We start from the raw sequence: 72,089 nt of genomic DNA, 5'->3' as shown, positions 1-72,089 counted from the left end.
ACAGTGGTCATTGATACCATGATTGACACAGGCGGACACAAATATTATTGAGAGGTGTGGTCTGTCCTCATTGTTAGAGATGCCTCGGTTTATCGTGAACCGGGGTTTATTGACAACATTAGCTGAGAGGTGGCACAGTGATACAAACACAGTTCATTTGGTGATAGGTGAGATCACAGTCACACCTGAGGATTGCTACCGGATTTTGCGGATTCCTATCGTAGGGGCGCTACTACCCTATGAACAGACTGAAGAGAATGGGACTAAGGCACTTCGCTGGATCTTGCAGGATGATACTATTTGCGGATATGAGATCCCTTGGCAGGAGTTCCTAGATTTGGATTACGCTCCCTTACCATCAATGCTGACAGGTTTCATAGGTGGTTTCTTATGTCCCGATTGTAGGTCAAAGGGACTGGTAGTGGGGTGGGGGTTAGTTCTGGAGGACATGGTGAAGCAGGGTCACCACTTTGCATGGGGGTCAGCTATGATGGCTCACTTATACAAGGTTTTACATCAGGTAGTATACCTGGGCTGTAGCAGTTTATCAGCTGGAGTGACACTGCTATAGGTATGGGCATGGGAGCATATTCCCGCAGCGAGGCCACTAGCGAACAAAGATAGGCCTTTTGGGTGTGCGTATGCCTACGGATACCGAGGGATAGTTGTCCAGCGTAAGCTGGGCAAGCTAGAGCACTGGAGGAGAGTGTTGGATGATATTGATACGGTCATCTGGCGACCATATACAGGTTGCGAGGTATAGGCAGAGGATGGGAGGGAGATGCCTTATGTTTACATGTCCAGGTATCTGATAGGGCAGATGCCCTTTGTTATTGAGAGGTTTCTATATAGCCAGGTGTTGCCGTAGTATGGTCGACAGCAGGGGATTCCACAGGGAGCATGCCTATATGCTCGACGGAGACAGGGCATTTCGGATTGGGGCCTACGATTGATAGCGCGATGACCGTGGAGGAGTTCTTTCATTTAGCCGACCAGATTTGGGATTATGCCCCTGAGATAGTGGATATAAGGATGATTGATGAGTTCGTGGTACTTTTTGCAGCGCATGTAGTGGCCAGGATATCGAATCCAGTGGAGATGATTCCCGCTTTCGATGATGATGAGGATGATCAACCTGAGAGGCTAGGGAGATAGGGAGAGGCGGGTGAGGAGGTTGATGAGGGAGGTGGTGATGGAGGAGGAGACAATGGTGGAGATAGTAGAGGAGGAGGTCGAGGTTAGCGAGGGGATAGGGGGAGATTGGATCGAGGGAGGAGAGGAGATAGGGGTGGAGATGGTGGCGATAGAGGGATACAGGTGGAGAGAGCAGTGCGGCGGGTTGTGATGGATAGAAGGAGAGGAGGTTCGGCTATCAGAGCTGGGGGTGAGGAGAGGGTTGGGGATGTAATAGCGGTAGTGGGAGGGTATGATGACGTCAGATGACTGGCCCAGAGGAGGAGGTCAGATGTGCTACCTTCACTAGCACTGAGAGCAGGCAGAGGGATAGGGGGTACCCCTGCAGATGCAGATTTCGATGCATGTAGAGGATGCACAAATTAGATCTCTACAATTGTTAGTGTAGCAGTTGCAGACACAGTTGTTGGCGCATCAGCGTCAGATTACTCAGCTGACCACAGAGCATGATACTGAGATAGAGCATCGGGGTCGAGTAGAGGAGCTCATAGCGAGTTTGCAGAGAGTTGCAGCAGGTGACCCGATGAGAGACACCTTGAGAGAGCTGGCTTTGAGAGCCAAGGAGGCGGAGTACTACCAATGTCATTATAAGGATGCGGTGCCCAGGGAGCATCGAGTGCAAAGTTTTACAGCGTTGAGATCGAGTCGATCTTGAGAGATTGGGTCGAGGATAGAGAGCAGAGGCGTGACAGGGCCTCCTAAACATGATCCACATGGAGATCCAGGTGCTGGGAAATCTGCAGCGAGACCGTCTCCCTCAGGAGATAGTCATACCTGAGAGACATTGTCTCTATTGTATTTTGATCCTTTTGTTGTATTGGCACAGACATGACATATTTTGTATTTTGATCATTCTTTGATATATATATATATATATATATATATATATATATATATATATATATGACACCATTTTCTTTGATCCTCATGTGATGTGTTATGGATGGTGCTTTCTATATGCTTGTGATGATTTTATGATGATGCAATGCTTAGATGGATGTATGTGATGTGATATGTGATGAATATGATGTGATAATGCATGATGTAGTGAGATGTATCTTGAAAATGAGATGTATGATAATGATATTCTATGAGATGTATCTTGAAAATGAGATGTATGATAATGATATGTTGTGAGATGTATCTTGGAAATGAGATGTATGATAATGATATGATGTGATATGTATCTTGAAAATGAGATGTATGATAATGATATGCTGTGAGATGTATCTTGAAAATGAGATGTATGATAATGATATGTTGTGAGATGTACCTTTAAAATGAGATGTATGATAATGATATGCAACTAATTGTAAAATGATATGCAACTACTTTATTTGACCATCCTCATTCTGCATCTATCATCCCTATATAGCCACATGTTGTTTTCTTTCTTGATAGGTATCATCATTGAGCATTAATTTGTTTTGGGATATGTTGAAAATTTATACAAGCATAATGGTATTATTGAACCATAATGACATGAGAAAAATTTACATGATTTTTGATTTTGCAAGATAGCACAATCGTCAAGGTATAATTGAACCAGAATGACCTGAGTGCAGATTGCGTATAAACAAACAAGATTAAACCATTTTGTATGCATAAAGTGGAATCATGTCTTCAACGATATGTTGTGAATCACGTCTCGAGACAAGTATTTACAAAGTACAAATGATCGCCTCACAGACAGAAAACTAAAAAAAATATCGGAGTCCCCACGACTCTCTCAGGCTTGATGCATCGTTGAGAGAATGTAGAAGATCCAATAGTTCAAAAAGTTTAAGTGCAAGAATAGTCAAAACTTTATGCAAGATGCAATCATTTGATACTTTAGAAAGTCATCCATCATATTTTGTGAATCATGTTAAATGATTAATGTGTGGCGTTTGTGATTGTTGAGTTTTGGGGCTGGATATGATGTTCTGAGTTTGCGACAAGTTTTTGATGGCTTGAGTGTGTTGCAAGTTGTGATTAATACTGCCCCTAGCTGGGTGTTCCTCTTAATGTGGATATGTACAGGGATTACCAAGCCATGGTGAGATGCGGTGAAAAGTATATGATGATAAACCAGGATAGTGACTACACTAAGTATTTCCTGGATGGATATTATGATAAAAATATCGGGCGATGGCCGAGAGTGCTTTATTGTGGATATAATGGTATGGATATAGATAGAGGAGCCGTCCTCTCACAATAGCGCCTGTTTGCCAGGTTTTCACCAGTTGCTTTTATTGTACCTTTTTATTTCCCTTTTCCTGATTTTTTTAATATGTTTTTTTATTTTTTGACTTTTCCGTGCATTAGATTATTCAAGTGTAGTATTTCTTTAGATGGATGTTGTTAGTTGGTTCGTCAAGCACATCTCCCTCTAAAGTTGTTAGCTGATAGGTGCCTGATCCATAGGTTGATATGATGACATAGGGACCTAACCAATTAGGTTCAAATTTCCCTTTCTTTTCCCGATCCTGTTGATTCCTAGGATTTTCCTTGAGTACTAGGTCACCAATTTTAAAAATTCTGGGAATGACCTTGTGGTTGTAGCTCCTGCACATACGTTGTTGATATGCTTTGAGATGAGTGTAGGCACATTGATGTCTTTCATCTAGAAGCTCAAGATCTTGCAGTCGGTTAACTCGATACTCTTCATCTGGAATTAGGCCTTTTAAAGAGACTCTGAGAGATGGAATTTCTACCTCTAAGGGTAAAATTGCTTCGGATCCATATACCAATGAATATGGTGTAGCTCACATTGGTGTGTGGATGCTAGTTTTGTATGCCCAAAGTGGTAGATTGAGTTGTAGATGCCAATCTTTGTCTGCATCATTCACTGTTTTCTTTAGGATTTTCAATATTGTCTTGTTGGATGCTTCTGCTTGACCATTTCCCTGCGGGTAGTAAGGTGTAGAAAAACGATGTTGGATTTTGAATTTTTCACATAGTTCTCGCACATCTTGGTTCTTGAAAGGTCATCCATTATCTGTGATGATGGAGCTTGGAATGCCATATCTGTAGATCAGATAATTAAGGATAAAAGAGGCTATTTGTTTCCCAGTTACTATGGTCATGGGTACCGCTTCAATCCACTTGGTAAAGTATTCTATTGCAGTTATAATGAACTTGTGTCCATTTGAAGATGAATGATGAATTTTTCCAACCAAGTCCAATCCCCACTGGCAAAAGGGCTAAGATGTTATGAATGGCTGCAGTTCCTGTGCTGGTGCATGTATAAGATTTCCATGGATTTGGCATTTAGGACACTTCTTTGCAAAGTGGTAAGAGTCTTTTTCCATTGTCGGCTAGTAATATCCCATTCTTAGAAGCTTTTTAGCAAGAGTAGGAGCACTTGAATGTGTGCCACAGATACCTTCATGAAGCTCTTATAAAGTAGAGTCAGATTCATTACGATCAAGGCAATGAAGAAGAGTACCATCTAGGCCTCGACGGTACAAAGTATCGATGGTAAGAGTATAACGGACGGCTTGCCAGATAAAGTTGCATTTTTGGTTTCGAGATAGGTCAATGTGTAGGATATTGCTCTTAAGATAGTCGTATATCGGTCCATATAATGGAGAGTCCAAACCGGTCAAGGCATAGATAACATGGGAATCAGAATGGTCATAGGCTGGGGAGAACGGTTGCTCTACCAGAAACTCGTAACAATTTTGTTCTTTGGAATTTGCAATAGTGAAGTGATAGTAGCCATTGCATCAGCTGCTCTGTTATCCAACCTTGGTATTTACTCAAAGGTGATGTGTACAAAATATTGTTTAAAATCATCCACCATTCGCTTGTATGGTAGCAGCTTGTGGTCCTTTGTCTGATAGTCATTGTTGATTTGATTGATGACTAGTTGTGAATCTCCATAGACTTTTAACTCTGTGATTTTCCATTCTACTACCACTTTGATGCCTATAACCAGTGCCTCATATTCTGCAACGTTATTTGTGCATGGAAATATAAGCCGATATGATCTTGGTATGGTGTGCCCTTTAGGAGTGATGAATAGAATGCCAGCACCTGAGCCATGTTGAGTATAGGATCCATCAAAGTATAGGGTCCATTGTTTGGTAGAGATAGTAAGAATGTCTATGTCTGGAAATTCGATCTCCATAGGTTGTTTTCCAGGTAGGGGTGCTTCAGCCAGTTGACCTGCAATTGCTTGTCCTTGGAGAGCTCATCGTTCTATGTAGTGGATATCAAACTCACTGAGAATCATGACCCATTTAGCCAATCTGCCTGTAAGAGCTGCCTTGATGAGTAAATATTTGAGAGGATCAATTTTTGCAACTAGCTTAATTGTGTGAGCTAGCATGTAGTGTCGGAACTTTTGAGAGGCAAATACCACTGTTAGACAAGCCTTCTCAATGAATGTATAGTTGAGTTCATATCCGTTCAATGTCCTATTGATGTAGTATATAGCTCATTCTTTGCCCTGTTGATCTTCTTGTGCTAATAACGCCCCCAGTGATATGTCTGTTGTTGAAATGTAGAGAATAAGTGGCTTCCCTGCTATTGGTGGTACTAGAACTGGTGGGTTCATTAAATACTTCTTGATTTGATAAAATGATTCTGCACATTTGGCTTCCCATCGGAATGGTACATTTTTATGTAGCAAATGATTGAACGAGAGAATTTTATCTGCTAATTGAGTGATGAATCACCTGATTGATTGGAGCCGTCCTTGTAGAGATCTGAGCTAACTAATGTTCTTTGGTGGTGACATCTCCATAATGTCTTGTACCTTTGTTGGATCCACTTCAATACCCTTACCTGAAACTATATAACCTAGTAACTTGCCTGATGTAACCCCGAAGACACACTCCTTAGGGTTGAGCCTAACTTGGAATTTCTCCAATCTATCAAAAATCTTTTCTAAGATGCTTAAATGATTTGTTCTGGTGAAGGATTTAGCTAGTAAATCATCTACATAGTCTTCCATGAAGGTATGCATCATGTCATGAAATATAGTTGTCATAGCTCATTGATAAGTTGCTCTTGCATTCTTTAAGCCAAAAGGCATGACATTCCAACAGTATGTTCCCCAGGGACAGGTAAATGTTGTTCTATCTTGATCCTCTGGGGCTATTTTGATTTGATTATAGCCTGAAAAACTGTCCATTAGTGATAGCATTGCATGGCCTTCTATGAGGTCTATAATTATGTCGATACTGGGTAAAGGAAAGTCATCCTTGGGACAGGCTTTGTTGACATCTCTAAAATCAGTGCATATTTTGATACTACCATCTGGTTTTGATACTGGTACAATGTTGGAAATCCATTCAGCATAGTCGATAGGTCGAATGAACCCAACATCTAATAGTTTCTTCAATTCAACTTTAACCATGAGTGCCACATGTGGATTCATCTTTCGCAGTTTTTGCTTGACTGGCTTAGCTCCTGGAGTAATGGATAGGTGATGCATGATCAATTGTGGATCAATCCCAGGAATATCTGCATATGACCAAGTGAAGTTGATTTTCTTTTCTTTAAAATTTTTGATAAACTCTGATTTTTTGTTTTCTATCAAAGATTTTGCAAGGTGTATAGTTTTGGCTGCTTCTGTAGTACCAATGTTGATTGATTGAGTGGGATCAATCAATATGGGCGATCACTCATGATAATGCTCAGGAAGAGTGTCAAGTCTCCCATCCTTGGGTGCCTTAAAAAGGTTTTCACCCTTAGATGCATCCTTTATTTTTACTTTTTTGTGATCTATTGCTGCCATTGACTGGTTTTCAGCAGTAGATCCTTTATGTCGTTCATTTTTGCGATTGAGGGACTTGGCACTCCCCTGATTGTAGATGTCATTATTTTGTTCATTGGTAGAGTTTGTCTCTGGGTTAACGGTACATAAGTAATGGATAATGGATTCGTCATTTGGGAAAATTGGTATATCATGAGTTTCAGGCTCGTCCCAATCTATAAGGTCAAGAAAGACAAGTGGTAAGGAGTCGTTTGTGGATCAAGTTCCGCTGCTGTAAGTGTCAGGACGGAGGTATCATCATGATTGGCCGGGGTGTTAAAGAAGTTAAGGATTTCGTTGAGGTCTTCGATGGTATTATTTTCCGTATAGACTTGCTCATAATGTCAATGCTCATTTTCCTTGGCGTCATAGATATTTTGTGGACCAAATTCAAGTGGTCTAGATTCTATGTCGCGTTCTTCTTGAGAGATGGGTGTATTACTGTCATTTGCACAAATATCTTCAGTTACGTTAGAACAGCTGCCCCATTCATATTCATTGGAATCAGTCTCAGAGGTATTATCCCATATTCTAGCAGTGTTGTGAACTGGTATGTTGTAGGGTGAGAACAGATCTTTGATGATTGAGACAAGTTTGATAGTTTTCTCTGATTCTGTTTCAGATCCTGCTTCCACTCTTTGCATTTGTTCATATACTGTCTCTCCTCAGGGAGGAATGATGTAATCAGGAGGTGATTCTTCTTTGTTGGATATTAGTTATTGAATATGACGTGCTTCTGCAGTAGATGCTTATTTCTTTTGATTGATAGGCTACCTTTGACATTGCTTTTGTTCTTGATGTTCATGTTCCTTACGTATTGTCTCAGTTGACTCAAATAGTGCCTCTTGCGAGGAGTCTTCTTTGTATTTCTTCTTTGCTTTCCACTGAGGTTTTTGATATTTGTGTGGTGTCCTCTTTGGTAGTAGAGTGAGTTCAAAGCCCAATCCCTTTTTGTCTTTACTGAATTGTGGAGGAGGATCCAATGGTTCTGTGATGCCTTCCTTTTGCTTACCAATAGGTCCTTTGCCATTGTATCTCATTTGCTGCATGATTAAGTAGCCTTTTCCATACAGGTGTGTGGGTATAGCTATCTCCACAATAGCTACTCTGTCTTCTTCTTCATCTTTGTATAACCAACTAAGGATGTCCTTTTCCTCATATTCATGTGCTAGAGTGCCTAGTTGGATAATGTGCCATCAAACTTGGTGATGGGTTGGGTTGCTTGATGTGTTGATGTTGTAGGTAATCCATGAGATTTAGGTGATGTTGGTAAGTTGGTCAAACACATGGGTTCCAAAGAGTACTCTCCCATGCCTTGCTCTTTGATTTTCATATTCTGCTTGAAATCCATAGACAGTGATGTAGACTTTTCTTGTTGAGGATCTGGTGTGGAGTAACTTTGTTTTTCTCTATTATGTGGAACCAAGCTGTCTTGGGCTGCCCCCATAGCATTACAATGTTGAAAAGGATTATGATCTGCTGATATGGAAATTTCCTGTCCATTGTAGGGGAACTTAACATACTGATGATAAGTAGAAGGTACTGCTTGCATTTCATGTATCCAAGGTCGACCCGATAGGATATTGTATGTGAGGTCCAAGACTTGGCACATAGTGTCCTTTTGTATTGGCAACATTACTGTTCCTTTAGATGATCTTTCTTCATCATCATATTCTTTGATAGTGATCTTGTTGTGTAGATCAATACATTGCTTAGAGAAGCCTAATGCACGGATAAGTTTTAAGGTACAAATACTGAGTCCAGCTCCTCCATCTATTAATACTCTTTTAACTCGATGTTTATAGACCAAGACTTCAATGTGGAGTGGAGTATTGTGTGGATGGCTCAATGAGATATTATCATGCTCAGAAAAAAGTGAGGTTATGAGGTCCCGTCATATGAGCCAACATGGCTTGGAATTTGTCAGCATCCAGATCTTGAGGTACATTTGTTTCCAATAATGCTTGCTCCAATATGTCTTTGTGTTTTGGCAAAAGTTTCAACAATTCTAGTATGGATAATTGAGCAGGAGTCTTACACAGTTGACTGACTAGATCATATTGGATTTTGGGTACGGTGTTTGCTGTTGACATATGCCCTTTCAAGACATATTTTTGAGCTCTGGTTGTTACGTTGATAGATTCATGTTCACGCTTATCTCTGATGGTGATGACGTTTACTTGATTGTCTTCAGCTGATATATGATTGATGGTGTTATTGTATATGTGATTGATATGAGCTCCACGTGTGTTGTTGAGGTTGAAGCTCCATCCTTGCTATAGTTTGGAAGAGGATTATTAAAGGCTCCATCATCGCTATTTGTCTTGAGACCATCGACTGTTAAATCATCTCTATCAATCATGTCCTGAACAATGTTTTTCAGTCTCATGCAATCATTTGTTTGATGACCTTTGTTGCAATGAAAATCACAAAAGTGTGAGTCATTCCACCAGGGTGGTTTGATTTGTGGTTCAAAGTTTCTAATTTCTTATAAGGAGATAATTTTGTTTGCCAAGATTTCTCTGAATGTTGACTCTAATGATTGCCCTAGTGGTGTGTAAATGTGTTTTTGAAAGTTGTTTGCGTTGCCTCATGAGTTTATATTAGGTCCTTGATTGGTGTTATTGTTTTGGGTATTGTTTGTGTTGAATTGATCTTGATTGATATTTGATGCATAAGTGTTAGTGCCTTGGTTAGCACCTTTGGGATTCTTTGTAGCTTGAGGATTACCTGATAATGCGAGCACGGGCTACTTTGATTTTGGATCATTTGATTCATTTCCCATTGTTTTTGTTTCTGGTCCAAAATCTGGACTTGTCTAAGTTGTTGTTGTTTTGGTTGTTGTAGTTGGATGAACTTGTTCCTTCTTTGAAGAATTTTAACATTCCTTTCTTGACACATGCCTCTTCTACTTGGATGCCATTCTCAATAAACTTGGCAAAAGATGGTATTTATTGGAGTTTGAGTCTATAACTCATCTCACTATTCAAGTTGTCGATGAAAATTTCCATCTTTTCCTTTTCGGGCACATCACTAGGATATCTCGAAACCATACGTCGCCAAGGTTGAAGGAATATCATGAATGTTTCATTGTTTCTCTTCTTGGTATTACAGACATCTAGCATAGTGATAGCATGTTGAATGTTATAGGAATATTGAGTTATGAATTTGTTGACTAGTTCATCGAATGATCTGATGGGAGGTGTGATTTTGGATAACCATTCCATTGTTTGCCCTCCCAAGCTTCTTGGGAATAACCTCATCAAATAGGTGTCATCATGCGTGAATTCAAGACTCATTGTACAAAATTCTCGAACATGATCGCGGGGATCACTTTTCCCATCATATTTGTCAAATTTGGGAACGTCTGAGTTTGGAGGAAAAGCTACCATGTTTAACCGTCTATCAAAAGGATAAGGACAAATTTCAGTTAAGGAGCACCATACTGTTGTACCTTGTTGTATGTCTTGCATTTGTCTTTGTAACATTTCCATTTGTTGAGTGAGAGAAATCAAAGGTGCATTGTGTTGCCGAGGGAAGAGTTCTTCCCTTGCATTAGTTCTAGGCTGAAAACGTGTGTGGAATGGTATGTTTTGCTTCAGGATGTTTTGCTCAGGCATATTTTGCTCAGGGATATCTTGCTCAGGGTCACGTGTTTCTTCCTCTCTTTGTTGTTCTTGATATTCATAATGTCGAGATCTTGTTCTAAAAATGTTTGTGTCTAAATCTTCAGGAAGTTTAACTCCTTTGCTTGTGAGCATGAGCGTATATTTTTCTTTGTCATTTTCCATGAGCCTTTCCACAAGCCTTTGAAATGAAGCGCTTTCTTGACACTCTTGAAGGAGTTCCTCAGTAATTTCAGTGTCCTCTAGATGTGGACCCTTGAAAGGATTTGATAATCTCCGATTCATGCTGGATTCCAGTAGCATTTCGCTTTGTTTGTTTCATTGAGAGTGAGTAACAAAGGACATCTAGTAGAAGCTCTCTGTGACAAAAGGAACGAACACTTCTTCAATGTTTTGCTCAAGGCTTGGTAGTTCAAATTGGGGTATGTTATAAGTGATGCACTCTTCGGGAAAGAAGGCCGGATTGATCTTCCCTCCTTGATTTATGCGTTGACTGAATGTTGATTTTTGATAGAATGCCCTACTCCTCAAGGGTTCCTTGTCAAATTCGTTTGTTTTGTTTTGAAGATACAAGTGTATATGATGAAGGAAAGTGCGATGAGATTTGAAGACTTGGCGATTGATGTATAAAAAATTATTTCTTTTGGTAAGTTTCGAAGAACTCAGTTGTTGTTTCTTCAACTTAGTGTTATGATAAATATTCTTTCTTATCAGAATATGAGGATTAGTCATGCACAAGTGATAATGGTTTCCTTTGATTTGTTTTTGGATTTAGTTTAGCTTGTTTTGGAAACTCAAGTTTTACTTTATCAAAATGAAGGTTTAGATGCCCCCTCACGACAAAGTGTATCAAATGATATGGAATATGAGCTTTCTCGATATGGAAACTCGATTTGACAACTTGGAGTGTTTAAAATAAATGTGTTTTGGGATGAAAATCCATTTGATGGAAGGACCTGTTTGATACTTATGATGATGTTTCCTAATTTTGATAGGAAAGATATGCTTACCTTGCGACTAGTTTTAGATTTTGGACAACTTTGTTTGATGGATGCGACTAGTTTACCAGAATTGTACTCAGGCATGTGGAGATGCTATTTCATTAGTTCATGATTCTCCATATGTAATCCAAATGCTTTTGCAAGTTAGTGAGACTTCCCTAAGGGTTGTAGCCCTTTTTTGTTTATTGTTTAAGCAGTGAGCTCCAGGCAGTGTGCTTGAATGCACGTGCATTCCCCATGTAATATTTCACTTACTCCTAACATGGTATTATCTCATTGTGGGTAGGTTCCCACCGTAGTTTTTCCCTTAACTGGGTTTTCCATGTCAAAAATCTTGGTGTTATGTGTGTTATTGATGTGGTGTTGTTTCAAGCTTTAAATTGTTAGTTATTAGATCTGATTTGTGGTTTAAGTTGCAGTAAGTTTTTGAGCAAATTGATTCACCCCCCCCCCCCCCCCTCCTCCTCTCAGTTTGCTACATTGTTGCCAACACACATGACCATTCGCCTTCTCTCGACCTGTAGTGTCCCTCCTCACTTTATCTTTTGAACTATGCATCAGTAGACTTGTTTAGACATGACAATAATACTTGGATGGCTTCTTATGACTTTGCACTTATCGTAGATGCTATTTTATGATGTTAGACACTTCTTCATAGACATGTGCTATATGATGATTATTATGGTTGACTGTCATATCTTGGATCATTATGATAATAATGGGATTTCTTATTATTGATTATGGGATAATATGGATATATGTGATTTGATAGATTTTATATGTATACACATGCTTGATGGATTTATATGCTTCATTATGTTGATGGTTTATGATTGATTAAGCATTATATGATATTATGGATAGTTTTATGTTGATTATGCATTCAGAATATTATTGACATACTAACCCTATCTCTTGTTTACATATATGATGAGATGCTTACTTGACGTGTCTGTCATTCTTGGACTGTCTTCACGGTAGAATCAATATCACATCACTCATTGTGAGCGGGATGTGTCATTGTGAAATTCTACCACGTGTTTGCCATTTAAATATATGTATATATATGCATCATTGCCTTGTGGTTGCAGGATTTGCAGGTACTAGACACTTATTCCTCCTAGATTTCTAGGTGCGAGCTTCTCCTGGTTACATAGGTGTGAGCGTGTCTTTATTCCCAATGGTATATGTGGTTTCGGAGTTGACACAAGTTCCCTTCACCTACTCAAGTTCCCTTCACCTACTCTAGGTCTAAGTCATCACTATGTGTCATCAGAGTCTTGGCATAGTTCACCATGTTGGTCAGTCGATTTAGTGGGTGTGTTAGTATTTGATGATTTATTTGATTATATGTGATGACGTGATTATTAATGTCTAGATTGATTATTTGATTTAGAGTATTTTGTCTATTTGATTTTTGGGTATTTAATCCTCAGTTGTTTATTTATTTAATATTGAATTATGATTTATTTAGTATTTATTATTTAATGGATATCTATGATTTATTTACCCTTTTATTTATTTGTAGCTTGCTTATGTCTATAGTTTAATTATTTATTCAATATTAATATTTGTTGGTTATTTAATAGTTACGAGCCTTTAATAATTTATTTATTAATGTTTCCTTTAGATTATTTAATTTAAATGATTTTGTCTATAGTTCATCTATTTAATATAGTTGACTTTATATGCACTTGGGATATGTAAATACTCTTTGGTAAAATAATAATATACCCCCACCCATATATTAATTCATATGTAAAATACATTCTTATATTTATCCCACCTACCTTTTATCCTCATTGGTGGATTTTGAAATGAGGGATAAAATTATATTCCATAGTGGGTAGGTAGAATATATTCCCAAAAGGAATATTTTGATTGGTGGTTGTAGAGGTTAGGGTTTTTGTGCTTTTGCATGCTTTTTATTCTCATTTTTTAGCTTGTTCACGGGTTACTTCTTGGAAATCTTTCTCTGCAATTTTATTTTGGAGCTTGTTCTCGACTGATGGTGTTTTGTTGATTTGGTTTGGTTGGAGCTCTACCTCAACTCTCATCCATCACTCAGGGTGCAAGTTGGGTTCCTTATCTTTTGTTTATTTCAGTTTTTAAACTTCTCTGTGTGTATGCTCTGTGTCTGAAAATGTCTTCCGGGAGCTGGGTAGGAAATATTTGGTTTTATATAGTTTTATTGTAGTTTTCAGATTAATATATGGTGGATAAAACTTTATTTTATCTTGGTGTTTGTATAGTTTTATTGGAGAAATATATAGTCTCCTGTATATTGTTGTTCACGACATTAAAAAATTTTTTATTCATGGTTGCTTGTTGTGAGTTCCTGTATCATTGTCCGGATCATGTGATTGGTGTTTTATTTGGTGTAGTATTGGCCTTATCTATTGTTGGTAGTGTTTCTTGTGTGGTTCAGACTCAAAGAAGTCTTTGTGTGTGAGTTCTGGGTCTTCCAGCTGCAGGATATGTTTTGATATTTCTCTCTCTATGTTTTATTAAATTTTATTCCGTTTGTTTCTTCTTACTTGTTGGGTTTGGGCGACCTCTTTCATGTATTTTTTTTAATAAGTTTTTGAATTAAGCTTGATTTTTAAAGTTTGTCGAAAGTTCAGTGTTTCCATCTTTTTATGCAAAAGCACTAATTATGCATTTGCACTATCCTTTCATTCATTTGCGTTGTCCTTTCATGCATTTGTGTTGTCTGTTGTTGCATTTGCATTGTCCTTTGTGTAAAAGTGTTGTCTCTAACTGCACAGGCGTTAAACTATTAACACAGGTGCTAACATGCATTGCAAAAGCGCTAAACTAAAGTGCGAAAGCGTGACTCTGTCTATTTTTAGTGTTTTCACTATTTTTCCAGTTAGATTTGGATTATTGAGTTTGGTTTCATTTCAGATGATTTTTAGGGTTTTTACAGACGTTTTCTAATTACTGTTATTTATCAGTTTGATGCGATTTTACGTTTTCTATGCTGTAACATTCTTGACTTATTTATTGTTGAGGATTTGAGCCTTCCTTATATTGAGATGTTTTAGTGGAAAGATGGTATTGATGTGGAGACAACAAGATGATATTGTTGTGGAGACAACAAAATTGATATGTTTTATTGATGGAATATTTCTTATTTGATATTCTATGGATTTCCACATTGAGGCTCATATTGTATTGCAATGGATTTAAGCCCTTTTTGCGCTCTTTTGCTATGGTTTTTCCTTGTATCTTTATGTGTTGTTGGGTTGCATGATGAAGTTATGGATCTCTTCTTGGAATTTGATTTGGAGCTTTTTTTTCTTTGGTTTGTTTTCGGAGCATGTAGGGGGAGTGGGCTTTCATGTGATGACCAGAGTCTTGAGAGATAGGCAGTTAAGTTGATAAGCTTTCCGTCTAGACTGCTAGGGCACATGGGGGTTTTCTTGTGTTTAAACAAGTGATAACATTAATAATGAATTAATTGGGATGGGTAATTAGAACTCATTTTAAACAAGATAACTAATTGTTGAGCCTCATGGCTTATTCCTAGGGAGGATGTTTTAGGGCAAGCATGAGAAGGCCGTGAAGATGGTAAGTCAAATCTCCCTTGATTCTCTCATGGGTAGAAATGGCTCAACATGTCTATCGGGGGTATATCGTGAAGAGTTGTGTTGGCAATATTATGGGGGAGGATAGCATGTGATGACACTCCACTCCTACATGTGTCCTTGCTTTAGATGTATTGATGTCTTGTAGATTTGTGCGCCTCTAGGAATTTCTATTTGTGTCTTCTTGTGAATTGATTATGGCTTGAGTGTCCTTGTAATGTCTAGTCTCTTTGGTAGTTAAGTGTCAACCTAGGTCTAGAGTAAGTGTTGGGACCTTGTGTCATCTCCTAGCATGAGGGGTGGTTCCTTGTAGGTTCCACATTGGTCGGGTGGTTAGTTCTTTTGCCATTGGGATATCTTCTTGCTGGTGTTCTTCATGCATGGATGTTGACTTCTTCTCATATGGATGTATTTCAGCACTTGGATGTATCATATTGCAGATTTATGTAATTGTATTTTATGGTTATGCGATGTAAACGCTTGTAATGGAAGTAGTTGGAAACTTGTTATGTATGTAAATGGAATTTTTAAGGAGCTGAGTTACTCAAGATATAATATCCTTGTGATTGTAGATGTAGATATGCTAGTTAATTGCCTTGTAGAATTGATGTAGGAATATAAGTGTTATCATGGGTTATGTGATGAGATTATCTTATTCTGACTGTCGATGCGTTTATGAATTAGATTAATGATGCTCATGTTGTAAAATTTATGTAATTTCATGGTATTATGTGTTTTAAGAGAAAATTTTATGAATTTAAAGGATGGAATTGAATAATATAGGAATAAGTGAATTTATGTTCAATAGGAATGCTTATGTGGTGAGTTGGTTGTGATTTATCTTGCATGGCTTTGTAAGAGAACTAATGTAGTAGAATCAATATTGTGAAAATAGCATGTATGTTCATACCTAAGATAGGATTGGATAAGTAATCCAAGTTGGTAAGTAAGATGATAAATGTAGTAAGGATATTTAGTTGCATATGTAGTTAAATATTGGGTCTAGTTGTATGATGAGATTTTATATGCAATGATGGTGGAAATTATTGGGACAAAATGAAGTCTTGAGTTAGATATATAATGCACATGATGTATGGATGTCTTTAATAAAAGTAATGATGGTCTTGAAAATTGGTTGATACTAAACCACAGTAATAAATAGGTAGTTATTAAGTTAAATAGATTAGCTTAAATCTTAATGGATGGTTCCTATGATAGTTTTGAATGGAATATAGGTACCCCTTGTAGTATTCAAGTATTTCTTAATTAATGATAAGGGTGTATTTGGATTCATTGTTTGGAATTCTTGGTTATGTGTTTGTTGTTCTTTCTAGAGGAACTTGTGTGATATGCTTGGTCAATAATCCTGAGTAATAATTTATCTGAAAGAAAATCTCATGGTTGATAATCATGTTATACTTAGTTAATGATGCTATTGCATATTGAGTTAGGTAGCGTGCATATATAAGAAAAGAATGAGAATGGCATTTAAACCCTACACTATGCATTTAGAATTTATGTTGAGGAAATGATCATACTAGTCATAAAAGCAAATATGTAGTTTGGAAGCACGATAAAGAGTAAAAGTAGAATAGAAAGAGATGCATAAATGCATGTTCATGGATTCAATGGATCAATAGCATTTATAGAATGGATAGATGTGCTTGTATTTATATTGTGCATGTTATAATGGATATGTGTAAATGAATGATGGATGTTGAGTAGGATATCATGGTTTTGGTTGATTAAGTAAGTGATGACGTTAAGATACCCTAGGGAGGTAGATGTAATGTTTGTCGTGTTATTCCGCTTACGTTTTGATTAAGTGAAAATCTATATTTTATGATGTTCATTTAGATTTAAGAATTATTGTATGTTAGTACGTGGTTGAGATGATGTTTGTATGTTGCATAACATGATTCTAAGATTAAAAAAAATTATTGTCTTCATTAGTGAGTTAGATAACTTAATTTCCTCTAGGGTATTTTGGCGGGCATTACACGACCAAATACAATTGTATAACTGGTTGTATGCAACCATGTATGACTGGATATCGATTAATAAGAAGTTTTCCTTGCTTGAGAGTTGGTGTAACCTTTATGGTGAACCACTATAATTTTGTGTCTTGTGTCTTCTCATGTTATTTTCTTTCTATTGTTTTGTATTGATTAATTGTTTTCTCTACTTGTTTTAAATTAACAATGGGCTATTAGAATACATAGGACTAACCTATTTCTTCATTTCAAAAGGAGGACTCTCAGCTTGAATGGGATCCATACTATCTGACATAGTAGAGTCTTTTAATGTTCTTGGGTTTCAGTTCCCTATTATTATGCATGTTGAACTTGACTTCATTGTTGTCATGATAAACTTCAAGATTCATGATCCTTTCTTTGAAAGAACATTGGGATTGGGCCCCAAACACTCAATTGATGTTATAACCACACTATTGTTTGTAACCTTTGGCTTTGCAGACCCGGCAACTTAATTTTCTTTGCATTTGGAATGGTCCTCGATGCCCACATAGACGTAATTTTTCTTTGGATTTGATAGCTTGGCTTTTACATTATTTTCAATGAGGGGTAAATTTTCTCGAATAGGGCTCTTCTTATCAGTTTCCTTAGTCTCCAATTTTTCTCCACATTTCAACATAGTAACTTTCTCCATCACAATATGCTTGCCCTATTGGCTAAGTCTCCTCCTATTGGCTTCATGATTATAAACTAAATACTTAGCATCCTATAAATATTACCTTGATTATAATGATTGTTGTGCATAGAAGATGGACAACCACTTACCATAAGGTGTAGGTCCATCTATCTGGATCTCTGTAGGTGTGCTTATAGGCCTGAGGATCATCTTGATGAATCTCAAATTATGTGATTGTCATGTCCCATTAGGAGAATTCCTAGATTAATTGCTTCAGATGTTGCAAAGGTGAGGCCACTTTGAGGATTCCATCTTCTCCTTTCAAAATCATGGAACCTTGATAGTACTTGATAATCAATCCTCATCTCAAGATCAATACATTTCACTCTCAAACTTCTATTGGCATGAACTAGTTCATGTCCTGAGGGTTTAAACACACACTCCTTGTCAATAGAAGATTAGGATTGTGAATAGCTTATGACATAAACAAAAAAAAAGGTGTACTTTTAGGTCAAAAATTAATATTATTAATGTAATATCAAATTAAAAAATGAAACTCTATTGTGGTTACCCTAGGCACATATGATGGATAAAAGAGAAGACACAATAAGGTGCGAAATTCTAATGGAATTTGATGTAACAAAGGAATGTAAAGTTCAAATTTAAAATTGAGATGTAAAAACCAAAGGAACATAGATATGGAAAATCATAATATGTAGAAAAAACTTGGAATAAAATTAGGTTCTATAAGATTAATAAGATTCACCAAAATGTAAAGGAAAAACCTTTCCCAAGCTTAGTCTAGGCAAATCAAATATAATGCTCATAATTCAACATAAATAATCCTAGATGAACAATAATCACATGTATTTTGAAATAGTAAATGCTAAGATATGAATCTAAGTAAATGCAAAGAATGAAGGTACTTAGCTCTATGCTTGAAGAATGACTAACAATGAATGAAGGTACTTAGCTCTATGCTTGAAGAATGACTAATTTTTTATGTGATGCTAAATTTTGAATTGTCTATGACTTGGAAATGCTACCTCTTTTTCACTAAAATGATTTAAATTTACATTGGACTTGTGCTTAACCCTAGGTTAATTTTGTAATTCAAAACCCTTTTTGTATTCACAAATCCATCCTTTGTTCATGGATTTGATACTTTTTTGTGTCTTTTCTTTGTGGATTAGTCGATCAGTCTATGTTTTCTTTACTTTGTACTTCAATATTGTATATTCATGGTGCGTTGGATTTGCATGTTACGAATTTGCGATATTTTATGATTAATAATGTAATTCTTATGGTTACCAATTTGCAAATGTTTTGGATGTGTTAATGTGATTCAAATCTATATGGTGGCCATGTGTGGCTTACCACCACATGCAAGACATTCATTTTTTATCAATCTACACATTTTGTAGGTTTTCTATTTAAAATATATGACATTTTATAGAATTGTAATTTTTTTTTAGATTTTAATTCATGAGGGTTATCTAAACAAGAGATAATTTCAAATTTGCATGCATGATTTTGAGCATGGTCAAATGCTTATTCATTAGTATCTAATTCTTGACCTACATATATCTTATAGCTATAGATTTATAACATTTGATATTTGAGAATATTTTATATTTAAGTATTAATGGAGGTGATAAGAAGAATATAACCATGAGGTAAGCCATGTTGGGTAAGTAAAGCCAATAGGGAAGGAGGTAAGGGGAATACCAGGATTAATGATAGTGGTAGCTATCGAAGTGGTGTGGTTATGGTTGGAAGAGGTGTTTGGATTAGAGGATGCCCCATTATAAAGACTCATTAAGGATCCAAAGTCTTTTAATATTTTATGCCACAAGGATATCCCATTGATATCTTATAAAACATATTTATCAATTGATTAGGGGATTCAACTCAACCATGATTGCATCTATCAAGGTTAGTCCCACTAGATGGATGTATTGTTGAGCTACATATGGATCACAATCATAAGCCTCGTGGCCAAAGTTTGTCTCAACATGACTACCATTACAAATGTTAATATTATTAGATTGGGTGATCATAGTAGGGTTTAAATGTACACTCCTTTGTGGAAGATTAGGATTGTGAAGAGCTTGGAGCATAAATGAAAAATAGGCGTATAAAGCTCAAGAGTGTAATTTTTTAGATTTAAATTTTATAATGTTAGTATTGCATTAAATTTGAAAGCTAACCTTTAATGTGTTTACACTAGGCATGTAGGATGGATAAATGATAACTCATAAAAATATGTAAAACCCTAATAGAAATATATGATAATTTAAAAGCAATGAAGCAAATAAATGTAAGGAATCTTAAGATTGAAAATGAGATTTAAAAATATAGACACGTAGTTATAAAAAAGTCATAATATGTGAGAATTACCTTGAAAGAAAATTAGGTCATGTAGGATAAAATTGATTCACCAAAATGTGAAGGAAAACAAACTTTCCCTAAGCTTAGTTTAGGTTGATAAAATAGAACAATTAGAACTTGGCACAAGTCAACCTAGATCAATAATTAAAAATAATGGTCATATGCATTCTAAAATAGTAAATATTAAGGTATGAAAAGTAATGTAGGAGTCACCAATGTTCTCAATCCTCAAGGATCACCGACAAAACTGAAAAAAAAATATCTTACACAAAAGAGCAACAAGAGCAATATAATGCTTGATTTTAGACATAATTGATTAGATTGATATTGGATACTACATCACAAAATATACATATGATTCCTTTCTTGTATAGGCAAGGTTGATAGGTAGGATTAGACAAGATAATGATATGCGCCTTAATCCTATACAATGAGATAACTAAAGTGATAAACATTAAATGACCTAGGAAACACAAATTAAATGCCAAAAAGATAAGATAAGATCTATATGACAACTAAGAACTTCTAGAAAGATTCTTAAGACCTAAGTAAACTTAACACGTGAATATGATCTACTAGTGAACTATATACATAAAACACTTTATTCACACCAAGTAAATACAAGAAATGAAGGTATTTAACTCTATAATCAAAGAATGAATAATTTTTATTTTGGTGATGAATTTTGATTTGTTTATGGCTTACAAATGTTGTCTCTTTGTTAGTGAAATGCTACAAGTTTAGTTTTGGACTTGCACTTTTCCTTGTATTGAGTTTGCACATTAGATTCATTTTTGCATTCATGTATCCATCCTTTATGCATGGATTTGGTCCTACCTTGTATCTTGGGTTAGTGGGTTACTTAACTTATCTTCGTTTGGTTTACTCTACACTCTAATATGTAGATGGTGACATTTAAAAGTACAATTAAGAGATTGTCATCATGTCACTAAGGTATATACCCTCCTAATTCAACCCCCAATACTTAAATTAATGATTGAAAACAACCTTTAGTCATGCAAGTGCTCCAAGAATGATTATGCACATCTAGATTCCTTTTAGTGAACCAAGTCTAAATGTTCTTCTAAAACTCTTCTTAGGATGATACAACTAGGTGATAAATGGATGCAATGAATGTCTTTAAATATTAGTATATAATATCAAATCATGCAAAAGATGTTTTTAGTTGGTTCACAATGGCTAATGGAATAAGCAAGGGTTGACCAACTTTAACTTTAAATTTTAGAATTTTGATGGTCAAATCATAGACATGGAATTGCTCATATACATATACATATACATAGATGTGGAAAGGATAAATATGTGGTAATGGTCAAATCTAGTTGGGTAACAAATGTACACAGATAATTTAATAAATAAGAACAATTAATCCATAATTTAGATATCTTCATTGAAATATGTACATGTATGTATAAGGTGAAAGATAAATGTGTTAAAATATGTGTACATAGAAATAAATAAAGACTCGAAAATGAGCCAACTTTTTTTTAAACTATACCACTTATCAAAATATTAGAACAAACACAAAATTAATAAAATAAGGCCAACTTTTGTGTCAAGACGGTTTTGTTATTTGATAACTTGGACAATCTAATTATTATTTCTGGTTAATGTGATAATTGTATTCGTTGGCTAAAAGATCTAGTGTCTCAATTATAAATTTATAGTTTTAATTTATTTTTAAATAATATTTGTTATAGTTAATGTGTTGATTTGACAATAATTTAATTTGATATTTAAAAATTTATTAAAAATAATGAAGTATGATGTTGATTGAATTTGTATATGATGTCATGGTTATGAATTTAATTGATTTTATTATTTTTAATTTTTAAGTGGAGAATGAGAAATTGTTGAAATATTGATTGATTCTTATTTTTCTATACATTGTATTTTATTCTTATTTTTCAATTGATTTATGTTGTTTGTGTAACACCATTTATTATTGGTTTTATGTTGATTTTTATTTGCTCTAATTAAGAGTCAACCTCGACTATAGTTCCTTGGCAAGAAATATGTGATAATAGTAATAATAAATATAATAATACTATTGTATAATAGGATGATGACATTTTAATCGATATATTTTTAAATATAATAATACTATTGTATATTTTTTCGATCGATATAACAATATATTATATTAATAAAATATAATATTATAATATTATAATTATAATATGAGCCCGCACGGGTAGCAGAGTTGGCTTGGGTTGTGGGTTTTCTCCCCATTGGTTTCAGGTTCGACTCTGAGGCCAGGGCTTACCTGATGCATGTGGTTTGTAGGCTATTGCGTGCATTCCCAGGGAATTAGTCTCGCCCTAGCTCGCCTCTTCCTCACCCCGACTTGGCAATAAAAATAAGACCAAGGTAAGGTAGGTTGGGCATTGGGCTGGGTCGCAGGGATACGCTCGTGGTTACCAATTTTTTTTTTGTAATAATATGATATACTATATAATAAAAAATACTAATATAATATATGTAGTAATAATAATACTATAATATTAATATATTATTATTATAAACTATATAATAAAAAATACTAATATAATATAATATTTTACTTTTTTTTTATCAGGTTATTATAATATGTTAATTACCAAAAAAAGGTACATGGTTGTTTGAAATCACCAATTTACATATATGGCCATCCACACCCCTAAGCCTACCCTCCTGATCCATGTCAAAATCTGCAAACACTTACTAACCCTTTACTACATACCTCCCCTTCAACACATAGGAAAATGATGCCTTTCATCATAGGAAATTACATATATTTAGACATTATACAAACAAAAACTATCTAACTAGACGAATCACCTTTACTAAAACCTCTACTAAGCCAATAGTCCTCCTTTTCCGAAGTATGGCTTCACCTTGTTGTTCTTCTTCCCATCCTCTTCTTCCTGAGCTTTTAGAACCACCTCCCTATGTCTAAGGTACTCTTTAATGTGTCTCCAACCATCCTGGGCCTTAGCTCTCCTTGCTTTGCGATCATCATCCGCTCCCCAAATAAGAAATGGTCTCAATGGTGGCTCAAACTCAACCACATGCATCCACTCTCCACCCGTAGTGACAAAGCCTTAACCTGGTCTTGCCATTGCCAAGAAAGTATTGAGACCATCTTTCCATTCTTCTCTGATGCTTTCTCTCTTAACCCATTTAACATCCTCTTTCGTGCCAAACTCCAAGCACTAGGCCAAAAAAATAGAGGCCACATCCACATTGGTTCAAAATTTGAAAGAGGACTTCATGTATTTCTCCCCCAGCATCATGTCTACCATACAAAAGAAATGAAGGTCATCAATCTTGAAATTATGCCTCATTCACTCCTCAGTAACAACCCCTTTGAATGCTCCCTGCTGCTTGGCTGCTCCAAGAGAAAAGTTGGCCTCCATGTCTTCTTGTCACCCCTTTGCTACTATTCTTTCCTAAACAATGTTGCTTCTTCTTCTTACCCCTGTCTTGGTTGTTGCGATCCTTGAGCCAATGCATTTGAAACCGACGACATTGTAAGTTAATTGTCAAATTGCCAACATTATTTCCTCTGCCATTTAATTTCAATCAAAGACCCTAACTCTTGTACCTTCTCCCATTTCTTCAATCTCATTGTCGACGTCCTCCTTAGTTGGGAAAGGGAGATTTTCCATCTCATCCCACCATTAACTTTGTCCAACCTGCACCCTCAATTCGAATATTTGTCTGCAAGTACATTTCCCTCCGTTAGGATATGAAACACTTTAAAATCTTGAAATTGTTCATGGAGGCTCATAATCAGTTTAATTACTTTGTTGATCTTCTAATTTTGAGCTTCACTCGAAGCCATAACATTGACAATTACCTTTGAATCACCCTTAAGGTGTAATTTAGAAACACCTAGTTGTCTTGCTAGTCTAATTGCAAGCAAGGCCTCATGGCCTTTGGCCTCATTATTGGATCCATCTTTAATTCTTGAGCTCCAATTGCTAGAATCACTCCATATTCATCCCAAGCCACACATCCAATCCCTCCAGGATTTTCTTTAGAGGCTCTATCGAAATTTATCTTTATCCATCCATGATTCGGTTTTTCCCATCTCACCTTCTCTCGCTGCTCACTAAAAGAATCAACCCTTGACTGCCCTAAACAATCCTTATACTATTTTACTTTTAATTCATATTATATTTTTCAAAATTCAAGAGTTACAATAATTTTTAATGTTATAAAAACATATATAGTTCATAATCTTAATTAGATTCAACTAAGGTAATTTTTTGTAATTTTTTTTTTTTAAATTACATCTAAATTTTAGTGAAGAGAAAATTTATATAAAAAATCTGAATTGGTTGAAAAGTTGTTTTTAATAATGAATTAAAAAGAATAAGTTGTCTATAATTTTAGGACACAACTACCCCAAAATAACATAATATATAAATTTCATCACTCATATGCCCTAAATTCATCAAATATTCTCTATTGAGCTTACAACTTGGAAAAGTAATCACTGCTTTTCAATTTGTTTGTTTCATGGCGGAAGAAAAGATATTCGGCAAAGGGGACGCTGTTAAAAACTGCGGCGTCTCGAGTTTTGTAACTTTAATAAACTAGCTTTGAAGTTGCAGTAAGAAGACCCTAATTCTTTCATCCAACTAAAATTCGATTTCACATCTGGAAAAGGGAAAAACATAAAATTTTAACAGTGTAATCGCAACGAGAACGCCCTAATTCTTTCATCTAATTAAAATTTGATGACATTTACTAAAGAAATTTTTCGTGTCCGCGAGGAAAATTTGTACAGCTGACTGGTTTATCAGGAACATCATTCAGCCAGTAATCTCTCGTTCGCCCTCAACAATTCTCAATTTTCGGCCTACACATTGTTTTCGATCTGTATTTGTATTTCCTGTTTTGATGGCGCTTTCATACTGGGATGATGAGGAAGAAGATGAATATGATGCAATGGGAAATGAGTTTGATGAAGACATGGATGCCCTTAAGCGTGCATGCCAATTAACTGGCGAAGATCATAGGGTTGCCGAGAATGCTTCAGAAGCTGAGATTAATGGTGAGAACGAGGATGAGGACGAGGATGATGATGATGATGCAGACGATAGTAAGTTCTTGTACGATATTCAGAACAGATTGATGTCGGGACCGGCTCGGGTTCAAATCCCGCTAATCAAGGGGGAGATTGAAGAGAGGCCTTTGGACTGGTACACCGAAGAAGATGATGAGGACATTCTTAAAGAAATTCGCAACAGGTTTGCGGACTCTGGAGCCTCCATTATCTATGGTATGCACTTATCATTTGCATCAACTAAATTTTGTGGATGATTGTAATTTGTTTTAATTAATTGTTTCGTTTTTTATTTTCTAAATGTTGCGGATGGATGTTGATTATATGTACATATGAAATGTTGAATGCCAGAGCATTGGCTTGATATTTTCTGAATTTGTTGGTTTTTCAATCTCTGGCCAAATTCTGCTTTTGTTCTTTTTATGTTTGGTAAACCTTGGTTTATTTTATTGGTAGCTTCTAATATGGCGGGTAGGCTTGAACTAGATTTTCAACATTTGTGAACATGGGCCGGGCTTCACTGTAACCTATAATCGATCAAGATTGGTCGTAGTTGAATATACTTTATAATAATTTTGGGTTAGCATTGAAACATAGATGATGCTTACGTGTACCCCATAACAATTTACATTACTCCTTAAAAATTAAAACTACAAACGTGGGTCAAGCCAAACACATTCCATATTATCCACATGTCCGTTGGAGTTATGGGTTACTTTATTGCAGTTGGTGAGGGTGGGATGAAGTGGGCGAAAGCGGGTGAGGGGAATGGTTTAAGCCTGGGTAATGCTTTTATGTATGGCTGTCATTTGACATTATGCCACAATCCCTTGTTTGCTAAGATTTTGGAAACAAACTAAAACGTCAACCCCCTTGGAACCCGTATGTAGATTATAATAGTGAAGCTGGTCCTTTTCCTTGAAAGGTCATACTGATTCAGTTCATCAATTTTGAGTCATTGAAAGGCGGTTGATTTTTTTTCTTTTTCTTGCGAAAGCCCACTTTGAACACTGATAAATGAACTTATTCCACGATTAACACAATTTGCTGCAAGATTGTAACTTAGCACTTGTCACATACCCTTATTAGATGCCTTTTATTCAAGGTGGGTTAAAGGTGAAGCTCTCCTAAGGTCTAGTATGGGTTAAAGAATGGTGCATTTGTTGTTTAGAGCCCTCTGTTCTGATTTGTCTATAGTTTATCTTACCTAATTACACCCTTTAATAATTTACTTAACCGTATAAAAGTTAACATTTACACTACCTGCATTACCCCATAAAAATTAACATTTGTAAACATGGGCTTTTCTAAAATCAAAGTAGCTGGAAACTCCCATTTCCCTCCTTGGGCGCATGTATCCTCGTATCGGAAATGGATACGTATCTGATATAGCCTGGATACGTATCTGATAGACTGATACTGTACCCATGCATGCCCAAAAAACCTTGATTTCCAACTGTGCCAAATACTATGTGATTTGATTTTTTCAAAATTTGACATAAATCTTCTTAAATTTAATTTAAAAAAACTTCAATCATGCAATATTTTTTTTTTCTTAAATTGGTATAAAGTTATAAACAAAACCTACATCAAATGAGAATTATCTTCCAATGCAACTCTACTATTTTTGCATATTGTAAATTGTTAAATCAACTTATAATTATTTATGTAGCAATTATGTGTCTATATATAATAACCTAGAAAATTGTGTTAAATATATGTGTATGTGTTTTTTATGAATGTCGTATCCAGCCATATCCATATTGGTGGTTGTAAAAAATTGCCGTATCAGTATCCAATACCATATATGTATTTCTATCCATATCCGTGTCCATGCAACTTTGGCCAATTTGTATCCTATAAGTCATAAGGTACATGTCCATTGGATTTCCGAGTCCTTATTTCATTAGGAATTTAGGAGGATCTAAAGCATGGGTCATTCTTTTTTGTGTGCTCCCTGTTGCCATTATAGCACAAATCCTTGTGACATATGTTCTGCATTGATAAAAGAATTGAAATGAACTGAAAAGGTCAACCCTTATGGAGATTATGATAGCACATTTGTCCAGTTCCTTAAAGTTTGAGTCCTTGAAAGATTGGTAACATCGGTTCAGTTCTGTAATTGTAATACATCAAAAGACAGGCTGATTTTTTATTTTTCCAAGGTCCATTTACAAGCTGAAAAAGTCACTTACACCATAATTACATGCAGCATGTCCATTAGGCTTTGAGCATGGATCATGGTGGTGGAAAGCACAAACTACTGCTAGATCTTGACCTAAGAAACTCGTCAGTCAAAACTTTACATGTGCCACAAACTTATTAGTTGCCCATTTTTCAGTATGGGTTGGAGAGTGGAGCTTTTACATTGTCTAGCATAGGTTGATGAATGGTGCCCTTGCTGCTTAAATCTCTTTGTTCTGATGTGAGATCTATCTTTTTTTGGGGTGGATCAATCTATGTTTTTTTGGTAAGTGAGTTGTGACTATGGGGGTCACTCCCGTAAAGCCAAACTTATTAGCTGCTCATTTTTCAGTATGGGTTGGAGAGTGGAGCTTTTACATTGTCTAGCATAGGTTGATGAATGGTGCCCTTGCTGCTTAAATCTCTTTGTTCTGATGTGAGATCTATCTTTTTTTGGGGTGGATCAATCTATGTTTTTTTGGTAAGTGAGTTGTGACTATGGGGGTCACTCCCGTAAAGCCAAAAAATAAAAGCTATGAAATTTAAGCAAGACCAACCCATAAAAAGGGGTGCTTTAAAATCTAACGAAAAGACTATCTTCTCTATGAGGGGAGCTTGACAGCTGGAGATATAAAGCTTCACTACAAAGAGAATCTCATTAATCGCTCTGATTTTATTTGACATGTGAACAAAGCCTTGTTTTGTAGTTGGAATTGAAGTTTTATGTGAAGAGAGATGCTTTCCATTTTCTAACCCCTGTGATCCAAGCTTTGGTGTAAGGACTCATGCACTCCAGGGAAGTGATGGCTTCATCATGATCAGTGAAGGCCAGATTCCCACACCCCTCCCAATTGAAGAAGTAGGATGGTGTTCAATTGTAGTAGAAAGAGGGAACTCAGTTTGCTTCATGCTGACTGAAGAGGCTCTTGAAGGGGCATCATCCACTCTGTACTCTATATTGGAAGTCAAAATGTGATGGTGACTTGGGGTTACTCCTTTCCACCAGGTTGCTTGTTGCTCCTTTCCAAAATGTGAAGGATGAATATTTTGAATGATCCTCAGCCATCTTCATCTGATTGCTAACAATTCGTAGTCCACCAATTGTTTCCAAGTTCCTCAATCCCAAATCTGATTTCTGCTTGTAATTGTTTTGATAACTCCAATTCAACCAAAATACATGCGAAAGTGAACAGAGATTGGAATTCGTTTAAATGTGCCCTAGAAATAAATTTCCCTAAGGTGTTGCCTATCAAGGAGAGGATGGAAGGAACCTCAGAAATGTAGGGGAAGATTGGAAAGTCTCACCCAAACTGGAATATTAGAAAATGGCTCAGTAAGAGGGTTGAATTCTGTACACCATTGTCTCAGACACAGGTATGTTTGGGGCCTATTTAAGTAGCATATCCTTATTCCTTAAGAGAGGAACAAAATATAGAAGAACCCTTTTGCACATGGCCCAATGTGAACATCCTCTTCCAAATGAGGCTTAAATCCAGTTTTGTGAAGCGACCATACTTGGCCAATATTATGAAAATGATAGATCAAAGTTTGTTTGATGACAGCCTCTGCCTCCTCCATTACTTCATCGAAATAAAAAATGGGTTGGGGGGGTCGAGTTCAATTTTAACAATTCTTCCTTTGCCTGATCCATGACATGTGAACATTTTTCTATTTGTTGTTAGATAAAGCATATTTACCTAATGTGTGCAGCTTGGAAGCCTTTTCAGATTTTTTTAGTCTTAGAGGAGTCAGTGTGGGGCATTAAAGGGTCATTCAAGGTCTTTGCAAAAGAAGTTCAAGCTGTCTCATGTAGGAGACCTGTGTTTGCCTTTCTCCGAAAATCTAGATCTGGCAGTGAAACTACCATAAGGAATGCTATTATGAATAGGAGACACATTGTGAATTTTTACCCCAAATAAACTAGGAGAAAAGTCGTTTTGCAGAAACTCTGAAGCTCCCATGAGCAGTGATGGAAAATCTGTGGGAGAGAGGGACAGAGGTAGATCCCTAGCTGCAGACAGCGTGGAGGAAGGCAAAGGATGTGAAGGAGGAGAGGTTGTAATTTTTGGAAGCAACATTGTGATTTAATCATCTCTATTAACTAATATATTTTATATATATCTAGGGTGGATCAATGTTGCTTCTATGCTTTGGCAATATTTTGAATGCCAGTGCATTCTGTTTATATGTACTAGGGTGGGCGTTTCAGATACAATATTTGTTGATGTGGGTCATTTCGTTGTTAGGAATACAAACTTCTTCCTGGAAATGTCTGAATTCCGACTATAGTTCCTTTCTGTTTAAGGTATGCTACCCCATTTGCTAATGGTGACCCACAGTAGCAAAAATATTTCTTGTGAACAACTTAGCAAAATCAAAAGATTAAGATTTTTCCCATTAATTGGGATAAAATTGGGTTAGGTTTAGGTGTAGATTTGAAAAAAGTGCCAAAATTGCTGCCAAAAAATTGAAAAAAATGTGTAAAAATGAGCAGGATTGACTGAAGTCTGAAATGCAGATTTTATGGAGAAATGTGAATTTTTCAAAATTTGTGATCCCCAAAAAATGCGATTTAATTAGGAATTCATCATGTTTTGTTGACCAAAGAACTGGTTGACCAATCAATTGAAAAAACAAACAGCAAAGCTGAGCAGAGATTAATTGAGATTATGTCATGACATTGACCCAGTTAAGTAAATATATTGTTCTCAAAATATGGGTTGATTTATTTTCTTTGAAAGGAAAAGTCATTTTGTTCAAGTCAATGTAGCAATGCACTCTCCTACACGTATCTCGAATTCAAATTTCTTAGTGGAAATGGAAAACTGTAAGATGGGTGGCTTTCCAAAAAAGTGTAAACCTATTTTGAAAACTTAAAGGGGCACTTAACTTCACCACTATGTGTATCATGCATCATGTTTTGAACTTGGAACATAGAGTAGAAAAGGAGTAGAAAGTTGCACTTATGGCCAAAGCACAATTTAATGAGTGCGTAAGCTGAAATTTGAAATGTGTGCTGCACAAAGTTCCCAGACTCGGACTCGGCTCGGACTCGGCAAGGTCGACTCGACTCGTGACTCGGCTATGACTCGGCAACGACTCGGCAATGACTCGGCAAAATAAAAAAAAACCTTGAAATTAAGAGATTTTTAACAATTTAAAACTTGTTTCATGCACCCATTATTGAATAAAGCTCAATTATAATGTGTGCTAGCTTGTAATGCCATGAAAGGCATGTTGGGAGTATCTACTTGTTTGGGGCTTCTGTTTAGTATTTTCTTTGGCCAAATTGACATTTTGGGAGCACCAACATGAGACATCAAGAACATCTTCACTTGGAAATTGTAAGGATTGCATGTGTATGGTAGCATTAAATAGTGTGCTTGTTGAACTTAGGTTTTACCTTGGGACTATAGTTGACCTTGGTCTTTCTTGGACCTCTTAGTTTTTAGGCTATATATATGTTGGATGGAAGGGGGAATTGTGAGGCCAGAAGGGTTTGAAAATATGCTCCTTAGAGACATGTCCCTTGCCAAAAATAACCTTGTGCCCCATGGGGGGATTTTTTGGGATGTGGGGACAGGTAGGAAATGTCCCCAACTCACCCCCTTTTTTCAAAATTTTAAGAAACATCCTTGTTGTGAGGTACTCACACATCGCCCCATTGCAAATGAAGACCCCCACTTTTTGCTTTCCAAGGTTAGCTCTTTTAGTTTTGTTGTTGGTTGTTTTAGTGTCTTAGCCTTTGCATTGAAGGGATTGAGTTTCTCAAAGGTCATCAAATCGGGTGGATCTCCTCAAGGTGGAGTGAAGGAGGTTAGGTCAGTTGAGTGATTAGGTGTTATTTAGATCATTCCTAGGGTTTTTGTGTACTATTTGGTCACGCTTCAAGTTGCTAAATCAAACCTTGGTTGAATGTATAGTGTCCTCCTAGGTCGCGTCCCTTACATCAAGGTCAGAGTGAACTTGCCTTAAAAGTTTGGAATGTCATCCTGATCCTGAAATGGCCTGAAATTTGAGTAAGTCTGGAAATTTGAAGGATCCTCCAAAAACTAGATTTTGCATTGTAACTCATGGAGGTTCGAAACCACTCTCAAACATCCTGACAATATATATGGAATATAATTTAAAGTATAAGAAAGAGAAAAGACATAAGGAAATGTCACTTATGCTTAAATGTTATATTCCATATATGAATCCTGACGGAGAGACTAACTTGTCAAACAAGTCAAAACATTGACCTGTCGTGGCCGAGTCTTGGAGCTTGGACTCGGCGAGTTTTGCCATAACTCGCCTGACTCGCGAGTCAGGCGAGTTATGGTCAAAACTCGCTGAGTCCGAGTCCCGAGTCAGCAAAACTCGCCGAGCTTGGCTCGACTCGGCGAACTTGCTTGACTCGCGGCGAGTTTGGGAACTGTGGTGCTGCATACCGATTGGGTGCTTGTAGTTTAGCATAAGTTGGAGAGGTACGTTTCTACAGTCTAACATAAGTTTTAAGAGATATCTTGAATTCAAATTCCCTAGTGGAAATGGAAATGTAAGATGGGTGGCTTTTCGAAATTGTATAAACCTATTTTGAAAACTTAAAAGGGGTACTTAACATCACCACTATGTGGGTCATGCATCATGTTTTGGACTTGGGTCATGGTGGAGAAAAGTGCACTTACTGCCAAAGCACAATTTAATGAGTGCATAAGCTAAAATTTGAAATGTGTGCTGCATACTGATTGGGTGCTTGTAGTTTAGCATAAGTTGGAGACGTGTTTTTCTGCATTCTAATATGGGTTTTAGAGTGGTTCTCTTGTTGCTTTAAGCTCTCTGTTTTGATATGTTGAATTGTCTATATTTCATCTTACCAAATTTGCTGCAGATATGTTTCGTCTTACCATATTGTTTGATGGAGTTTGGCTGACATCCTGTTGCAAGGACACACTAGTCTATTTTTTGTATCATTAGAAGTGGATGGGTCCTGTTCATATGTTTCGTCTATTTAGTAGGTATACCTTCTTCAAAGACCGTCTATTAGTTTATGATATGAATTCTACAGTTTATGATATGAATTCTACATTCATGACTAATTTTATCAATAAATTGTTTAAAATGTGAAATTAAGCTGGGCCAGTCCAACTGAAAAACTACTTTATTTGTGAGCATAAAATTCACCATTAAATATCTCAAAGGATCACATAAAATACAGAATTAAACTTTGAAACTAAATTTCTGAAGTTCATTTGACAGAAGTAAATCTGTTTTTTGCTTTTTCCTGTTTATGTTGAGATACAGACATTAAAGTTTCTACGGAGATCTAGAGTTTGTAGAAAAGGAGAACACCACCACCAAAAATAATAATTAAAGCAAGCTTTCTAAAAATTACATAAGGCAAGAATAAATTTTGCTTGGATGTTTACAGATCAGGACAGTTACTGGACTTGGCCAAAGAATAATATTCACAATTATCTCTACCAAACCAATCACCAAAAAACATTTTTCTTATTGCATGGATTAAAAAAAAGGGTCTATTTAAAGCTTTTGATTCCATTTTCATCACCTATCTTTTGTACATATGATAAGTAAATATTCATGATAAATCCTGCTGGTTCTCTTTTTCCAAGACTAAATATATCTTTTAGTCCCTTTTAAATCTTATGCTAGGCCCTTAATAAAAAAAATAGTAGTGTTTCCATGAGTTTCTTTATTCATTCTTGGTTGGTTCTGTGTCAAAGAATTTTATTTTTAAGAATCTGGTAAACATCAATATGAAGATTTTGTTTGTGAGGTTTAATCTCACAAAGTCCACAATAGAAGTGAAAAATCAAGTTGCTGGACTTCATTATCTTTCATGTTTCCTCAATAAGAGGGCATTGTTAGTTATGTTGCTGGGATTTATTACCTTTCAAGTTTTGTGAATAAGAGCACATTGTTAGTTATGTTCTTAAGCCTTTGTGCAATTCTTTTCTTATAAAACTGTTTTCTATTGTGTAGGCACTCATGGTGATGATAGTGAGGTTCTTAGAACTCAAGCATTAAAGTATGACAGCAGGACTGTCATATCAGCAAAACATGAATTGTGCAATGATGAATTAGGAATCACACTACTTGATCAGGTATTTGATGAAGATTATGCAACTTCTAGAGCCATCATTGTATCACAAAATTCAGAAATTTCTGATGACAGAATGACTGGGAAACCTTCAAATGGATGTGTTGACGCAGATGCCTCTGGACCTCTATCATCTAATGTTGTTCCAGGACCAAAATATGCTGGGATTCCAGGATATGCACGGGCGTTACTAAATGCACTTAAGAAAAACAGATTATGTCAAAAGAATTTACGAAGCAAATTATTACAGATTGAAGTAAAGATGGAAGAGAACAAAGAATTGAGAAACCGTGTCAAATGTCTTGTTGATTTTCAAAATGCATGCAAAAGACGTTTGCGACAACTGTTATCACAAGACACTGATTCTACATTCAAGCTTATCGCTTGCCCAAAAGCTAGATCATCTTCCAGTAAACTTAAGGAAGTGAGTATCTGCACACTACACATTTTTCTGTCATTTCTATCTTTACTAAATAGTTTTGTGTTTGTCATTTCAGTTCAAACTTGGTTCATCTTTTTTTTAAAAAAAAAACACAATTGAGAAGGGGAACTATTATGCAAGATTGCAGAAGGAAACGAATGATGCCTAGTTTTTGTGATAATGTACTAGTTGACTGATAATTGTCTTATCCTTAAAGCTTTTTCATTTCTTAGACTTTTTGAACCTTCCTCAACTAGCACGCTGTAGTTTGAGTGCTAGTTTCATTTTACTTCCTTTTACTTTTTTGTTAAGCAAACATTTAATTGCCTTAGTGTTCTTGAGTCTGACAAATTTTTATTCATTTGATTTATGCTCTATGAAGCAGTTTTTCATATCTAGAAATTACTTTCATAGTCCTTATTAACTTTTGAATCTTTGACATGAAAAATTTTTGCATACCACATTTTGAAGCTTTGAATTTCTTTATGTGGCAACAGAGTTGCATTTTATTGCCTTACCTGGTGTTTGATAACCTATGGTTGTAATAGTTTTCTTTTATGAATTATATTGTATTGACATATGCACACAAATCCATAAAAGAAGCAAAGCTATTTAGGTAGACATTTTCTTGTATTGGTTTAATGAGCCCCTTGATAGAGATATTTTGCACTTCCAAATCATGCAATGGGGTGATCAATTTAGAGCATAATGACTGAAATTGGATGACATAATTATTGGTGTGCTCATTAGATCCTCAGGCATATTTTTTATAAATCAGCAACAGTAATAAGGCCCATTTTAACCATGAATTGCCTAAGGAACGCTTTAGCGAGATCATTGAATGAGTGCATAGACCCTTGAGGAAGTGAAAAGTACCACTAAATAGCATTGTGAATCATATCAGTTACTTGTGTAGGATTTTTGGCATTGGCCAAACTAGCAAGCTCAGTTGCAAAATCTCTTTGTTTACATGAACCTAATGATCACAATCCTCATTGTTCCTAATTATGAGCATTTGAAAAGACTTTTTACTCAAGGATTTGGGCCATGTTAGAGTTTAATCTGGTTGCTAGCAAACCTTCTAGGCATAAACAAAAAAAGGGCACTAAAGCTCAAAAAGTGTACTTCCAGATTGTAAAATTAGAAATATCAATGATATATGAGATCTGAACTTGAAAGTCAACATGGTCTGCAAGGGTGGGTAAGGTCTGTTAAAAAGAAGATTTTATGATCAAGTTCAAAATCCCTAATAGACAACATATAACAGTGTAAAAGTAATGAATAACAAGATTTGAAAGAGTTTCAGATCTGAAAATGAAGTGTGGATATCAGAAAAATGCAGATCTGAAAAACCTAATAGGAATAAGAAACTCTAGAAGCAATTAAGGCTTAGTAAAATGTTAGGGAAATGAGCCTAACGCACAAAAGATTGTGCCATTTCTCACTATGTACATGTATCAAGACATATACTCAAAATGGGAACAAAACTAAATGGTAAATGGCATGTTATGCAAGTTTCACCATTACAGAACGTAATAATTTTTCAAATTTTAATAAAATATTATAAACTCTATAAATTTTACAAATTGTGATGGCAGCCATTATGCTGAATAGATTTATGATTTTGTGGGCACCCAAAGCGATAGAAATTTGTTTCATCAAATTATTACAGTTAAAAACAATCTATTTTGGCACAGCCACTGATCCTGTCAGAAGATTATTTAGATACCCATAATAACAGCAGCCACCTGTGTGTCCGCAAATGCCTCTGAGGTCCTGCTGTCTTCATGTTTCATGTCTGTGTGCAGACTCTCCATGAACCTGGTGCACTACAAGACAGTCTTTCCACGAATACCTCCCGGATGCCTCCACTGCCAAATCGAAAACTAACCTACTGCTGCTCTGGCCACAACTCCTTCACAATGTCACTTCTACACATTGCTTCTAGCTCATGGGGAAACTTTTCCAGAAAACTGTCACTTCATCAACTTTCCAGTAATAAAGCCATTTGGAATTGGACCTCAAGCGGTAAACTTACATTTTAATGATGCTGCTATATAGAACTTGCAATGCTCCTAATACAAACGATTCTTCTGTAACAAGATTGTTACTAGCTTCTGGTAAGCGTAATAATCTGCCTATCATTTAGAAAAATCCCCAAACAACTATTTGCTCATCCAATAATATTAAATATATCTAATCAAGTGTCTGTTTTTTAAGATTCCCTTTCTTGTTGAAGTTGCTATTTGAAATTTGGAAGGCTGTTGATACACTACATATCCACTCTGCTGATGAGGACCTTATTTGGAGTGGTGTGGTTTTATTGTGTTGTACAGACTTATTGTATTTTAAATTTTAATAGATTATTTTTGCTGCAATTTTACATTTTTATATGTTCAGATTCCTTGGTTTAGTTTATTATGTGCAGCTATGTTTAATTTCTGATTTTCTCACATATTCATTTTTATGCTTTGCCGAAATCTGCTCAAATCTTTTGTAATATTGTGACTTTCTTACATATTCTACACCTTCTCAACAAATTAAAACTTAATATGGAATTCTATGTTGCTCTGTAAACTTTTCCATATGCATGCATGCTTATTAACTAAATTGGCTGAAGTGAACTTTATATACACAACTGAATTTTATCATGTTTCTTCATAAGGCATATTCGGTAGTGTCTTTTCTCAATCTATTGCTTATATTATATATTAAGTTGTCAGATCTGCTTCAAACGTTCTGATGATTATACTATATTTGACTGCCCAGACTGCAGACACCAAGGTTACGTACAGATGTTGTGGGCCTCCTGAAAATGAAGATGTTGCAAAGTATAACATGGTACAGAAGAGTTTTCCTACAACGGTTGAAAGGAAAAAGTGGTCAAAGAAAGAGAGAGATAACCTTGGAAAAGGTGTGAAGCAACAGATGCAGGAGACCCTTGTACGGCAATCAATGGAACTTTTGAAGTGAGTTCTATCTCTCATTGGGAATGACATTTAACTTAATATTTTTCTTGTGATCGCCCTTTTTTGATTAGTGAGTACTTAACTCAACAATGTTTACAGATCTGATGAAAACTTTGAGGATGCCAACCATCTGGATGAGCAGATTTTAGCTATTTCCCAAGCAGAAGTTTCTCCAGAAAATATAAGATCTTTTCTGCCTCATGTTGATTGGGAACGTTTGGCATCCACATATGTTGCAGGCCACTCTGGTGCAGACTGTGAAGCAAGGTAATTATTTTCTTGGGGATAAATAAAGAAATCATGAATTATGAATGTATGAATGATACTAATGAAATATGTATCATGTTTTATACCTTAACATGTTTCAGCATGTGCAAATACTATATGGATTTTGTTTGTGTAAATGTAAAATAGACTGTTATTGTTTCTGTGCAATCAGATTTGCTGCAGCTTCAAAATCTGGTATGTTAGGGTCAGATCGAAGAAATGAAAATCGATTGTGTCTCTTATCGATTTGCCTCTGTAGGTACGAAGGCAAATGTATATATAGGTCACCGATCTCTGTCTGTTTTGTTATTCAATTCGAACACAAAGTTCAATAGGGAGGATGGCGTATATATGCGATTGTCTTCATGGAATCGTGCCCCCACAGGGGGTCGCGATCCTATGTGGAACCACGTGGTTCCACATAGGGTCGTGACCCCTGTGTGGAGCCACGATCCTCTACACCGGCGTTCATTACTTTAACCAAACTAAATGTTTGCAAAACTAATTTGTTAGTTAACACTAACTAAATTCCAATCTTAACTAAATCATAAATAACTGAATTAGTATTTTGTGCACTGATACAATTAGAGAAACAGATTTAGTTTTCTGAGTGTTACGACTGAGACTATAATTTAACACTCCCTCTTAGTCTTAGGAGTATAGGCCTAAAACTTTAATTGAGCTCATCACTAATCTCATGAGAATCACATCACCTAGGTGTGAAGTATCAACGTGTGATACTAAGGATATACTCACTTTGATATCCAAGTTTAAGTATCAGCCTGTGATACTAAGGATATACTCACTTTGATATCCCTGTTATAGTATGTGCACTGACATTAATCCACTTACATAATGTCTACTATAACTAATCATATTACTGATATTCAAATTGTCTGATTTTCAGTTTATATGATCTTCCAAACATTTATAAGATCGTCACCTTACAATGTTTAAATACAAGTGTTCATTAACTAAAGAATCGTCATCCTTTAGAAATGTACATAGGGAAAGGTTACATACTTCATATACTTAATTATATGACCAAGAAGTTTACATAATTTTAAACATCTTTATATGTATCAATTACATTTTAACCATTCCAAGATACCTCCTGAAGTGATCAATTTTCACTCTTGCTAGGGGTTTGGTGAGAATGTCAGTTGTCTGATCTCCTGTATTGACATATTCCAATCTTATTACCTTTCTTTCTGTCATATTTCTCACATAGTGATATGGGATCTCAATGTGCATGGATCTATCATGGAAAACTGGATTCACTGAAAGTTTAATGCAGCTCTGATTGTCACAATGAATGATTGTAGGCTTCAAACTTTCACCAAACAGTCCTACTATCAGTTTCCTCAACCATACGGCTTCCTTAGCTGACATGGATGCAGCTATATATTCAGCTTCTGTGGAGTTTTGAGCTACGGATGATTGTTTTTTGCTGATCCAAGATACCATAGCTAATCCTAAGCTGAAACAGCATCCTGAAGTGCTCTTCCAGTCTATCACGCTTCCAGCCCAGTTTGAATTAGAGTACCATGTAAGTTCAATGCAATGTGTTCATAATGAAGTCCATAGTCCAAGGTACCTTGTAGATATCTCAATATATGCTTTACTGCAACCAAATGTATTTCTTTGGGTTCAACCATGTGTTGACTGAGTGCATTTACTGCATAACATATATCAGGTCTGATATTGACTAGGTATATTAGTGATCCAATAATCTTTCTGTATAATGTTGGATCTGCAAATTTGGAATCTGCTATAGCTTCTTTTAGTTTATGAAGGTTTGTTTCCATAGGAGATGACATTGGCTTGCAATTCATCATTCCAAATCTCTTCAGAATGTCAATGGTGTATTTACCTTGATTTAGATAAATACCATCTAATCTTTGCCATACTTCTAATCCAAGGAAATAATGGAGTAGACCTAAATCCTTCATCTCAAACTCTAAAACTAGTTCCTGTTTGCATTTTGCAATGAGATGATCTTCGCCTGTAATTAATAAGTCATCTACATATAATATCAGTATCAACATTTCATTTTTGATTGTTTTGAAATACAGATTTGGATTAGCAATGTTCTTAGTGAAACCTATCCCTAATAAGTAACTGTCAATTCTTTCATACCATGCTTTGGGAGCCTGTTTTAACCCATACAGTGCTTTCTCTAACTTGCATACATGTGTTTTTGCATTATTTACCTCAAATCCCTCAGGTTGCTCTAGATATACTTCTTCTTCAATTGTTCCTTTCAAAAATGCAGTTTTTACGTCCATTTGATGAACTTTCCATCCTTTAGATGCTGCTATAGCCAGGATTGTTCTGACAAAAGTGTATCGTGCAACAGGTGCAAATGTTTCTTCATAGTCAATTCCTTCCTTCTGTGAGAAGCCTCGAGCAACAAATCTTGCCTTATGTTTTTCTATACTGCCATCAACATCATGCTTGATTTTAAAGAGCCATTTAGAAGATACAACTGATTTTCCTTTAGGTCTAGGCACAATTTTCCATACATCATTCTTTAAGATAGATTGATATTCCTCTATCATGGCATCCTTCCATACTTGCTATTTAAGAGCCTCTCTGACACTTGAGGGTTCAACATTTATGAGATCTGTCATTAGAGTAACATAGCTAGAAAATTTTGAAGGTCTTTTGTTTTCTCTAAATGTTCCTCTAGGTGTTGCATAGGATTCTGCTTCCTGTACTGTTTTGGTGGCCCATAGTGGTCTTTTCCTGGGATTCTCTGTTGTAGTGTTCTCATGTTCTAAGGTGTTTTCCTCAGGATGCTCCCTTTGAGTTTCAGAAAGAGAATCTTCTTCCAAATTCATGGAATTAGTTGGGATCTCAGGTGTGATGGAACTCCTTGTTTTGTTAATGGCTACATCTTCTTCAAATATGACATCTTTGCTTAATTCTATTTGTCTTTGTTCAGGGATGAATATTCGGTAGGCTTTAGATGTTTCACTATATCCTACAAAAATCTCTTTCTGCCCAGTAGGTTCTAGTTTAGTTCTTTTCTCCTTAGGTACATGAATATAAACAGGACATCCAAATATTTTGAGATGGCTAATATCAGGTTTAATTTCAGTAAAGACTTCTTCAGGAGTTTTGTCACCAATATGAGAGTGGGGACATCTGTTTTGAATGTATACAGCGGTATTAGTGGCTTCTCCCCAAAGTGCAGTTTCTAGGTTTTGATCCAACAACATAGCCCTTGCCGCTTCTACTATTGTTCTATTCTTTCTTTCAGCAACCCCGTTTTGTTGAGGATTGTAGGGTACAGTGAACTCCCACTTAATCCCAGCATCTTTACAAAACTCTTTAAATACATCTGATGTGTATTCCCTACCATTGTCAGTCCTTAGAGTTTTGATTTTCCTACCAGAGTGATTTTCTGTAATAGATTTGAACTCTTTAAATTTCCTAAGAATATCTTCAGATTCCTTACTTATAAGAAAATAAATCCAAGTTTTCCTAGAGAAATCGTCTACAAAGATTACATAGTATAAAGCGTTTCCTAGTGATGGTTCAGACATAGGCCCACATAAGTCAGAGTGAACTAGTTCTAGTACTCCTTTAGTTTTTCTAGAGTTGCAGGGAAAAGAGCTTTTAGTGTTTTTCCTTAGTGCACATCCTTTACAAACATCTGAATGAATTGGCTTTAGTTTAGGTAGTCCTATGACTAATTTCTCCATAGAGGGTAGAGCACGAAAGTGTAAGTGCCCTAGTCTTCTATGCCAAATTTCTGTTTGATCTGTGACTTCATGAAGTAAGGTTTGATTTGGCTCATTACACAATTCATATAGGTGTCCTTGTCTGTAACCAATCACTTGTGCTCTTTTGAAGGTGGATGTTTTTGGCCATGTCATTACTTTTCCTTCTATGAATGAGACTCTGTATCCATCATCCTCAAGTGCAGAGATAGAGACTAGGTTCCTTTTGATACCTGGTACAAATAGTACTCCGGTGAGTTGAATTGAGATTCTAGACTTTAGTCTAATTGTACATGTCCCGACACCTTTTACTGGATGTGCAGAGTCATCCCCTATTGTTACCTCTTCATTTGATCCCTCTTCCATTGAGTCTAATAATTCTCTGAATCCGGTTACATGTCTTGACGATCCACTGTCTATCACCCAAGTGTTAGACTTGTTTGAAGCTTGACTTGATAGTGCTGAATATAATACAAACTTCTCAGATTCAAGTTTTGTGTTCCTCTCTACTTTGGCGAATGATGCCTGCTATTTTAATTTGTTAGGACAATTAAATGACATGTGTCCGTACTGATCACATCTGTGACATTGGATTTTTGACATGTCTTTCTTATGAAAGCTTTTCCCATGGTGGGATTTTCTTTTCTTGAAGTTTCTCTTCTTGCCTTTCTTATGGGAGTTGGTATTTAGAATGTGGAGGTCCTCATCTTTGGTTTTGTGATTTCCCCCTTTCATTTGCCTTGATTCTTCAAGGAGACAATCATCCCTTAGTCGATCAAATTCTGTGAATTTATCCCTTGCATTTATGCCTTGTTTGAATGATTCCTAGGATTTAGGTAATCCATCTAGGGTAATCATTGATAGTTCTTGCTTCCCGACACGATAATCAAGTTTTTGCAGTTGATCTCTAAGTGAACCTATCCTCATGAAGTATGAGTTTATTGATTCACCTTTATTTATACTTATGTGATTCAACTGTCTTTTTAGAGCTAGGGTTTTGCTCGGATTGTTTATCTCATACGTCCTTTCAAGGGTTTTGTACATTTCATATGCGTTGTCATATTTTTATATAAGTGGTATTATGTGATTCCTCACTGCATCTATCATGATTTTTACAGCTTTATCATTTCCTTCATTCCATACAGTTTTCTCAGGTTCGTTTTCAGGTTCGGGCTTGTCTTCTTTTATGAATTTGATTGCTTTGTTCTCTTTTAATACTATCATAATTCTGACTTTCCAAGCCACAAAATTTGCTGCTCCTTCGAGTCTGTCCTCGAATCTGATTGTGTTCGCCATTTTAGAAATCTTCGATTTTAATTTGTAAACTTCGCTTTTAGTCTATTCGGATCTTTAAATAGTTTGGCTCTAATACCATGTAAATGTAAAATAGACTGTTATTGTTTCTGTGCAATCAGATTTGCTGTAGCTTCAAAATCTGGTATGTTAGGGTCAGATCGAAGAAATAAAAATCGATTATGTCTCTTATCGATTTGCCTCTGTAGGTACGAAGGCAAATGTATATATAGGTCATCGATCTCTGTCTGTTTTGTTATTCAATTCGAACACAAAGTTCAATAGGGAGGATGGTGTATATATGCGATTGTCTTCATGGAATCGTGCCCCCACAGGGGGTCGCGATCCTATGTGGAACCATGTGGTTCCACATAGGGTCGTGACCCCTGTGTGGAGCCACGATCCTCTACACCGGCGTTCATTACTTTAACCAAACTAAATGTTTGCAAAACTAATTTGCTAGTTAACACTAACTAAATTCCAATCTTAACTAAATCGTAAATAACTGAATTAGTATTCTGTGCGCTGATACAATTAGAGAAACAGATTTAGTTTTCTGAGTGTTACGACTGAGACTATAATTTAACAGTTTGGTTCACAGTCGTCAATATAGATCTCATAAATGGAATCGCTTACAATATTCTTGTAATACTGGAACAACTGTTCTTATGATATAAATATTTAGATTCTCTCCCCTTTCTCTAATTTAAAATTTAAAAATGGGTGTGACTGTGTGCATGTCAAGACTTCCGGTCTTTAGTATCCTAGGCTGTTCTGTTTCCATTTTATCTTCGATGTTGTGCAATGTTATAGTGTACAGGCTGATTGAAAATCTGATGATGTTTTTGCTGGTAATAGTTTTAAGACTAGCTTCTCTGTTGCAGATGGCTAAATAACGAAGACCCATTAATTAATTTCAGTCCATGGACAAAAGTTGAAGACAAAAAGCTTTTGATGATTGTACAAAACAATGGACTTCATAACTGGGTACAGATTTCAAACATGTTGGGCACTAACAGAACATCTTCACAGTGCTTGTCAAGATATCAACGCAGCCTCAATGCTCACATCATGCGGAAAGATTGGACAGATGAAGAAGATGACCAACTTCGAGCAGTTGTTGAAACTTTTGGGGAGAATGATTGGCAGATTGTTGCTGCCAATATGGAAGGACGGACAGGTGCTCAATGCTTAAACAGGTACAGGTTATCTCCTGCAGAAGGGCAATTGACTTAATAGGATTAAAAGCCGTACAGAACCTTTTATACTTCATCTATTAGAACAGGCATATTTATTTTGTAGTTTCAAACAGCGTTATTGAGATAAGGTAACAATAACTTTTTTTTCTTTATTAAGGTTTAAGCTTGCTTTTTTTGATATATTTAGTTTGTTTCCTGCTTCTACAATTGTGTAGATGGTGCAAGTCTATTCTCCCAGATAGGAAAAAAGTTGGAAGATGGACGGTAGAGGAGGATAAGCGGTTAAAGGTTGCTGTCCTGGTTTATGGGCCTAGAATGTGGAAAAAGATTGCCTCATTTGTACCTGGCCGAACTGAAGTTCAATGTAGAGAAAGGTATTACTGCAAAATTTACTATTTACTTTTTGATAGCAAAAACAAATTTTGATTTCTTTCCTTGAACTATAATGCAGCTTGCAAAAAGTACTCTTCATAATTTATGTTCTAAAGACTTATTTTTTTAACAAATATTTTGGGACAGGTGGTGTAATGTTCTGGATCCTTCAATTAAGCTGGAAGGATGGACAGAAGAGGAGGATGCCAAATTGGAATCAGCAGTTTCTCTTTATGGATATTGCTGGTCCAAGGTTGCAATCTCTGTGCCTCCCCGCACTGATAATCAATGCAGGCGGTCAGTGTCATTATCATTTTCTTTGGAATGTTATTATTATTTTTAACTGATTAGGGCTTTAGGGACCGTTGAAGTCATGTTCTCAATGGAAAGTACATCCTTATTCAGTGTTTGTACTATTAAAGACCATTTTTGGCTATATTTATTTATATCTTTCAACTATGACAAGTGCAGGAGGTGGAAGGTTTTACATCCACAAGAATTGGCTGCTGCTCAAAAGGCTAGGAAAATAAGAAAAGCAGCATTGATCTCAAATTTTGTTGGACGGAATAAAGAACGACCAACAATTGGTCCTAATGATTTTTTCACTGAATTTGAGGGAGGCTCATGTTCTGAGGGAAATGTGCAGGAAGAACCCTGGTATGTTTTTTTATATAATTGGCAACAGTTTATCAAGGGCAAACTCTGGTTTTCAGAGAGGCTGTACAATGGTGGTAGTCTTCATTTCCTCAATTGGACAATACATAATTTCTGTACATTGGTATTCCATTACTAAAGTTTGGGTTAAAGCTGAATTGATGAGTTTCTAGTAATTCTAGTATAATCCTATTTACACAGTATACTGTTTCCCTTTGTTGGTCAGTGCACCACTTGCTAAGAAGAGAAGACGTCAACATGTAAAAGAAAACAATGTAAAGCCTAGGTATGACAGATTAATTAATTTTTTTCTATAGTTTGTCTTTGAATCTGTTTTCTAGAAGTATTATTAAAAATTATTTATTTTCATTCTGCTGGTAATCCTCTTTTTCTGTTTCTCAGTGCTAAGAAAAGGAAGAAAAGTCATCGTACAGCTCAGCAGAAAGATCTTCAGAATTGTAGGTGTGTTTGTGGTTTTTCTTTTGGTAGAATCAAGTGCTCTGTTTCATTGATTTTCAAAAAAATGTGATACATTTTATGTATTTTCCTTTGCAGTGAAGATTTTTCTGGCAAAAAAAATCGAGATCGTGGTCATTGTCATTCTGAAGGTGTGCCCACTGCTATGGGAGATGGGGGATGCCAGCCATGCCCCAAAACAGATAGGAGGACAAAAAGGAAAAAGTGGCAAGCAGCACTTCAAAAGGAAACTTCAAATTCAAAAATAGATGATGGAGGAACTAACAAGCTACAAACTTTGTCTGCTCTTGATGTTAGCAGTGGATCGCAGTTAGTTTTATATGCCCCTGGCCAAACCCAGTCATTGATTTGTCTTGATCAAGTTGGGAATTCTTGGTATTCTAATCCAGCAGCCAAGAGGGTAACACAAAAGCGGACTAGATCATGTCGGAAACCCAGGTCTGTAAACCAGAAAATGGATGGTCTTGAATTGGTGAAAGATAAAATGACCGTACCTGCAGATTCTGAGGGTATCTTTGTTGCAAATGCTGAGTTGCATGCTTCCTTGGCTAAATCAGATAAGAGTGATAAAATAAAGCAAACAAAATCATTTAGAAAGCATGGGGCATCTAACCAGCAAAGGGATGGTGACAAAACAATGCAGCTTGCCACAACATCAATTTGTGATAGTGGGTCTCTTCAACATTTAATATCCATCACCAACAGTCATGTCAGTGGGACAACTCCAGAAAAACATGGGCAAGGAGATACCATCTCTATGATTAGTGACCAAGCTCAAAAAATTTCTGCAGACTCTATCAAATCAAGCAAGATATTAAAGCAAAGCCAGGGTAAACCAGTTAAAAAATTATCAGATACAGTGATGCATCGGAATGGGATGAAAGCCAAATCTGCTAACCGGGCTAAAATTGCAAAACATAAAAGGGATGAACAGGGAGCGTTGCAGGTGATGATGCCTACTGCTATAGAGCAAGTTAATTTAATTATTGGTGACAAAAGTATGGAGACTTACTCAAACTCAATGAACTCTAAAAAAGTGGCAAAGAAAAAACTGGCCGAACGAGTTACAAAAGACTCAAATAAAGTGATCTGTGAGAAAGAGAATCAAACAGAATCAGTTTGCCGAGAAAATGGTCCAGTGATCGGACAGGCAGAGAATGATCAGGAGAAAAACAAGATTTTCATGCAATTTACTGGAAAGGATAATTCTGGTCTTCCTAATGAAGAAACTGATATAGGGCAAGATGAAAATGTGGCTATCGCTGCAAGAACATTATCATCATTGCCTTCCAGTTTTGATTTAGAAAATGTTCTCAGCAATAAATATATGGAAACAATGGATCACAATCGTGTTTCTAAACAGAGAGAGGACAGTACAAGCAAGCTTGTGGGAGCTGGCTTACAATCAGATTTTGTAAATTCTAACAACCAACAAACTGACATTGAAATGTGTGAAAATGACCAAAACAAAAATCAAAAGCTTGTTCTTTCAAATGTAAACAGTATAGAGATTGACATGATTTCTCAGGCTTTAGCTGATAAAGAGATGGCAATCAAGAGAAACATTAGTGAAGGGTCCAAGCAGGTTGATAATGTGCAGCAAAGGAGAACTAGAAGAACTACACGACGTGATTTTAATTATAAGGATCTTCTGAATGGAAATATTTGCATTCATACGCACAGAAACTGAATTAAAAGAACTTGAGAGATCAACAATTCAAAAAGGGTGCTACAATAATGAATAACCTAGAGATGGATAATTTATAAATGAGTGGTGCAGCAATTAAATGGAAGTGGTGAGAATTTTTAGATAGAAAGAAACAAGGAATTTCCAGTTCCAATTTTCAGAAAACCAAAATCCCTATTAAGGAAGAAAAGTTAAATGTGGGATTATAGAATGCTAAGAAGTAAAAAATACTGTACAAGAATGGCATTGGATTTCAGATATTTAGAGTTGGAGCAGCACAGCCAGGAAAGGAAACCTGATTTTTTGTAAGAATGAAGTCTATTATAGTAGGCTTTTAAACCTCTACCTGTGTATTGCTTCAAAACAAAAAAAGATACGGTAAAAGGTCCATGTCATCCTTTACAAAAAAATCATTCTGTATGTTTTGATACTAATTGTGCACTAGCTTCATCCCACGGGAATTCAGTTATGATAAAAGAATTGTATTTAGGCTGTTATGGCCTCTATAAGTATAATTCATCTGTCATTTGTTTTTGCAGCATTTTTTGGGTGACCAAAATGAGTATCATGTATTGCACTGGGTGGCATGGTTATGAAAAATCTGCTGTATGATATGGTCAAAGCATTTTCTACTGATGACTGATAACAATGGAAATACCATATGCTGGTTCAGTTGATGCAAGTGCAGATGATGAAGGTAGAGAATAGATTTTTGGCTTGTTTAAAGTACTATCAAATTGGTTTTATTTAATATTTTGAGAAATAAATCAATTTGAAATTTGGTGGAAGTGAAAAAAAGAAATTTGATACATAAATAATAACTTCTGGGAAAAGAAAGAAATGGAAAGTTGGCAATCAATTGTTGTGAAAAAGAATAGCAAGCACAAATAATAAGTATCAATATACAGCTATACACGCGTATTATATTTCCTATCTCTTGGCATCCAGTTGCTGGCTCTGCTGGAAGTATGTTGAAACATTCTATGGTCAATTCTTGATGTCTCTGGTGCAACTGGAAATGTCTGCAGGACTAGTCACAGAGGCCGACCTCTAAAATAATGCTTATGGAGGGCAAGCCCTAGGTCTTACACACTATTGTATATACCAAGTTACATCTATTGGGCGTCTGCCTTTAAGGGTGTTGGAGACTGCAGCATATGCATGATGAAATTGTTTCATACGCATGGTCCGTTTAGTTTGTGGAGCATCTTACACTTTTTTTGAAATTTGGACATGGTAAATGCTCTATAAAATGGTTCTTGCAATTTAGTTCGTTATTGGGCATCTATTAAAGCATGCTTTCCGATGGCTGCAATTTTACATCTAACAGTTTGTTATGAAATGTTGCAGGGTCAAATGAGGCTTGTTCGTGGGAGAAGCCATTTACATGAATCAATGATTGAAATGCTAGAAGTCTCGAGAGGAAGAAAGAAAATTTATCAAACTGATGGCAATGTTTCTAATGATACACTGCCAGGGCTAAATAATAGAGTCTGTAAACTTGTGCAGGCCACTGTATTCCTGAACAATTCTGTATGACAATATATTGGTTGCTTGTGTGCTTTTGCTCATGAAAAATGTCCTATAGCCTTGAAGCTATTGGTGGAGATTTGGGATGGTAGAGGAAATCTGGCATTGATAAAGAGGCTTGTAATGGGTATCCCAAGGCAATGATCTTTGACAATTGTTTCGTTTGGTTTATGCAAAGAATCAAGATTGCCAGCTGGGAACGGATATGCCATAAAGAATTACATAAGTCAAAAAGTCAATGAAATAAAGCTACTAGGGCATGCTCTTAGATGATAATGTGAAGATCCAGGTAGCGCCATTAGCTTGTAATCAAAATTTTCTTAGAACTAATTGATGGAGTATAAAATTAGATATAGAAGTCCTGAGGATCAAAGAGTGTACTACAAGTTAGAATGGATTCAACATCAGAAGGTATTATGAAGGTCATATCATGGGTAAAATCCAATATAGGTTCAAATATATTGCTAGAATCAACTACTAATGTGGAAAAGGAAAATATTTGGCAAGCAACTAGGTCCAAGAAATCCAAAAACATCTTTTGAATATTTAAGAAAAAATGATAAAAATTATGGTTGTAAGAGGGTGATAGGGACATGGGTTTCACAAGGCACTTTGTCATATTAATGAAAAGGGAGAAAACCATTTTAAAATTCACATCCTTCATGTTGACAAATAGCCCTTTTCTTAGAAATTGATTTTGGCTAACTGCAAGGGAATGGCTTCTCAAGAATATTTTTTTGGAAACTTCCTTCATACAGTAGTGTAGTATGAAGGATAATAGGAGGCTATTGCCCAAAACTCTTCAACATGCAACTTCTAGAATTTGAAGCATCTAGACGTGAGTGGCAAAATCGATAATGACTTTATTAAACTGGTTGCAAATATATTTTTCTAAGTGTCAATCATCCAAGTGAGATGGGCCTTGTCATTTAGTTATATAAATAAATAGAAGTTATTAGGCAATCTCACGAGGGTTATAAAATTTATGTAGCTTCTCAATCTTAGAAGTCCAAGACATTCTAGGTGAGCAACAATACAAATCAATTTTTGAACAAGTCTTTTGTAATGAACATATATGCGTTTCTTAGATAACTAAAACAAGAAATGTTTCTCTTTATGAGTGCAACGTGTTGTCAATTATTTGGTCGGTTATTTTAGAAATTTTTATTTATATTTGTAGGTACAATTTTCTCGTGTTTATATTAATTTATTAGTTTGTAACCAAGTGTTGTTAAATGTAAAGGAGGGGATACTAGTTTAAATAGTAGACAATTGACTATGGTTTATGTTGAATGAGTGCATGATAGAGATCAGTAAATCATGATTTTATTAAACTACAATCTATACATGAAATTGCTTAGATGAATTTATTTCGTCTTTACTGTATAGGAATAGGCATCAACTTTCAAATCTCTGACACATCACAAGTTTAAATAAAAAATCCTTGGAACAATAATTTATCTTGTTTATTCATTCACATTCACATTTCACATAATGATATAGGGGAACATTTAAACATCCTTGGAACAATAATTTATCTTGTTTATTCATTCACATTCACATTTCACATAATGATATAGGGGAACAAAGTTGCCTTGCTTTTATTCTTTATCCTTTGCTAATATATTCGTGAATACACCCTTCTCTCATATTTCAAAATGTGTGTCTTCTTCTATCATGAACTAACACATTGTGAGTTAGAGAGACAGAGAAACATGGCTTAGCTTTTTTCGCGAATACACCATTTTCTCATATTTCAAAATGTGTGTCTTCTTCTATCATGAACTAACAAATTGTGAGTTAGAGCGACAGAGAAACATGGCTTAGCTTTTTTTCCTTATTGTCCCATTTTATTGGTAGATATTTTCAAAAGAAATGATTATTGTTTCTCTTAATCTTTGCTAATGGTCATCTTTAAAATGACTAATATTAATGAATTGAACTCATGAGATCTTTTAGCAATATTCTCTTCTAATTGTTGTAGACCACAAAGTGTGGGTGAGGGAGCCTTCTTTTGTTCTCAAGCTTATTCATTAAGTAATTATGATTATAAAACTCAATGTTGATTTCTACAATCCATTCAAAAAACATTTAATTGCTTTTGGATTCAATCGTGTGACTTTTTTTAGCATCAACGTTTCAGATCACACTCTGTGATCCATCATCAAGATGTTTAGAGAATACAAGGATTTGTAGAATTATAAGTTGTAGACTTAGACTAGTTCAAGGTTGTATTTGAGGGGTTGAGCATAGAGAAAAACAAAAACATCTAGAATGAGTAGGAAGAGATAAAATTTATATTATAAAATTAATAATATGACTTAAGATTATAAAATTAATACATAATACTAGCTATGTGGTAAAAACAAAAGATGAATGTCTCATTAATAAAGCTAAAAAGAATATTACTATTAGCAAAAACAATATCTTTATAAATTAAATAAAAACTAAATTGAAATTGACTCATGATTTTTTTTGTTATATGTGATGTAAAAGATTTGATGATTAAATCAATTAAGACAACTGAAAAATGGTCATCCTTTCCTACTCATTCCACGTGTTTTTGCCTTTCTTTCTATCCAATACAACCTTGAACTAGTCTAAGTCTACAACTTATAATTTTATATATCCTTGCATTCTCTAAACATCCTAATGATGGATCATAGAGTGTGATCTGAATTCTTGATGCTAAAAAATGTCACACAATCAAACCCAAAAGCAACTAAATGATATTATAACAATTCATCATACCTTTAAAATTTGACAAATCCCTAGAGATAATATGTAATAAATTCTTCAACAGGATTTCTAGGAGTTACTAGGAATATCAAAGAATAAGAATCCTAAATAGGCTCATTGTTAGTACAAGATAAAATGGATACACAACAAAAGTCTAATGGGCTTTACTTGGCGTGCCTCCTCAAGGGCTGAAAAAGAGACACTTCCTACTCTTTCAAACGTTCCTTTCTTGTCCCAACTCTTGTCCAACTTGTTCATGTTTAGGTGCATCTTCTTGCTCTTCCTTTTTTTTTAATCTCAAAATGCACATTTTTCTTTTTTGTTTTCTTTGATTATTTTGAATTAGAAAAAATCTCTAATTTCCCTAAAAGCCACATTCTTTATAATACACCATTTTCAACGGTTGCAGCTATTCTGGCTCCAAAACCGCACGCCAATAACATGAAAATTTTCAAAAATTACAGATCGTTGATCGTGATCAGTAGATTTAGCTGCGACTTTGATTTTTCAATTTTTTTTGGAAAAGTCAATAACATGAGTTTTATAACCCCTTTTTGGAGCCAATTTAGCCGCATCCATTTTCAACATGAGAGGATTTCAAATATTATGGGCTTCAAAATATTCACTAAAACTATTGAAAATAATTTTTTACTTGGTGGTCATCAACTAGAACAAAAGTAGGAGTAAATGCTTATCAAATAAGTAATATTACTAAAAGCTATAGTCCAAAATTTTAGATTTAGATTATTATTACTTAACACAATTTCAGTGATCCCCTGGTTTTGAGATTTTCAAACTTAACTATGAACCACCGGAAGCAAATACTTGAAATTGAAATGCAGAAACATAAAACAAACAACCACAAGGTCATAACACCGAATTTTACGTGGAAACCCAAATGGGAAAAACCATGGTGGGATTTGAACCCACAATATTATTCCACTATATCTAGTAGCAAAACAATATGACAATATGGGAATGCACAGGCATTCGGGCACACTGCCTAGAGCTCACTGCTCAATTACAATAACCCGGAAGGCTACAACCCTCAAGGAAGTCTCACTGACTTACAAGATAGTTACAGTGATGAATTACAATGAATGAACTCTAAAATAACATCTACAATACTTGAATGAGTTCCGGTTGAGTGCTAAATATATTGACTAGATCACTTCTACTGTTCTGCCTTGTTTTCTGTCTCAGTCAGCTACCAGATCAAGAATGCGCACGTGAAACTGCGCCAAAACGGATTCTCGATCACCTCTCGCTCGCATACACACATCATTCACCAAAAAGATCACCCACACCAAACTTGTATACCGACAACCACAAAATAGGTCATTTGTCATGTTGGCTTACTAGTGTAATGTGTAGTCACATGTCGGCTTGACTGGATCCAAAAAGATAAATGCGGATCAACAAAATAATAATAAAATGACATTTCTAAGTCGACCCAATCATCCCAAACACAATTCAATGCACCACAATCACCAGAAAGCTTCTGAACCCAAAAATGCTACGTTCTTCCTGAAATACCAGTTAATTAGCTACCAGTTAACGCCTGCTTCTGGATAAGAAGAATTAGGACCACCGAATCAAATCTCTATGAAGAGTTTCCATCAATGATAACCCTAAACCAATAATCAGCCACCAGAAACCACTAGAAACCACCAGATGAGTGTCAACTGCCAATAGTAACCATTCTTATCAAACGTGACATGTATAATATAATCATTCATCTTTATAGCATAAATCTGTTTCTAGCGAGCTTTAGAATGTGCCAAATACTAGTAATATTTTCACTTAGTATCATTGAAAATTAATTTTACCTTTCCTCAAACAACAATCTTATGAAAATTTGTCTCCAAGAAGTACCTTTCTTCCACATTTTGTGTACTTTTATTACCACTTTGTAAGAGCATTCTTGTGAAGTAATAAACTTAAATTAATCAACCTTGATTTATCACTAGCAATGTTAGCACAATTAAGAAATGGATCTTCTTTAACATCATCATCTAAGATTTTTCTACAAAAAATTTGTAATATTTGTTCTTTTTCTTGCGTGTACGCTCCCTAATGTGCCCCTTTTCCCTACAATTCTAACATTTTACTTTACTCATACTAATAAGAGATTTTAATCTAGATTTCTTCCGATCACTATTTTTTTACCCCATTTTTCCTTTCATCTACCTTTGACAAACAAGGCATCTAGAGAAATTTCATCCATGTATTTTATTTCAATATTTTTATTTAATGAAGCAACAACCACCTCTTCAAATTTAAATTTAGAGGTCATAGCATCAATTTCATAATCAAATAATCTACAAATTCAGTAAAGAGCAATATACTATTATACATTTGGCTCTTAAATGGGCTCTCGAGGGTTAATCCTCCTAATCAATCAAACCTTCAATTCTACTGGTCCCCTCTACAAAATGGTTGGATTAAGATTAATTTTGATGGTGCATCAAGAGGGAATTTGAACCCCTTGGGTGTGACCTACATTGCAAGAGATTGTCACGATAAAACCATTGCCACTACATGTCAAAGACTTGGAGCGGGTTCTAACAATGAGGCGGAGGTGAAAGCGACACTCCTAGCAGTGCAATTGGAAAAGAGCTTGAGAGTGGAGAGACTTCACCTTGAGGGAGATTCCCAAATAATCGTGCATGCAATCCTTAGGGTTAAGGCAGACAACTGAAAGATTGATAGGCATATATTAAGCATCAAGAATGCTCTAGCCACCATACGAGAATTCAAAATCTCTCAAGAGAGAAGGCAACCAAGAGGCAGATAAGTGTGCAAACCAGGCTTTTGATCTTAAAGAAGGTGAAATCGATTTAAAAATAGATCACTGACCAGCCAATATATGCTCACAATTTGAATCTCCACTAGCCATTAGTTTGGATCTTTGGTGGCAGTGGTTGAGGTGGCTTCTCTTACGAGCCAGCGTGGTGAAGGTACATCAATGTAGTTTTGTGGGAGAAGACTTGAATGCATGTTAGGTGAGTTAATGCTGAAGGCAGGCAACGATTATTGAAAGATTTAAATATTTATAGAATGAGTGTATTGCATAATACTTCCTAAGCGAAGTGTTGTTTGGTCGAAGAGCCAGAAAAATTAATGAACGAATACTTGATAGTTTGAAGCACGCTTGTTTTGGTGCGTGGAGCAAGACAGATTATACTTGGAGTTATTGTCTTGGGATATCCAACTCACCTTTACAGACTTTTATAGAAGATGTGCTTTGGGTCTCTACACAGTGTTTGAAGGGACAAACTACAGATCGAAAGGAGCCTTTACGCAGTGCACAATGGAAGTTCACAGTGAGACCGATGATGGCGTTTTGGGGTCCTGTGTCAGATGAACGTTTTTAAAATTGTAGAGAAGACTTTCCTGACGTGAGTTAAAATCCTATTTGGGGATGAGTTCACGAGGACAACATTTCGGTGCAGAACAAATGTAGATATCGCGTCCATATTCCTGGCATGGTGCCTGGAGTTGGAACCCAAAAAGGTGGCGATGTGGATTTTTACCAATTGTAAGTTTGAAGAATGGTGTGGGGGGTTGGAGAGTTTCCTGGGGATGTCAAGAGATGATAAGGACTTTGCATGCCCAGGTTGTGAATGGCTACAGGTGAGTGAGTTCACCCCTCCCTTGCGGCCTTACTTCTTATGGAGCACGAACAACACTATTAAAGGGGCTGGCTTAAACAGCACACACTAAGCTTTGACTTAGTGTGTGCTGTTCTATGTGGGTCCGCCTCTGAGTTCTATTTCAGTTCCTTCACCGTTAGTCCCATCTCCTGTTAGTCCCGTAAAGTTGAAATATTTAAAACTGTTTCTCCCGCCCAGCAACTTTAAAATTGTTTCTCCCGCCCAGTCAATCTCGATATGCATATTTCCCGTCCAGCAATTTTCATTTTCACACCTGCTCCCAGCGTGTGCTAATTTTCATTTTCACACCTGCTCCCAGCGTGTGCTAATTTTCATTTTCACACCTACTCCTAATTTGTGCGATATCCGAAGCTTTCAAACAGGTATTGTCATATATTGCAGTTAGAAATGCTTTGATAAACGTGTATGCAAAAATGTGGATTGCAGGATATACACAAAATGCATTCATTGAAAAGGATTTGCAAACTTTTAGTCAAATGCGATTTGCAGGTGTAAAACAGAGTCCACAACCCAAGTCAACATTCTCACAGCCTGCATGAACATGGGAGCTTCATAAACATCCAGCACATAGTGTACGATAGAGGAATTTCATAGATGTTGCAGTTAGAACAGACTTAGCAGACATGTATGCCAAATGTGTAAGCATAGACAAGGCACGTGAACTGATTGATATCACGCCTCCAAGAAATTTGTTCTCATGGAATAAGCTGAATGTAGGATATGCAAAATGTGGAATCGTAGACAAAGGCAACTGAACTATCTGACATAATGCCTCAAAGAGCACAGTTTTTCTAATGGAACGCTTTGATTGCAAGGTATCAACAAAAATGGGTTTGTTTTCCTAAGTTTCAAGCACTTTGGATGACCATGGTTGGACATGGGATATATAAATGGTAAATCATTTGTCGCTGCATTTGCCACACCTTTTATATTATATATGAATGCTAGGGACAATATGTTCCTGTGGATTTAACATAGATTTGGAATGAATTTTACGTGGGTGTCTTCATGTTATGACTGAATTTCTGTGGCCTTTAAGAGTTCTTTTTTGAACAATGATAATTTTTTTTTTTGGAGATTTAATCATGAATAAATTGGTTTTATTCTTGATATTTGACACTACATCAAGTTATTTATTATGTTTTTTTGGCATCATTTATATGATAAAAAAATATGTTATAACACGTGAGTTAAAAATTCACCATATTCACAATTAAAACTTGAATGTGTACACAATTTTCACACTACACAAATTTGCATCGAGGTTTTTGAATAATAATTTTACATTATTTGTAAGGAAACTATACTTTGAAATGAAATGCAAGTGCAAATTTGATCAAGTAGAACATTGAGTTTGATCAACTCTAACACAAATGTTTCTTAAAAACTTATGAAAATAAAGTTTATTGAATAGAATTTCAAATTGTAACAAAGTTTTCAAGGAAATAAACCACAACTTGTTATCATCCCAATCACAATAAGTCATTGAATTCACTCCTTAAGAATTAAGTTCAACATTTAGTTTCAATTATTGATGTCTTTGAACTACTTCATAATTTTGTTCCGATAATAGTTGCTTTTGTCTTAATAAATTGATTTAAACACACTTCTATTTGCAATCTTATTATTATTATTATTATAGTTCAATCCTCTTGCGATATTCATATGCAAGATGTTATCATCTCATTCACATGTTTTCTCATTTTTTCTTCAAGTTCTTCAACTGCCATTTTTTTAACTTTAAAATGTCTCTCTATATCATTATCATCCTAACATTTTTTCATTCCTCTTTCTATATGTTTCTCACTCGTTCTCATTGTCATCTTCAATAAATTGTTTAACATATTATTTTTTTATAGTCTTCATTATTCTTTGTTTCAAATTTTGTTATTAATCAAGTCACATCTACAAAGTTGTAATAAAGCAAATAAATTAATTTTAAATATAATTTAAAAGACATTGTTAGAACTAAGACATTTTGTAAAGTACATTTTGATACTACATAAATGCCCAAGATTCCTTAGTCTAAATGGAAAATATTTTTTTATTAAAATATCTACAAGAAGGAATAACATAAATGAATGTATATTCTTTATTTTATTTTTTTGTTACCTAGGGTATCCCCAATCCCTGCAACCTCAACCCAGTAATTTCGGGAATGGATTTAAACTCGAGACTGATGAGGAGTAAACCCACTGCCTAAGCCAACTCACCTACTCGTTTGGGCTTAAATGTATATTCTTTATAATTTTTAATCATGATGCATATAAATTTTTTTGTCAACTATAAAGAGTTTTTGTAAGCATGTTCTTACCATTACAATCCATCCCTTATTTCCATTGCATATATAGGTTACACCTCTTAACATAGTTATAAATATTTCTAATTGTTATTATATCGTAATGAAATTTTCATTTCAAATTTCTCGCCTCTTAAGTATGTCAAATAGTCACATTCACTTTCTTGAGTCTCTAATGTTATAATCAAGGAAAATTTGGTTCAAGTTTTAGAGAGAGTCTACATGCCTTCGAATATCAATGTTAGGAGCTTGAAATTAAATCAATGATATTTTCTCAACAACCTCTTGAATATTTGTGAGAGTATCTTTGTTTATACTAGTGAATTGCTCTTTAGTGTTGATTAATTCAATTTTCCAGTTTATATGCATCCATCCACTCAATAAACAATCTACATTTTGAATTATTAAGGATATTTTATGCTAACATGGTTTTAAAGTTACAACCTTTATCTCTCTAATTAATGGTAAGTGAGATTCCAATGTCAACAACATCAAATCCTCCTTTCTTTTTTAACTCTATGATGTGATTGCAATCATCATAGATTTTGTGATGCACTAAAGTAGATTCATCAATTAATTTTGAACCTTGAGCAAGGGAATTCCTTATCCAACCTTTGATACCCTTTATTGCACACCGAATCTCATCTACTTTTTGTATTTATTTACTAGACATTATAATATGTGAAGATATGAAATATTATAAGATTGTACTAGGTCTATCAAATATTACACATCTTCATTCTTCATAGAATGGTGGACATTGAAGTTTGTTTTTATAATCTCTTTCTCAAATTTGCTTCATTATTTCCCAACTAAATATTGGATAATTTTCATATTTTTATCATATTGAAGTCAACAACCAAGATCAAGAAATTTTTAATACCGAATAACCTTCTACACATAAGATGGAAATGAAAGAAGACACTTCATGAGATTATCTAATGTAGAAAACAAAAGAAGTTATTGTACCAAATAAGGATGCAAGATCAAAACTATAAACATGAATACAATATGGGAAAGATGCTCAAGATATAAAATGTACAAGAGAAGCCTTGCCTTTAAATCTAAGGTATGACTAGAATAAAATATAGGATTATGCTACATGTCACAATCATATGATATGGGACAGAAAGAGAGAAGTATAATATATGTACCTTACACAAGACTTAAGTAAACTTAAGAGTTGGGTGTGAATAGGTCCTAGAAGGAAACCAATTAGGAAATAATCAATTTCACATGTAATAACCTTGCAAAATATTAGATCAAGTTTGAAGACTTTCTTTTTTTTCTAATTCAAATTTGTAAAGAATGTAAAATAGAGAAATTGGTATACCAAAATGTTTACCAAAAAACGCAACAAACTAAAACTCAATTTCACATATGTGCAAGAAACATTAAATAGTGGTAGCTAGATGATTTTATTCTTACTTTTTCACACAAGTGGGCTATGGGTAAAAGGTTGTGACAAAATCACCCTAATAGTGAAGACTAAGGAAACTAAGTTGTACATGGAAGTAACACAAGCAATAGAAATTTCCAAATGAGACTATGCAACCTAGTGTGTCATTGCCTCCTAAACCATAAATATTGGAAATCAAAGGGAATAAGGTTCTAATTCTACCAAGACAAATGAATTCGCACTATTATTCAATTTTTTTTGATACACAATCATGACAAGCAGTTGATTCTTCTATTTCAATATTTTTAATGTCTATAACATGCCATTTTGTTGGCACATTCTCACTAAATTTAACAAATGTTCAAATATGACATTGTTCTTGGTTCCTCATTCCCCCTTTGAGAATGAAAGCTTCACAACATCCTTCTTAATAGTGAACATTCTAAATAGAGTGTGTGATGGAAGAAATGAGGCAAACTTGGATAATGGATACTTGCTCTATCATCATTGATGGGTGGACTAGTATCAAATATTGACCACTCATCAATATATTTGTCACAAGTTTAATTGTATCTTATTTTATTAGAGCTATTGATTATTCAATGGAAAGGAAGGGTGCAAACTTCCAATTTCAAATTGTGTTCAAAAGATGTTAAAGAAGACATTGGGGCCTCTAATATTTTACACTTTGTGACTACTTCAATGCATGCATGCAAATTAGTTTTCTTAATTGAGAAAGGTTGTTGCAAACACATTTTCTAGACCCCATGTTATGATCATGCATCCGACAATGCATGAATATTATTAGGAAGATATATTGAGTGGAGACAATGATGGTAGAAGCTAGAGATGCATAGATGTTCATTTACAACCACCACATCTCACATTTATTGTTCTAGACAATTTCAAGTAAAGAATTAGTCAAGCTTACATATATTACATATTCTAGCTACTTCATTTTGTTAAAGAGAATGGTCGGGGTGGAAGAGCCTATGGCGCAATTAATAGTGGTCAATTACAATTGGCATTGATAACTAGAGTTTGGCACAATAGGAGGAATAAGTGTAAAATAAAACATCCTTGATGATGGTTGCAAATTGATATAATGAGTGAGAATTATATTTTTATTTTTAATTAAAAAAATTAATTTATTAATGTTTTAATCCATAAATTTGTTTTCCTTATTTGTAATAGAAAATTCACTCTTTTGCATTTGAGTCTTAATACTTATTTTAAATTATAATTTTTGTAACTTTTTTGCACTTGCAAATAGGATTTCTCCTTTATGTCACCTAATGCACAAACCATAAGATATGTTAAGATAAACTCTTCAAGCCTTTGAGAGATTTATAAGACACTTGATAGCATGCTTGGACAAAAATGAAAGGCATTCATACTAGTGATCCTACTTTGAGATTTGATAAGGAGAATATTAGGCCCATTGAGATACAATTATGGAACATTGTAAGCACCACACTTCATATGGAAACCTATGCTCTAAATCGCAAATAATATGTAGGAAGGATTGATAAAGTGCATCCATCTCATGAGGAATAATTGAAAGAAAGGCTTATGAATTCCCTATGAAAAATGTATACTAATGAGGGTCAACTCTTTTAACACATTAGCTAGCCTTTTTCATTCCTTGTAATCCAACTTGAAGAAAACTAAGGTAATGACCGATAAAGGTACATTAGCTTAAATTGACACTATTAAATGATGAATGCCACATGAATGGGATGCACTATAGTTGAGGGTTCTTTCCTTTAGCCTCCTTTCACAAGTTGCCAATTACTTTTTTGTAAAGAAGAATTGGTCCACATAAATTCATCCATTCAATCAAGAGGAATAAACTTTACCTCTGATTGATCAAAGAAGTTGGTGATCTCTCATAATGTCTTGCAACTACAAAATCAATAGAGAAACTATTTTATTTTAGTAGCAACTTGTTTAAGTTCAAACTTCATAGAAATCTCATGACAATGGGAGAAAAATATCCTAGATTATTGTAACAAGTTCTTTTGTGTTGGATCAACTAAAGCATCACATGTATCAATACTAGAATTACCTAAATATTTGGTATAGTTATTCTTGAAAATTTGAAATTAGAAGGCTAAATAAGTTAGTGTAAAATATAAATTCTATGGGGTAGTTCAAAAGTAATTTCCAAGTGAGTCATACCATTAAAAGAACCAAGTTAATCAATATCCAAGAAATCCTTCAATCTTTGGGAATAAATTGTAGTCATAGCTGACCTCTTTAGAAAGTATCACTTCTATAGAAATTGAGAAACCCAAAAGTTAAGAGACAATTTTATTTACATTTGATCACATGTCCCCTTCAAAGCACTCATTATCATATACAATAGCTAGCATTTATCATAGAGTTTGACAAAGCTGAACCAAAACTTATATTCAATTGTTCATTTTTTTTGACTAATAAAATGATTCCATAAAATTAAGGGTAAAACATATAGCATGAATTATTATTTATCAATATATATTTAATTGATGAATACAAATATTTTGTCAAAATTTTGGTAGCTCATACTTTGGATGTTATATGTGATCACAAAAACAACTTTTATTGTTTTTACTAAGAGTGTGTTGCACAAACACAAACTAATGCACATTTGAATGTGAAATGTATGTGTAGTTCTCTTTCTCCAAATTTAAAAGCTAAATTTTAAGAAAATAATAAAACACAGAAACAAATAATAAAAACAATCAAATAATAAAAGAATACAAGAAATGGCTAATCAATGAGTAGTTTATAATAAAATGAATAACCTAAACTAATCTTTTGAATTTATATTAAAAGACTGATAGATCAAACCTGAAGATTTTAAAGAGCCGACTAATAAATGATAGATAATAGTTTTCTTGCACATATAATATAACAAAATAGTGACGTAAATATATAAAAGAAATTTGTAAGGACCACTGCCAAAGCATTAAGAAGGTAAGATGATCTGATCTTTTATAACAGATAAGTTTTAAATCTTTTGATTCAACCCTAAATTTACATAGTTCACGTGGCTTGTCTAAGCTTACACATTTTGCATACATGTCTGCCAGGGCAATTGTAGCTACACCACGCGGCAAAATTCCATACCCTATTCCAAAGCTCCCATTTTCGAAGAGGGTGGGGGGCTGTTGGCAAAGCTTTGCACCTGCTAATCGCATTCGGTTGGAAGCATCTAAACGCTTTGCATCAGATGCACTTTCTGCATATCCTGCAATCATAGCATTTCTTTGGGGTATTCTGTCAAACGGTTCACGTGCCTTGTCTATGGTTCCACATTTTTGCATTCATGTCTACCAGAGCATTTCTAGCTATAATATGCCCTTCCGTTTGTGAAAATTCTATTGCAGTTATTGATTCTTAACCTCCTATCTTTAATAGATTATTTGATCAAAAAATATTGGAAAATAACACAACTACAACTTCACAAATAAAAATAGGCGGAAAGAAATATGTAACACAATGACACGATATTTCCAGACAATTGTCCCTGGAAAAACCCCGAAGGGAAAACTAGTACTGCAGATGAGAAATATATTAACTTCAACAAATTAAGAGATACAAAATTCCTTGCCTCTCACTGGCAGAACTCCGACAATCTCCCAATTTCTCCCGCTGATATTCCTGCACTACTATCCCCAATGCTATCATTGCGCCCCTTGCTAACACCGCAAGACTATTTGCTAACTCTGCAAATAATTCTCAAACTTCATATTTTCCAAATGACCCATGACCCCTTTTTATACTACTCTGTTGGAAAACCAACGACCGAGATTAATTCAAACCAACGGCTGAGATTAAGACAACTCAATAACCAATAACTAATTTTGGCTATGAGGTGTCACCTAAAAAGAGCCACTATTAAATAGCAATTGTTTTTATCCTAACAATAGGATCTAACAAAAACAACCATTTTCTAATTTCTGGGTCAAGACAAACAGCTGTCCAAACTACCCATACCTAATGCTGCTATTTCTGGGTCAGGACGAATAGCTGTCCAAGCTACCCATAATTAACACTCCCTCTTAGCGAGGAAGCTGTTCTGCACGACACCCAACTTATCTCTAAAGAAGATGAATTTCGCCTTCCCCAATGCCTTTGTCAGAATGTCTGCTACCTGCTCCTCTGTAGGTATGTACTGTAGCTGAACAATCCCCCTCTGTACACAATCCCTGATGAAGTGATACCTGGTGTCTATATGTTTCGATCTATCGTGAAACACTGGATTCTCAGTTAACTTGATGCAACTCTGATTGTTGTAGTGTATCACCGTAGTCTCAACCTTCTGACCAAACAAGGCTACTAGCAACTTCCGAAGCCATATAGCTTCACATGTCGCCATGCTAGCTGCTATGTATTATGACTCTGTTGAACTCAGAGCCACAGACTTCTGCTTCCTACTGAACCAAGAGACAACTCCTGATCCCAAACTGAAACAACACCCTAAAGTGCTTCTCTTGTCTGTTGTACTGCCTGCCCAATCTGCATCAGTATAGCCCATCAACCTGATTCCTTCACCTCGAGCATATCTAATCCCATACTCGATTGTACCTCGCAAATAACACAGCACATGCTTTGCCGCTGTCCAATGCACTCCCTTTGGCTCAACCATGAACTGACTAAGAGAGTTAACTACAAATGCTATATCTGGCCTGGTATTGACCAAATACATGAGAGAACCAATCAACTGCCTGTATAAGGTGGGATCTACATCCTTCTCTTTGGATGTGTCTACCTTCCTCCAATTTGTGATCATAGGTGTAGACATGGCTTTGCAATCTTCCATGTTGAACCTCTTCAAGATTTCAATGCAATATTTCCCTTGCCCAAGGAAAATATCTCCATCTGTCTGCCATACCTCCATGCCTAGAAAGTAGTGCATAAGTCCCAAATCTTTCATCTTGAACTCCGCTGCAAGGTCCCTCTTGCACTCCTCTATGAGCCCCAGTGAACCAATTAGAAATAAGTCATCCACATACAGGACAAGAATCAGAATCTCACCCCCAACCACCAAGTAGTAGAGGTTAGCATCCACCTCACTCTTCACAAAGCCCATTTCCTGCAAGTAACTATTAATGCACTCATACCACGCTCTGGGAGCTCGCTTGAGTCCATACAAAGCTTTCTTTAATCTACACACGTGGGTCTCTTTACTGTGTGCTACAAAGCCCTCTGGTTGTTCTATGTATACCTCCTCTTTCAACTCGCCATTTAGGAAGGCTGACTTGACATCCATTTGATGGATCTGCCATCCCATCTGTGTTGAAATTGATATTACAGCTCGTATAGAAGTATACTTGGCCATTGGAGCAAATGTCTCCTCATAGTCTATTCCCTCCTTTTGAGAGAACCCCTTTGCCACGAACCTTGCCTTGTATTTCTCGATGCTACCATCTGCACCATGCTTGATCTTATAGATCCAACGTGATCCAACCACAACCCTATCTGTTGGTCTAGGAACTACTTCCCACACATCATTCTGCATTATTGAGGTATACTCCTCAACCATTGCATCTTGCCACACCTGATGTTGTGCAGCCTCCTGATAGCTAGAAGGTTCACTATCTACCAACTGACCAACTAATGCTACATAGTCATCATACCTGGCTGGTTGTTTCCGTTGTCTACTACTCCTAGGAGTACCTACTAACTCCTGAGTATTCTTTTGTGTCGGCTGAATCTCATGATTCCTACTGCCAACTGTAGAGGATGAAACATCAACCTCCATGTCTTCTTGACGCATCTCCTACTGCACCAGTTGCTCCATACTCTGCGAACTCTCACTACCTGAGCGTATGCTTGTACTAGTAACTGTACTTGAGCTTTGTTGCCCTTGACTCGATTGAGCTATCCTTGGAGCTTCTGTCGGTTGCTCACTCTGATCATCTGCTGGCAAATCTCTAGACCTTCTAAATGCCTTGTCCTCCATGGAATTGACATCATGTCCGACTATAATCCTCCTAGTCCCTGGAATAAATATCCGATATGCCTTTGAGATTTCACTGTACCCCACAAAGTACCCCTTTTCTGCAGTCTGATCTAACTTGGTACGTGTATCCTTAGGAATGTGGCAATATGCCAAACTCCCAAAGATCCTGAAGTGATTGACATCTGGCTTCCTCCCAATGAATGCTTCCTCTGGTGTCATCTTCTCCAGTACCTTATGTGGAACTCTTTTTTGTATATATACTATTGTACTGCATGCCTCTGCCCACAGATAACGAGGCATATCCTGGTCATGCAACATAGCTCTTGCTGCCTCCGATATCGACCGATTCTTCCTCTCAACAACTCCATTTTGTTGCGGATTGTAAGGAACAATCCACTCTCTCTTGATTCCTTCCTTGATGCAGAACTCCTGGAACTCATTTCCTTTGTACTCGCCTCCATTGTCTGACCGAAGAACCTTTATCTTCTTTCCTGTCAAATTCTCCACAAGAGCTTTGAACTCTTGGAAGTGACTGAAAACCTCATCCTTGTTCTTCAAGAAGTATATCCAGGTATTCTTGGAGAAATCATCAATAAAAGTAACAAAGTACTCATACCCTCTGAGAGACTTCGTTGACATAGGTCCACATACATCTGAATGTACTAGATCAAGAACACCTTCAGATCTTGTGTCACTTCTTGGAAAAGATGATTTCGCAAACTTCCCCAACACACATCCCTTACATATATCATCATGCTCTGTGCTCACCTCTGGAACACCTGTCACAGTCTCACGAAGCAATTTAAGTGCTCCATGATGTATATGGCCCATTCTCCTATGCCATAGCTCTCCAAGATCTCTAGGATTACTGCTGCTCAAGAGTGCCTTAGGAGTATCAAACTACAACCTATAAAGTCGACCACTCCTAACTCCAATTGCTATGGGTGATTTCCAATCCTTATGTTTGATCAACACATGAGCCCCTCTAAAGAGTACATTGTAACCTTTATCCTGAAGGACAGATACGGAAATCAGATTCATACCTAAGCCTGGAACATGTAATACATCATGAATGGAAATCATCTTGCCATTCTTCCTCTGAAACTGAATAGTCCCTTTCCCAACTGGGTTGAGTTTGGACAAGTTCCCCATAGAGATCTGGATTCTGGTGTTCTCCTCCTTGTAGTTGGAGAAGTACTCTCTAACTCTTGTCATATGAAATGATGCCCCATTGTCTATATACCAGACACTCTGTGAGGTTGAGCTAATCATACAAGCTATGAGTGCAAACTCATCCTCCTATCTACTAGAGAGCTCCTCTGCACTTGCTGAAGCTGCCACTTGGTTCTTGCCCTTCTTATCTTTCTTCCTTTGTGGGCAATCGCTGACATAGTGGCCAAACTCGTGACATCCAAAGCATTTGATCTTAGACAAATCCTTCTTCTTCTTCTCACCTTGTGGATTTGATCCTTTACTAGATCCTTTCTTTGCTTTCCCTTTACCCGTTAGGGCAACGTTTTCCTGTTCCACTTCACTTTTCTGACTCTTATTGTTGGCTCCATTGATAAGGCTTAGTCTAAGCTCCTCCTGAGTGAAATCACTCCAAAGTCAATCCCAACTTGGTAAGGTGTCTCGTCCATTAATAACTTGAACAAAGACATCCTGCTGCTTAGAAAACCCATTTAGGGCCATTCTTACTAGCTCGTCATCATTTGGTTTATCTCCAACAACTGCTAACTCATCCTTGACAAGTCTAAGCCTGGTGAGGTAACATGTAACGTCTTCTCCCTTGTTCATCTGAGTATTCCTCAACTTTTCTTTGAGAATCAGCTTCCGGTTGGTGGTTGCATTCTGGTACAGATTCAGGATGGCGTCCCACATTGCTTTCCCTTTATCCAAATATGAGATATGAGGAACTATGTGATCCTTAACACCATCAAGAATTATCCTCCTCGCTTTGGCATCATCCTTCTTATATGCTGCAAGAAGTGTTGCATTTGTAGGTACAGTTACAACAATAGTAACATATTCTTTGATACCATTCTCTTCTAGCAATAAAAAAATTCTGGCTTTCCAGACACCAAAATTTGAGGCTCCATCTAATCTGTCCTGATCTCTTAAACCTGCTGAGGCCATCTCAAGGGATAAAATAAATAATAATTCTAAAGAAGTCAATCTAGATTTTATAACCCTTCAATTTCTTTCCTTGCCTAGGGTAAACCTTTTCTACCCTCAACTTAGCTCTCATACCATGTGAAAATTCTATTGCAGTTACTGATTATTAACCTCCTATCTTTAATAGATTATTTGATCAACAAATATTGGAGAATAACACAACTACAACTTCACAAATAAAAATAGGCGGAAAGAAATATGTAACACAATGACACGATATTTCCAGACAATTGTCCTTGGAAAAACCCCGAAGGGAAAACTAGTACTGCAGATGAGAAATATATTAACTTCAACAAATTAAGAGATACAAAATTCCTTGCCTCTCACTGTCAGAACTTTGACAATCTCCCAATTTCTCTCGCTGATATTCCTGCACTGCTATCCCCAATGCTATCACTGCGTCCCTTGCTAACACCGCAAGACTATTTGCTAACTCTGCAAATAATTCTCAAACTTCATATTTTCCAAATGACCCATGACCCCTTTTTATACTACTCTGTTGGAAAACCAACGATCGAGATTAATTCAAACCAACGGTTGAGATTAAGACAACTCAATAACTAATAACTAATTTTGGCTATGAGGTGTCACCTAAAAAGAGCCACTATTAAATAACAATTGTTTTTATCCTAACAATATGATCTAACAAAAACAACCATTTTCTAATTTCTGGGTCAGGACTAACAGTGGTCCAAACTACCCATACCTAATGCTGCTATTTCTGAGTCAGGACGAACAGCGGTCCAAACTACCCATAATTAACACCGTTATCCTGTTCCGAAGTTCCCATTTTGGAACAGACAGGGAGTACGCTGCAAATAAAAACTGATGTAGAGGGAAACCTGTTTGTTGCGTACCGTGAAACTTCCAGGCGGGAACACTTCGAATTCGAAAGTTAACGGTGACGTTTATTTGGACGGAACGGATGGGAGTGGAATGTCACGTGAAAAGATTGGGCCCACAGCCACCTAAGCGGCCAAAGGTTTAGTGTGTGCTGTTTAAGGCTGGCCCTATTAAAGTAGTGCGAAGAAGCAATCAAGATGAATGGGGTGAAGGCCTTTCTGAAATATTTGGAAGTGCAGGCCCGATGAGAAGTAGAGAACATCAAAATCTTCTACCCATTCCTTGAAGCGAAAATGAGGAAGACCAAGGGGTAGGAAGCTGGTGCCATGGTAGTTGCAGCTGAATGGGCACCACCTTCGAATGATAAAGGAAAAGCTATAATGGTCCGAGTGTTCATATTCAGTTCGTAGCTGTTTCATTGTTTTGGTCTGGGCACATTTTCACAATATGTTTTTATATGGGTCTGACAGAGGGTTTATCAGACTTCTAAGCGAGGAACTATGAATTTTGATGCAGAAGATGTAGCTGTTTATTATAATCAATAAAAGGAACTATGAATTTTGATGCAGAAGATGTAGCTGTTTATTATAATCAACAAAATGAACTATTTAACGATCAAAAAAATATATACTATCATATATTTATCATTATTGTTTATACTTGCACCAATACGTCAAGGACAACCATTAAAAAATTAAATAAATCAATTAAACCTATAAAGAAGATATCATGGCAAGTGTCTACAAGTTATAGAAGGTTCCTGATATTTCCGACCAACTTAGGCATCTCTCTCTATAGGAGGACAAACATAACCTACTAAAAGATCAAACAGCTACATAGACTCTAAATGAGAATTTGACTTTGTGAATCCCATCTTTAACATATTACAACTTTATATATTCTCTTACAATATAACGTCCCATCATATATTGTCATATATTCCCTTCCACTTCATGATAAGTGGCTAATGATGCCATACCAACATAACACCATATTCGATGCTTTCACTCAACATGTGCCCCCAAATTTAAATCTACATCCCATTTCTTCCATTATATTACCTTTGTAGATGCACACATAAATAATATTCACAATATAGTCGAAGCTAGAATTTTTAAAATAACATTGTTTACAAGAACTTGCAAAGTGAATAAGACACCTTGTCTAAAGTTTGACTTCATAATTATGTTGAGAAAGCCATAATATTTGAACTTTGATCACGATGAACGAAATTACTTTAACTACTAGAGAATCACTTAATAAGTATATAAGAAGAAAATCAAAACATAAGCCTCATAGTTTAGCATAATTGAAGAGACACTTTTCTATAGTAAAACATTGGTTGAAGAGTGGTGCTCTTGTTGCTTTAAGCTCTCTATTTTCATATGTTGGTATGTAAATTCCATCTTACCAAACTATTTGGTGGAGTTTGATTGACATCTTGTATTAAGAACAAAATAGTAAATATTTTGCATATTTAAAAACAAATGGATGTTTCTCACATATTTGGTCTAATGGACATGAGTATGCAATCTCAAAATTATTTATTGGTTTATAATATTAATTTTTATTCTTGTCTAATTTTCTCAATGCATTGTACAAAATTTGAAATTTAACTCAACCAATTCTATTGGTGTGTTCCTTGTGTATTTAAGGATGAAATTATAGAATAATTTAGCCCTAAGATATAGAAAGGCTAAATGTTCAATTGATGCCTTCTAATTATAACACAAGTAATTTAGGCAATTTAAACATAGCAAGTATAATTCCATCTACACTTTAAGCTTTGCTAAACTTGGGAGCATTTTCCCATTAGTATTGGGATGGGTGACCTCTTGGGAAGGCCTAATGCTTCACCTCTGTGAGAATCACCTAGATGCAATGAGTGCTAAGTGGACCATTCATAGTCATGATAGATGGGTTCTTGTGAACCACTACTCATGAAACATTGGTCAATGAGTTTGACTCAAAAACTACACAATTGAATTCTGATAGAAATATCATAATTTGACTTGCTATTAAAAACATCTCCTGCTTATCAACTGACGAGCTAAAGGGGCTCTATAATGAATGGTTCATAAGGTAGAACACTTGTTGAAGGTTTTGCAAATGTGTTTGCAAGCTAAGTGGGTTTAACCTTGGAGGATGATGAGTAGACTTTCTGGTTATTTTGTATGGAATTATGCTATGTTAGATTTGTCATTTTGTGACTTTGACATTCCTGTTGTGATAGGTATAAGCCTTTTGTGTTTAAAACTATGAACTTTGCCATATATTAAACAACCTTATAAATGATATGATAAATCTCTTTTAATGATATGGAAATGCTTGATTAAATGTTGGTTAGAAGTAATATTGTTCGAATATGTGTTGTGCGTGTTAACGTCTATGTATGCAGCTGGAGGAGAGACTAAGTCAACACAGAGACATCGGTTGCTATTTCAGAGAGTTACAATCCTACTCAAATAAGACTACTGAACAAGTCAAGCTGGCAATTGATGGCTCTGATAGAGCTCCCAGTTGCGGTTAGTGCAATTATTGTTTTAGAACTTGTGCCAGTCCATTGAGGAGATCTAGAGGATGACATGACCTATATTTGTGCATTTAGATTAATTCCTAGAATGATTCACCCTTCTATGCTTTTATTTCTAATAAAGGTCGTCCTCCTAGTTTGTTGGGAGAGTGGATCGACTGTGTAGTTAGTTAGTTGTTAAATTTATTATAAATCCATCAGTTAAGAATGGAGGGTGGCTGCAAGAAGTTGAGTCCCACTTTTGGGCAAAAAGTGGAAGTGTTTTCTCTATTTTTCAAATTTTCTGTTGATTGATGTCAAAATTTGATGCACTTAGAGATTGAATCTCAAAAAAATTCAGTAATAGAAAATGTAGTGCTCATAGTCTACTTTTTAAATATGTAATTTATTTTAATACCCACATGCTAGAAATCCCTTTTTAGTAGGCATGTTTAAAAACCAGTATTTCAAAATGCCTGTTTCAGGACCATACCACACGTGTACGACCGCCCTTTTTTGATGCAAATAAATGAATTTTTGTAAATCCTTATGGGAAATGATACCTAAGACACCAAATATTGATGAGAATATTTTTGCTTATTTTTTTATTAATTTTTAACTGACAATAAAGTATATTTTCAAAACATCGGGTGTACGACCACCATAATTTGATGAAAATTTCATATTTTTCAATTTTTTTTTAATATTCAAAAGAATTGTATGTAGATTGATGTCATATAATTTATTTTTCTAAAATCCTAAAAACAAAAAAGTTATTAAAGTTTTAGTGAACCTTGGTATTTTAGGTTTAGGTTCCACTTTTGATTAATAAATAATACAAAAATAATAAAAGTAATCTTATCACTATGAAATTTACATTTATGAAATCAGGACGTTGAAAACTCTAATGGGTTTTCGTTTCATCAAAAAATTCAATCAGAAAGACCCTCAAAAAATTAGGCCAAGGTAGAAATCTAATATCGTACGACTAATGGTACAACTAATTAAAATGACTAAAATGCGAAAAGTGATGAAGAAGTTAGGCTTTTATGTCAAACCCAAGAAGAAGGACGAGTCTTTAAAACAAGTTGTATCGACTGTTGCTAGTGCCTTTGATATAATTGGAAAGAAAAGTCGTTCTAAAGATAAAAATGTGGCACAACGGGCAATAACAACAGCTTTAGTAAGCCAAACAACTTCTAATAAAATAATGATGAGTAACACAAGTGGATATCTTAATATTCATCGCAAAACTTTGTCAAGAGCTGTAAAAAGAAGATGTAATTTTGAAATTGATCCGACAAACAAATTGTGGACTTTTAGTGGTAGACTACCAAGGTCTGATATGAAACTTATTGGTGGAGTCAAAAATTTGATCGAAAAATTCTGGCACGATAATACGAGAGTATCACCTAATGTTAGAGATGTTCTTAAATTAAGAGTTGGGTCAAAAATTCGTGATCCACATCCAAAACACCTATTGGACATGACTCAAACTGAATTGTATAAATTTTTTTTGGATGATAAGGTGTTGACTATTAGCATTTGTCAAAGGTCTTTTGAAAAGTGTAAACCTTGGTATGTTCGAATTAACAAGGAAAGAGTCACATGTTGTTGCAAAACTCATGTTCAATTTCGCTACCATTATGATGTATTTCGATATATACGTGTTACTATGCATAGTAATGGAATGTTCCAAGAATGTGGTATAAATATACCACCTGAAACTATAAAGGAGTTTATTTCAAGTTTGTTTTGCAACCCACTAAATGAACAAAAGTTTATTTTCAATGCATGTGTTTCTGGTGTATGTGATATATGTGGCAATCTTGCATTTTTGGATGAATGTTTGCATGAAAATCTTTCAAATGATTTTGGACAACAATTAGTTGATGTTAAAAGATTTAAAACTGTTGAGTATCCACTGAAGGATGGAAAGGTTGGAAAACGATGCGATCTAATCACTGAAAAAGTTAGTGTTCATGCATTTATGAATGAATTCAAGAGTAACATCGTACCTAAATATGTTAAACACACTCAAAATGCTAGATGGCTCGATGGTCAGTTTCGAATATGTAAGGATACCTTTCCTATTTGTAGTATACTTTCGGTTGTTGACTTTGTAGAGAACTACACGCTTGCACCACAAGATGAGGTCCAATCACAATACTACAATTCAGTGCAAGTATCAATTTTTGTCCATATTGTCTATAGGCATGCACCAGATAGTACAAAAGAGGATTGCAAAATTTTGAGAGAGTACCATTTCTATATGAGTGATAATAAATTACACTCATCTGAGTTTGTCCAGTTTTGCTTCAAGACCTTTTTTGAGAA

General features: G+C 35.6%; 1 protein-coding gene across 3 annotated transcripts; it reads left to right on the top strand.

Moving 5' to 3' along the window:
• The first annotated feature begins 24,676 nt into the window (after positions 1–24,676).
• LOC131039397 (uncharacterized) lies at positions 24,677–48,513 on the top strand. 3 transcript variants are annotated; one of them, XM_057972127.2, is made up of 14 exons: positions 24,677–25,490; positions 33,441–33,982; positions 36,749–36,948; positions 37,048–37,215; positions 43,121–43,435; positions 43,651–43,809; positions 43,955–44,104; positions 44,279–44,464; positions 44,688–44,747; positions 44,864–44,923; positions 45,017–47,003; positions 47,165–47,322; positions 47,654–47,861; positions 47,976–48,513. In XM_057972127.2, the coding sequence occupies exons 1-11, from the start codon at positions 25,109–25,111 to the stop codon at positions 46,626–46,628; spliced, it is 3,834 nt and encodes a 1,277-aa protein (XP_057828110.2). In that variant the 5' UTR covers positions 24,677–25,108; the 3' UTR covers positions 46,629–47,003; positions 47,165–47,322; positions 47,654–47,861; positions 47,976–48,513. The 3 variants fall into 3 exon arrangements, with proteins under 3 accessions (XP_057828110.2, XP_057828111.2, XP_059068587.1); XM_057972128.2 differs by having other exon boundaries at positions 45,017–47,010; XM_059212604.1 differs by lacking the exon at positions 24,677–25,490 and having other exon boundaries at positions 33,441–33,562; positions 33,672–33,982.
• The last annotated feature ends 23,576 nt before the right edge of the window (positions 48,514–72,089 follow it).

This window comes from Cryptomeria japonica, chromosome 10 (assembly GCF_030272615.1).
Source record: "Cryptomeria japonica chromosome 10, Sugi_1.0, whole genome shotgun sequence".
Lineage (NCBI taxonomy): Eukaryota > Viridiplantae > Streptophyta > Pinopsida > Cupressales > Cupressaceae > Cryptomeria > Cryptomeria japonica.
Note: the sequence above shows the minus strand (reverse complement) of the source record. Positions and strands in the feature narration are given on the sequence as shown.

What these genes read in the sequence shown, in the direction of transcription:
- LOC131039397 (XM_057972127.2), top strand. Translation starts at nt 25,109, where the DNA reads ATGGCGCTTTCATACTGGGATGATGAGGAAGAAGATGAATATGATGCA. An exon ending in TGGAGCCTCCATTATCTATG is followed by an intron (nt 25,491 to 33,440) that starts GTATGCACTTAT and finishes TCTATTGTGTAG; the next exon opens with GCACTCATGGTGATGATAGT. An exon ending in AAAGATCTTCAGAATTGTAG is followed by an intron (nt 44,924 to 45,016) that starts GTGTGTTTGTGG and finishes TTTCCTTTGCAG; the next exon opens with TGAAGATTTTTCTGGCAAAA.